This window comes from Solanum verrucosum, unplaced genomic scaffold (assembly GCF_900185275.1).
Source record: "Solanum verrucosum unplaced genomic scaffold, falcon-dt-bn FXZP01000196.1, whole genome shotgun sequence".
Taxonomy (NCBI): Eukaryota; Viridiplantae; Streptophyta; class Magnoliopsida; order Solanales; family Solanaceae; genus Solanum; species Solanum verrucosum.
The window spans coordinates 4,433,948-4,494,895 of record NW_026020420.1 but is presented as its reverse complement, the minus strand read 5'-3'; the positions used below and the strand labels follow the sequence as shown (position 1 = coordinate 4,494,895).

General features: G+C 31.2%; 5 protein-coding genes across 7 annotated transcripts; 4 read left to right on the top strand and 1 right to left on the bottom strand.

The window, feature by feature from the left end:
• Nucleotides 1-7,988: 7,988 nt before the first annotated feature.
• Nucleotides 7,989-11,255, bottom strand: LOC125806979 (pentatricopeptide repeat-containing protein At3g29230). Its single transcript, XM_049486730.1, has 2 exons — nucleotides 11,223-11,255; nucleotides 7,989-10,151 (listed from the first exon to the last, which is right to left on the bottom strand). Exons 1-2 carry the CDS (start codon nucleotides 11,253-11,255, stop codon nucleotides 8,322-8,324), a joined length of 1,863 nt encoding a protein of 620 aa, XP_049342687.1. The 3' UTR covers nucleotides 7,989-8,321.
• A 96-nt stretch (nucleotides 11,256-11,351) lies between these two features.
• On the top strand, nucleotides 11,352-15,453 carry LOC125806867 (caffeoylshikimate esterase-like). The gene is made up of 8 exons (XM_049486623.1): nucleotides 11,352-11,708; nucleotides 11,812-11,841; nucleotides 12,600-12,729; nucleotides 12,857-13,003; nucleotides 13,225-13,355; nucleotides 14,294-14,431; nucleotides 14,869-14,967; nucleotides 15,060-15,453. Exons 1-8 carry the CDS (start codon nucleotides 11,409-11,411, stop codon nucleotides 15,276-15,278), a joined length of 1,194 nt encoding a protein of 397 aa, XP_049342580.1. The 5' UTR covers nucleotides 11,352-11,408; the 3' UTR covers nucleotides 15,279-15,453.
• Nucleotides 15,454-19,153: 3,700 nt separating this feature from the next.
• Nucleotides 19,154-22,482, top strand: LOC125806787 (zinc finger protein JAGGED-like). 2 transcript variants are annotated; one of them, XM_049486537.1, is made up of 5 exons: nucleotides 19,154-19,358; nucleotides 19,434-19,513; nucleotides 20,453-20,581; nucleotides 21,284-21,362; nucleotides 21,806-22,482. In XM_049486537.1, coding segments are annotated over exons 1-5 (771 nt in total). In that variant the 5' UTR covers nucleotides 19,154-19,356; the 3' UTR covers nucleotides 22,287-22,482. The 2 variants fall into 2 exon arrangements, with proteins under 2 accessions (XP_049342494.1, XP_049342492.1); XM_049486535.1 differs by having other exon boundaries at nucleotides 19,434-19,531; nucleotides 21,806-22,402.
• Nucleotides 22,483-35,512: 13,030 nt separating this feature from the next.
• LOC125806863 (50S ribosomal protein L15, chloroplastic) lies at nucleotides 35,513-41,361 on the top strand. The gene is made up of 4 exons (XM_049486618.1): nucleotides 35,513-35,720; nucleotides 35,798-36,164; nucleotides 38,970-39,121; nucleotides 41,032-41,361. Exons 1-4 carry the CDS (start codon nucleotides 35,640-35,642, stop codon nucleotides 41,254-41,256), a joined length of 825 nt encoding a protein of 274 aa, XP_049342575.1. The 5' UTR covers nucleotides 35,513-35,639; the 3' UTR covers nucleotides 41,257-41,361.
• Nucleotides 41,362-52,725: 11,364 nt separating this feature from the next.
• Nucleotides 52,726-55,633, top strand: LOC125806864 (uncharacterized). 2 transcript variants are annotated; one of them, XM_049486619.1, is made up of 4 exons: nucleotides 52,726-52,984; nucleotides 54,053-54,270; nucleotides 54,355-54,418; nucleotides 54,766-55,633. In XM_049486619.1, the coding sequence occupies exons 2-4, from the start codon at nucleotides 54,098-54,100 to the stop codon at nucleotides 55,072-55,074; spliced, it is 546 nt and encodes a 181-aa protein (XP_049342576.1). In that variant the 5' UTR covers nucleotides 52,726-52,984; nucleotides 54,053-54,097; the 3' UTR covers nucleotides 55,075-55,633. The 2 variants fall into 2 exon arrangements, with proteins under 2 accessions (XP_049342576.1, XP_049342577.1); XM_049486620.1 differs by having other exon boundaries at nucleotides 52,822-52,984; nucleotides 54,073-54,270.
• The last annotated feature ends 5,315 nt before the right edge of the window (nucleotides 55,634-60,948 follow it).

Genomic DNA, 60,948 nt, shown 5'->3' with positions numbered 1-60,948 from the left:
CTTTTAGGAAAATATAAACTTCAAATAAGGTAAGAAAATCAGGGTAAAACCCTAACACATTGAGGAAGATGTGACTAGTAGAAAAGCAAGAAAGTAATGAACATTTTATTTTCCTTATAGAAAAGTTTTAATGACGGGTATGGTGAAACGAATGAGACTCATTGTCCCTTAATCAGAGATTTTGATTTTGAGTCTTGAAACCTTTTTTAAGAAAACGCTTCTCTTGAATGGGTTCTATGCATCACGAATTCAAATTAGTTGAACTCCAATATGAACATCGAATATGAAATGATTTTTTTAATGAAACATACCCCATGGAGGACTTTTTAGCTCATTGTTGTGGGCTTGTGGCCCTTTTAAAGCTTATCTTTGAATTATTATACCATTTGCTTGGAAAATACTTATACTTTACATCAAATCAAATAATTTTATTTTAAGCAATTACAAAATTAACCTTAAAATATATATCGCTCAATCATGATTAAATGATAGAGGTGTGTATATACGTAATATGATGAAGCACAACATGAAGAGGAGTAGCGAAGACAATGTTAGGCCTCGGGTAGCTTGTTTCGCGTCATTGGAATGAAGTCTTTTTTGGTAGAGCGCGATAAAACCCCTCATACTAGATTTTTTATGACATCGACTAATCTGCATTGATCGTGCTAGTAATTAACTTTTGTATTAATGAAAACATAAAAAATAAAAGATACATATCTTACATTTACTAGTTTAATGTTAACATCGAGTGCATATAATTTTTTTTTCTAAATAAGTAATCATGTAATTCAATGGAAAGTCATTGTAGATGGGGTCCTTTAGGATTTGTGTTTTGACTATTTAGCCATACAAAAGTGCTTTCTATTTTATCCATAATCATTATTCTTAGCTACCACAAATGCCGCATGCTCATACTTAGAATTAAAAGGCATTTTCATACTGAGGCAGTCAAATTTTTCCCCCTCAATTTTCTTTGCTGAATTATCTTGTAATAATGTTTGCAAAAAATAAAATAAGTTAGTTATGAGATCTAAAGATTTTAAAAACAATTATTGACATTTGAGTATGCAATCACTTACATGCTTTGTTATTTGAATATTTGACCAATTTTTAGGTCAATTCAAATATTGTTTACGGTGTTTGTCAGATTAATTTTGATCGACAAGAAAATAAAAAATTTGTAGAAGCTAAATGTCTTGTCGTATGCTTTTAGACGAATATCATACAAGCACAAAGGAAAGCAAGGTATAAAACTATATTTATACTTTTTGATAAGAAAATTTTTCAATATGTTGGGACAATTAAACGCTAAAGAGTAATTTTTATCAAAAATGATGTATATCATATCAAACACGTAGTAGGCATAAAACTAGGCACTACTTAAAAAACGTGAATTTTCAATTAACCTCTCATTGTTAAAGAATTTCCAACAGAAAATTTGTCAAAAACATTCTTGACAAGCTAATTTTCTATGGTTTCCATAAAAAAATTCACCTTTATGGGACAGCGAGATTGATGTGATAATAGAATTTACAAGTAAAACAATCAAATCTATTAAGCGATAAACTTATAGGGTAAAACTTAAACGTTTATCAACACTTATGTAATTATTAGATTATTGTGGCACCTAATTGACAATATTGCTAATAACTTCTCCAAGCTAAGGATCAATAATATCTTGATCAATTTAATTTATAGCTACTATTTTTTCTATCAATGCATAGTTGATGATTAGAGTGATGGAATAGACTAGACCTATGGACTCAAGCAATAATAGTAATACCACAATCAGGGGCGAATTTAGGGTGTAGAGTAGGGGTGTGCATTCGGTTTTTCGGTTTGGTTTTACACTATTCGGTTTGGATTTTTGGTTTTTGGTTTTGTAAAAATGTAACCCAATTCGATCCAAAATAAATTTGGTTTGGTTTGGTTTTCCTCTATTCGGTTCGGTTTTTTTCAATTTGGTTATTCGGTTATGTCAATAATTAATAACATATATAACCAAAGTAATAATATTTAATCCCTTAAATATACTTTCTAATATAAATCATAAGTAAAACTTAAAACACAATACTTATAAATATACCTATTATAGATGTAATTCAAACATAAAATATAAACGTAATCATCATGAAAGGCAATAACCAAAAAGGGACAAAAGTGGTTAACTCCAACTTAATTCTAAGCCTAAACATTATATATATATATATATATATATATATATATATATAATTCGGTTTTTTTCGGTTTTTATTTTTAAAATCCAAAACCAAACCAAAAAACCAAACAAAGTAATTTATTAATTCAAAACCAATCCAAATAAAAATTCGGTTTGATTTGATTTGGTTATTCGGTTTAATCCGAATAGTGCACACCCCTAGTGTATAGAATGCGATTTTCAGGAATCAATAACTTTCGTGCAGATTTTGTACTAATAATAAAAATTCTATTAGAATATTTCTTGGGAATCAAGTAACAAAGTCTCTTGGACCAACGATAGAAATGGAACTTGCATAAGCTTTATTGTCCTTCACTTCCTCTTGGACACTTATCATAAAGTTTTCTTATTTAATTTAAAATCCCTCAAAACACGTAAGCTTCAAAACTCGAATCTTCTTTTAAATTTACGGTTACATCAAAGTATATATTGATTAATATATAGTACTAAGCATAGTAACAAAATCTTTCACTAAGGCATGGGACATAGCTATTGTGTTTAAACATTGATGGCTATAGATATGTACCTAACCTATCACATACAAAGTACAATAACTTTAACGTCATTCGTTTCCTTTTCTATTTGCAAATTATTTTTTAAAAGAAGCGATTGATGAGACATCTTGTTTTTTTTTCCTAAGGGTAAATAGCGCAACGTTCGATTAATAAATCAAAAAAAATCTTTTTATGACAATTTAAAAATATCATAGAAAGCGAACATCGACACATTTAAAACTTCTTTTTCAAGTGCAAGTTTATCGATCAAAGAAGTTTTTTGGTGACATAAATTGTTGACAATATCAAAAGCGATGAATTTGAATTAATTAAGTTCTTTGTATTAATGATTATGACAACCTTTATAGAATTGTTAGATCATCGATCATGAGCTCCTTCACATTATGTATGTTAGGCTGTTCATACTTAATACGTGTAATTCCTCCTCACTTGCCTAACATTTTAATAGAGACACAATGATATATCAATAAAAATGTGCGTTCAATCAATCTACCAAAAGTGAATTGATCCCTAAGGAACCATCGAAAGGACTATCAAAGTGATTCTTGAAAGTGTTAGTCTATGTATTTCCACTCATAGCTAGCCTTTATGAAAATAAGACTATAGTTTCAAATCTTCCAAATTATTCAAGCTGTGATATGTGAATTGATTGGTACTTCATGTCTTCGCATGTCCTCTCTAATGATTGTTTCTTAACGTAAAGTCCATTTATTTTGCCACCATTGATAAAAATAATGGACGGGCCACGTTACTTAGTGATATGTATAGCTTAAATACAGGGTCATTTTAACTCCTAGGCCACTATAGTCATCGATTGGGGCTCCATATATTTTGAGGGCCCCATTTTAAAAATTTTTACTTATAAGTTATATATGTTATATTCATCTCATATTCAATTTACTTAGTAGAAATAATACAAGTAGAAGATAATGATCAAATGAAAATATTCAATCAAATAAAAAGACTTAGTTCTTTTTCAAATACACATATTGCTTATATAATAATGTTAATAGTTTCTCTAACAGTTGCCTTAGCCGAAAGAAATTTTTTCGAAATTAAAATTGATTAAATATTCTTTAAGATCAACAATGTCTCAAGAGAGACTGAATGAATTAGATATATTATCATTTGAAAGGGAATTATTAAAACAAATTGATTATAAAATAATACCTAATGACTTCGCATCTAAAATAGCTAGAAAAGTAGATTTAAATAAAAGTATATATGATGAAAAAAAACAAAATATTGGGGCCCCTCTCTTAAGTTTCACTTTAGGCCCCCAACGTTGTTGAATCGGCCTTGCTTAAATAACAGCTAAAATTTCTCAAAGAGACAAAACAGACTACTCCAAAGAATTAAGTAACATAATTAATTATATTCACCAAATTGGTATATAGTACAGTATTTGTGTCTTAATTAATACAATGATATATAGGTTGATTTTCCAAGTTGTTTCGTACCAATTTGCAGTACTACGTACATACCCAAACAACTCAATCATTCAAATTAACTTAAACATGCACAAACAAACATAGTAACATCGATACGAACATCTTGATCTGATCTGAACTGATAATTAAATACTTCAACTTTATGAACACGAATCTAACACCTCAAGTATTCATTTTCACTGTGTCTCATGAACACCCGATGCTACATTGACGTGACAAAAATCTTATAGAAATATCTAGATGATCATGTTATAAGTTGGACTGTTCAACTGATACAATGGAAATGAGTTTGACGTCTAAAATATACATCTATGTATTGTGCCTTTTAAATGAAAATAGTGTACACAACATTAATGATTGGTCTGACTACACCCTAGCTAGCTACTTAACACACAACGTTACACATAATAATAATTAGCACAAGTGTTATATGTCTTGAGGAAAAGGAAAAAAAACATTATTGCCAACTAGTTTGAGAAAGTTAATTAATGATCATTAATTGACGATGAACAAGAATATTACAGAAAAGCGTATGTAACGTATATATTAATATTGTCAAATGGTATTATAAAATAATAACATAAGTCCTATTCAAATATACATCAATTATTTATGTATAATAAAGTTTATAATAAGTCAACATGCATCCAATTATCGAAATGTTCATTGGTTGGTATCTTACGTAAGGGATTACTCATTCTGCTTCATAGGATCTAAAACGACAAATTTATTAGAAATAATTATTTTATACAAGTTGAGAGTAATAATAATTGGAATAATATTATTGTAACTTTGCTAATATGAACGGAGAGTTTTTTTTTTTTGTTTTTCACCCGGTGTTCGGTACCCATATTGGAGCCCGACTAAATTCAGATTCGTGCCAGGAAGTCCCAGGGTAAAGCGCTTAACAAAGGTGACTCGAACCCGAAACCTCTTGATTAAGGATGAATGAGTACTTACCACTCCATTACAACCCTTGTTGGTAACAGAGAGTTGTTCATTTTGTATGTATAACGTAAGTAATGAAAAACACCAAAGTCAACGAATTAATCAACAAAAAATATTGAAAATAAAGAGTAAAAGTCAATGCTATAACTAGTGGCAGAATCAGAATGTTGACTAAGAAATTCTGAAGATGTAAATATACAAACTAGTCGAAGAGGATCTGGTAACATAACGAATATTTTAAATGATATATAAATAATATAATTTTCCATTGAAGGAGGTTCGAATGAAACTCTGACCACAAGGTAGCTCTCCCCGGGCTATGACTCGACGAATGAACGACTGACGCGATCTGGAATTCTTAGTATATAGATATAACATTTAAATGAATTTGTGATATAAATATAATGTTTAAATTAAAGTTATTGAATTCTATCAATTTGTTATAAATCAGCTTCAAACTCGATTGATATCACCAAATTATGAACGAGGAAGACCAATCAAGAAGAAGGTTTTAATTAATTGGAGTAGATTATAGAGGATTTAGTTAAAAATTAGTCTTGAAACTCTCAAGATATTCTAAAAAGTTCAACCTTAATTACAATGATGTTCTTAATTATTCAAAATCATAGTCATGACGCATACATTGTACATGCAAATTTGTCGTTTGTTTCTTTGATATATTATTTTATTTTCTATTTTATCTTATTCATGTAGGATAATGTGTTTATAACACTATAATTACATTAGCATCTCCACCTGCTCATGGGCTTAATCTTAATTATGTTCATAAAACTTAGTTTAAGCATCTTATTATATTATAATATAGAAAGGAAGTGTGTATATAAATGGATTCTCATAGGGGACAATGTGTTACTAGACTATTTTTTTTCTTTTTCCTTCTGTCATTTAGTCCAAAATTGTTAATTATATAGATGGTCATACACTATATATGATAATTCAAATATATTATTAGACTTGAAAATAACTCAAATGTATTGAAAAACCCAGTTGACTTTATTAAAATTTAAACGGCAGTTGACTTGTAAATGAGTTATACAAGTATTAAATTCGGGATCAATAGGTGTTTGATATGCAATGTAGAAATTTACATAATTAATACATATTGTATAAGTTATCAAATGATTTATATATTATTATATGCATGATAAAAGATAGAATAACTAAAACAATAAATAAAATAATACATAAATTTTCTCATTTAACTGATACTAATATTACTAATACATTTATAATTCTAACCAACTACAACACGATCTGTTAGAGTCTTGAACAAGCACTTGCCCACAATAATTAAATGTAGTATAATTTTAATTAGCTGTATTTTTAGGTTTATAATATAGTGTTCTAATCCATCCTTTTCATACAAGAAAATGACATGTGAAAGTAGCTTAGATGGACCAACAGAAACGAGCAGCATATAACTATCAAAAAAATATGATAGGAAAATATAAACTTAAATAAACTTAATTAGATGAATAATTACACTTGGATTAACTACAATATTTTTTTTGTGATTATCCAACAACCTATAGCCTTGTTCATATATTGCTCAATCTTACAAATAAAATATTATATTGTCGTGACGCTTGTAATAATTTACAAAATTTTAAACTGTGATCTAATAATTTCTCATAAAGTTATCCGTTTGCTCAAAATAAGTCTTTAGACAATTGTTTAAAAGATTTATCAGTCACAAGAAATTTTAAAAAAAGTTGTTCTCTAAACAGTTCTCTCAAAAAATAAAATAACGCGCAAAAATTTTACCAGATATATTACATATAATCACACATAATAAACGAGAGATTATTTCTTTAGAAATAATTAATAAGAGGTTATGAAAAAAAAAAAGTGCATGGTATGTTAACACGGGGGATGATTTTAATATTAATTGAAGATTAAAATAATTCACAAAGGACAGCCTTGGTTTAGAGCACTAGAACTGTTAGAATGGGTTAGTCGTATAAACAAGTAAAATAATGCACAAAGTGATTAAATAACATATTTTGGATACCGATGACATAACAGGTTGTTGTACCCTAGTGGTTTCAGATGCCTTGAATGAGTTTCAGACGCCTTGAATGAGTCAGTGCACAATTTTTGGACACCCTTCGTAAAATTCTTGGCTCCACCACTTAGTGTATTATAGATGCGTGCAAGCTGGTTCGAAATGAAAGTGGCTTCTTGGGAAAAGATTATCTTTGGACCTGGCCCATAACTGGATCCAGATGTGAGGAAAGCCCAAGACAATAATGAAAGATTTCAAGCTCAAAACAGACCAAAACTATAAAAAAGCCCAATAGAAGTTGCTTTGATTTAGAATGTAATACATATTAGGAACTCAGTTTAGCAAAACATAGGCTTAAGGTTTCACTTTTTATTTCAATGCTACAATAACATCCAAATTTTACTAAACGCTGAGCCGAAGGTCAATCAGAAATAACCTCTCTACTTTACTCAAGGTAGGAGTACAGTTGCGTACACACCACTCTTCCCAAATTCCACTTGTGGGATTACCCCGGGTATGTTGTTGCTATAGATAAAATAAGTCCGGTGCCACATTACAAAACAACAACATGCAATGTAATCTCACAAGTGGGGTCCTCGTGTAAGTAGAAAAGTTGTTTCTAAAAGACTATCGGCTCAAGTGCAGCAAACCAAGATAGTTATGAAAAAGGAAATACGTATGTGGAGAAAACATGTCAATTAATACAGAAAGCAGTATAGGTCATCTAGAAAAAGAACAATAACAACAACAAAATAATGCAGTAACTGAAATACAAAAGACAAAAGATGGCGTAATAGATATCAAAAGCAAGAAACGACATCTACAACGCAAATTATGAGACAGTAATGTGTTACCTTTCATAACTGCACAGTATATCACACTTCACAAACTTAGAAGATACATTCTCCACCATGTATACCATTTCTTCTCCCAAAAATGATGTCTATAAGAACCCGATTTTCCCTAAATTAGTAAACTTCACCAAGTCAGAGCACCCGTCGAACAGAATATTCATAACTTAAACAGCATGACAAGACAGTGTGGCTTCTTAAGGGATATGTCCAATGATAGTGGATGAGCTTTCAACTGCAGTGATACTGATGAAACATTTTAAAGAGATTTAGATCGAAGAAATGGCGATATCTTCAATAAACTAAGAACTTCTAATCCATAAAAAATAATGGACTTTCTTGACCAGATGATTTTGATGCCTTCATCAAGCTTCTCAAGGCTCCATATATCTCTTTTGACTTGGAATGCCTCTCGTCGAAGCAATAGAACTCAGCCACTTCATCAGCAACCTCAATCAAGCTGCATCCCGGAACCTTACGGGATCCAGTGTCCCTCATCGCCACTTTTAGCTCTGCCACGTCTTTCCACCTCCGAGCATCACCACAGATATTTGCTAGCATAACGTAATTTGCAGGGTTTTTCGGGTCAAGCTCAATAAGTTTCTGAAGAACCAGTCTTGCAAAGTCAATGTTTTTGTATACTCTACACGCGCCAAGTAATGCTGTCCAAATGATAGCATCAGCTTGTACAGGCATCTTCTCCACAAATTTCACAGCCTGCTCCAAAAGACCAGCTCTGCCCAATAGGTCAACCATGCAACCATAATGCTCAATTTTAGGCGTAATGGAATAATCATTCGCCATTGTGTTAAAATGGGCGAACCCATCTGCAACTAAACCCATGTGAGAACACGCACATAACACTCCAATAAAAGTAATTCCATCCGGTTCTACTCCAGAATTCTTCATCTCAGCAAACAAACTCAAGGCATCACTACCCCGACCATGCACCGCTAAGCCATTAATGATGGTGTTCCAAGAAATCAAATCTCTTTTATCCATACTCCTAAAAACATCAACAGCATTGCCAACCACCCCACATTTCGCATACATATCGATCAACCCATTGGCAACATACACATTGTGCTTATACCCATTGCTCTTAGCATATATGTGCACCCACTTACCCAAATCAAGAGCACCTAATCTCGTGCAAGCGGACAAAACATTCACAAGGGTGGCATCGTTAGGCTTCACATCAGACTCATTTAACATCCTCTTAAAAGCATTAATAACCTCGGTGAAACGCCCGTTGTGAGCGTACCCTCCAATCAGACCATTCCATGAAAAAATATTTCTCTCTTTCATATCTTCGAAAAGATTCTCACACCCCTCAACATCCCCATTATTGGCATAACCATTCAACAAAGTATTCCATGACATTAAATCTTTGTTTGGCATCACATCAAAAAGCTTTCGAGCCTCTTCCATATCCCCGCATTCAATATACCCTGTAACCATCCTATTCCATAACACAACATCTCGCTCAGGCGCCAAGTCAAAAAGCATTCTTGCAGATACCAAATCACCATTTGCAACATATCCATTGATCATAGAAGTCCACGTAAAAACATTCCGTAAAACCATCTCATTAAACACCCTATAAGCGCATTTCACTCGCCCAACACTCGAATACATATCAATCAAAGTGCTACCCACAAAAGTATTGGTCAAAAACCCAACCTTTACCACCACACCATGCACTTCTTCACCTTCTACTAAAGCCAATAACTTTACACAAGACTTCAAAACCATAGGAAATGAAAAACAATTCAAACTAACATCTTCATTCATCATACGACGAAACGACACAACTACATCCCTGTACATATCATTCTGAATATACCCTTTAAACATTATGTTCCAAGGAGAAGCATCTTGTAAGTCAGGAATTTGATCAAACACTTGGTGTGCATAAGAAATTTTCTTGAATTCCAGACATTTTGACAAAAGGGGAGGGATAATGTACTTAGTATAACCAACACACTGAGTTGTAATCTGGGTTTGAATTTCTTTCAATTGATTTGTAGTTTTACATGATTGTAACAAAGATATGAACTTTTCTTCAAGAATTCTATGATGAGTTTTAATCAAGCCTACGTTTACAGCAATTTTTTCTATCCTGGAGATAAAAAAAAAACTCTAATTGGTGACTCAAAGTTTCAATTTTTATGGCTTTTATGCAAAATTTGTAATTTCAAGAATGGTGAAATTTCAAAGTTCTTATAAGCAGAGAGCTCAAATTAAGGTTATGACTTATGAGCGGGTTGAAATAATTATTTAAAAATTAATGCAGGTTGCGGGTCTATACAAATTTATATTTAAACAAAATAAAAGTTTACAAAAAAAATTTCATGACTCTAATTTTTATGTAATGATACAATCTTCTGGATATTATGTTTATCAAAATAATATTATATAATATAATATAATATAATAATTATATGATATATTATAAAATAATATATAACAATTATTTGAGCATAATGTTACTTGCTCAATTCATGACGAGCTTATTACGTGGCAATGATCTTCCTTTTTTCTTTGGTAAACCGTGAAAAGATCACTATAGACAATCAATGTTTACACGTAAAGAGCACTCCAAAGAATCATAACCTAAGTGTTAGTTATCCCGAACTTCAAAATAGAAAAATAAACAAGCAACTAATTACAGATTTTCTGAATTAAACGACTACACTTCCGAACTTTTTTACTTTGTTCTATTCTTTCACTTATGATCTCCTTTTTTTTTCTTTCGATTGTTGGGAAGATATTGTTTAGTATTTATTTTTTCTTTTGAATTGGACTGGACGGTGGTGTGAGCCGTTATATATGTATGAAGAACTGGACGGTGGTAAAGCCACTGTATAGTAAATTATGCGGGCCGGGATGAAAATAAAAAATTATATTATATAAAGTGGACGGAGAGAAGTCATTGCGAATTAACGTGGGTTTGCCCCTTATAAACTTATTGGCTCCGTTAGACGTAAGGGTATTTTTAAGCCAAAAAGTGGACGATAAGGGTAATTTAAGGCCGAAAGATGGATGGAGGTAATTTTGTATCAATTCAAATAGTTAAGAGGCATTTTAGGCCCTTCTCCGTAATAAATATCACTATTATTATATAAGAGAAACATATTGAAGCTCAACTAAATATGAAAACATGCTGAAAAATCTTATATTAAAAAATAAAACGTTTTCTAATAAAATGACTTCATAGTCAAAAAGACTCAAACTCGAGACCATTAAAATCGATTTTGATAGTTAACTATATGGTCCAATTAAGTCGTTTAAAAGAACGTGAATTGACTATTAACTTGTGGGGCTTAGTGTCACTTTTTTAATTCTTTAAAATCTACATTTCCACTTTCTCTCTTTGATCGATCAATAATTTAAAAAATGGACCTTGCATTAACTACCACTTTCCGACCATCTATACCACCGGAATCTTCACTTTTCCACTGGAAAATTGATCGACCCATTATTCTCCGGCATAAATGGAAGTGGAAACCACAAACTTCTACTTCAGAGACTAAAGGTAGAACGATTACTATGGCCCTAAAAAAGGCAAAAATTGATGGGGTAAGTGAAGCGTTAAATGAAATTGCTTCACAAAATTTGGATCATGCTCCTGCTAGAAGAAGGGTTCGATCAGCTTTTGTTAATGCTCAACAGCAGCTTGATCATATCTTGTTTAAGGTTTGGGGTTTGTTCTAATCTTGTTGAAATAGTACAGAAAAAAAATTAGATTTTTAATGGTGATTTTGCTTCCTAATTTGATTTTTTTTGGTTGTTCATGCAGATGGCTCCAGGTGATATCAGATTAGAAGAGGTATTAAGCTTAATCAATTTCTTTATATTATGCTATTATGATCTAGTTTTGGTATTAGGGATCTATGTATGAGTACTTTTGTTAGAGGAAATGTCAAGGGGTCCTTTTCTTGATAGTCGTGGAGTCCGGGCTAGCTAGTGTGTATCTCGACTAATTCTAGAGGGTAGTGGGTAACTCTGACCACCAAGGCTTCGACAGATGTAAAGAATTAAGAGATCATCTAGTATTTTTTTGCAGATCTTGATTTTAGCTATGTGGTTCTTTTTTGATCTGTTGTGCAATGTAGTTGAAGTTGATTACTTATTTATCAACTTAATCGCATTTTAATTATTTTCGATGGAGTGATGTCGATTTGAATAAGGATGAACTCAAAATTAGGAAAGTGAAAATGGGGTGCAGGTCTGTTAGGATAAACTGAAGGAGAAAGAAGTTAGGAAGTTTTCCTGGAAGTTTAGACTTTGTTGATTATGAAACAGCCGCTACTATCACAATTATGGAACCCGATTACTCTTAAGTTCTGTTTCCATTTTTACTACTTTTATTTGCTAAAACATTTATGTTAAAAGGTTAGGATGATGGATATATGTATGTAGCATTGAGTTGTGAACTGTTAATTGTTTTTGCTAGTTAGATTTGTCTGTTTGATGGAAATTTATCGTCTTTTTTTTTTGCTCTTACTCGTTAATTTTTGTATCATGCTATTTAGGAAAGGGATTTATATATCATCAAATGAGTAATTGCATATGTACATTTTGTAGTGGTATGAAACAAATTCCAAAGGCCAACAGATTTTTTGTAAAAGTTGGCTGCCAAAGCCTGGCATACGAATTAAAGGTGCTTTGTGCTTCAGTCATGGATATGGTGATACTTGCACCTTCTTCTTTGAAGGTTTGTTATTATCTCTTTAACTACAGAGCCAATAGGTGTTTGATTATTCTTACAATCAATTACTGGTTTTTTATTAATATTATTTAGTAGCCGTTTATATTCTTTTGTATGATATATTAATTTTCAGGTATTGCAAAGCATATAGCGGCTGCTGGCTATGCTGTCTATGCTATTGACCATCCCGGTTTTGGTCTCTCTGATGGTTTGCATGGATATATTCCTGAATTTGATGGTATAGTTGACAATGTCAATGAACAGTATGTGAAGATTAAAAGTAAGTTGCAGTGAGTTTTTGCCTGTTTTGCCATTATTTCCTGAGATAATACGACAACAACAACAACATATCCAGTGTAATCATAATCAGACAATGTGAAAAGCAAAATCCATTAAACCCGAATCGAAGTTCATTCACGGGCAACTACTCTTCTAATTTTTGTTAGAGCATGTTTCTCCTCGTGTGACAATTTGATGATAAGTTCTCTTGTGATGGACCAGGTAGGCCAGAAGTTAGAGGGCTTCCCCACTTTATATTTGGGCAGTCCATGGGAGGTGCAATTGCTCTGAAAGCTCTTCTTAAGGAACCACGTGAATGGGATGGAATTGTCCTTGTCGCGCCAATGTGCAAAGTAATATTTCTTTAGCTAGACTAGCTAACTTCTTATATTATTTTAGTTTCCATTTCTAGTTTCTCACTTTCTTGAGCACGTTTATTTTGAGCTGAACTGATGCATTTATCATTTTCTTTGGTATCAAAAAGTTCAGAATTCCTAATTTATCTCCATCAAACTAAAATATGTAGATCATCTCAACGAGTTCAGTATCCATCTTATACCCAATACCTTATATTATGTTTTGCTTTTGGTCTTCCATCTGAATCATAGGCACTTAAATTTTCTCTGACTCAAGAGTTGAAATCTTAAGCTATGAGCTAATAAAAAAGAGTAGAGAGAAAAAAAAAAATTGGTTCATTTTCTGTCACCAGAAAAAGATGTCCATTTTCAATGCAAAAGCTCGGGTGAAAATTAATTGTCATTAAATGATACTAAAACACTTGTTTTCTTAATAAAAGGCTCTCATTTTGATTCATTTCTCTGTGCTGTTAGCAAATTTTAGCTTTCTGAGGAATGATACTTGCTTTTGTTCCCAATATGCAAAAATCTCCATGCAAATATTAACTGTACTTTTTTGTTTTTCTGTTTTCTTCTTTAAAGATTTCTCATAATGTATCATGATGCGGTGTTTCTATCCAGAAAATATTTGCTTATTGCAACAGCTTCTTAGACATATTGTGCTGAGAAATGCTTCTCATTTCAGGAACCATTTATATAAAAATGAAACTAATTGTCTGTTAGAACAAGCAATACTTTTGTCACCAGTAGTCAAGTCATACTAATTAAGAGCGAAGTTGAATTATCAATTTTGGATGATTTCACTGTAGAAAGAAATTATGTTTTCCTCTCAGCATTGCCACCAAATTCTCTGCTTGTTGAAATTTTTATCATGTTTGGGGAATTTGAACTTTCTTAATGCAAGAATTTCGCTGACTCTCTGGTGGTCTGCTAAGATTGCAGAAGACATGACGCCACCAGTTCCACTGCAGAAAGTCTTGATTTTTTTGTCTAACATTATGCCACAAGCAAAGATAGTCCCTACGAAGGATTTGGCGGAATTGGCAATCAGGGAATTCAAGAAAAGGAAAATGGTAATGCCTCTATTTACTCTCTTAATGTTAAGTGAGGAAGAATACTAGCCAAATGATGTCTGCTTTATATTTTTAAAGAAATCTATTTGTCCCATCCGTGGTAAACCCTCCATTGTCCTCTTTCAAGCCCCGTCTCGTCCCCTTATTGAGATATTTGATATAGTATGCATTTATGGACTCCTTTACTCTGTATAAACCTGTTCACTGTTTTTCCATCGAGAGTTTGTATAGCATTTTGTTCTGGAATACCCCTTACGACCCTCAGCATGATGCGCTAAGCTATGCCATGTAACTTCCAGCCCTTCTCTGGACCCCGTGCATAGCTGGAGCTTAGTGCACCGAGCTACACTTATATGCACATTGATGTTCAATGTATGCTTAGTACAGCTCTGTACTGATGTCTTACTGAAGCTAGTTTTTGTCTCATTCTTTTTTAGGCTCCATACAATGTAATCTCTTACTCCGATAAAACACGTGTGAAAACTGCCGTGGAACTCTTAAATGCTACAAAATACATTGAATCGCAGGTGGATAAGGTCAGTACATATCCGCGTTTATCAACAAAACACCATCATGTTTTCCAGCTTTGTCTGAAGGAATTAACGGTCTGTATGTACAACACTTGCAGGTGGCATCCCCGATGCTCATTCTTCATGGAGCAGACGATAAAGTGACAGATCCTCGCGTGAGTCAGTACCTGTATGACAAGTCTTCCAGCAGTGACAAAACTCTTAAGCTCTACGATGGAGGGTATCACTGCATTCTTGAAGGTGAACCTGATGACCGGATTCTTACTGTGCTCAACGACATTATCTCATGGCTTGATACTCGGTGCTCTTCGAATTAGGCTTTGGTTTAAAGAGGTTTTGCAGAGGCATTTCTTGTTGAAATCAACACCATCATCTAGTTTTAGGAAATGTGATTTTAGACTATAAATCCAATTTCAGTATGAGATACAGGCAAATGACATTTTTTTGTAATTTGCCAAAATCTTATGGAAGGCTCATTGTTATTTCTCTTCACTTTTTTCTCTTGTGAGCTTTGTTGTTCTGACACTCCGTAAATACCGTCATCCGTATTAGATCCTCTAAAAATACATCAGGCATACACTTGTCAGCATTTTTAAAGAGTCAGAAATATATTGTGAGGATAAAAGAGACTATTGACATTCTTGCCTTAAAGTAAGAGTAAATCATTTACCTAGAAGTATTATGACATGGGAATCCACCTATTTCACTTTATATAGATAAATATAAATCCAAATCTGTCGAATCACTCGTGTTATGATCGTAGCTTCTACATCCTAGGTCATCCCATTTCGTTATCTGGCTTACGTTCTTCATGTAGCTAGCATTTAGACTGAATGACTTTGAAATTACGTCATGCTTCCACATATTATGAATAACGTAGGAGACATCTTTATCTCCCCCTATGGAATCTTTAGAAGATGCATGACACTCATCAAACAAACACATTTACTAAAAATGAGCACAAAACACCACTCTATCTCCACGAGATAAAGGTTAAGTCTGCCTGCATACACTCTACCTTTTTCAGACCTCACTAATCAGTACGTTGTTGTTTGGATATAACACCACCTAAAAAATTGATTAGGGAAAGATAGTATTCTTTACATAGTATATTGTGGTTGATAGGAACAGTTCAATGAGACAATGGAAAGCTTGAGACTGCATATACAGTAAAGAGAAGGGTCATTTGGATTTTCATAATCTTAAGCATGCTCTCCCTCACATTGACATGATATCACTTATGACAAAACAGGGCTGTGTGTAAGGCTAAGTTTTGTCTATATTGTCTTCAAGGTATAAATGTCTTCTTTTACAATATTGTACACAACCCTCATTTTACTTTCATGACACCTTTTATTTTACTTTCATGCTAGCTACAACATCCACAAAAAGGACAATTTTCTAGGGCGGAGATACAGTTCTGCTTATCGGGTGGGCATGGGAGACTGAGAGTGTTACATATGTGTGTTCGGTCGAACCTAGTGACTTTGTATATATATCAAGATTTCCTACTCCATCCATCTTGTATTAGTTGTCAAAAATGTTCGTTCCAAAATACTTGTCAATTTACTAAGTCGAGATAACATTAATAAAGTTTTTATTCATTTTTCCCTTGAAATTAATTGTTTTTTTTTAAAGTAAACTATTCTGAGTACATTGAAAAGAGTTAAGGATAAAATTAGTAAAACACACGATTTCTTAAAGGGCGTGTGAAATGAAAATGTGAAATATGGGACAGAGGGTGTACTAATTACTAAGCATGTATAAATATTAAATTTTAAATTCATTTATTAACTTAATCTCGAACTCACAAAGTTTAAATTCTGACTCAGTCTTTACTTATGGGTCTAATAGAATTCAAGTAACTTTGGCCGAAAACCTATTTATTTAACTTGAACTGAGTAACTTACATTCTCTAAGGAATTGTATGTGTATCTTTCAATATCCAGTCAATAAAACTCTACACATAATTTATTTTAGAGTTTTGTACGTAATCATTTTATCTGAAAGTTTAAATTATTAGAGATCGATAATGCACTTTTATTTACTTAAGTACTTAACACATTACCTCACGTGTTGATTAGGTTCTTTTCTTAGGCATGCAACCACGTACATAGAATCTTTTATTATTATTATTTTTTCGAATTAAGGGTGAAAGTAAGACTTGAATTTAAGATTTTTATCTATTTCGATATCACGTGAAATAATTTAGACTATATGCAGAATATTATTAGTTCAGGCATTTTCAACTAAAGTTATAACCTTAGCGAGGCTTCAGATATATAATGTCTTGACAAGGCCAACTTCAACATATTTATATGAAGGTGACCTTGATAAGACCAAACTTGAGACATATTTATTTGAAGTTGGAGTTTCATTCATGGTACATAATACCTTCCATGACTTTAGACATTTTTATTTAAATTATAGCCTTGACAAAGCCAAGTTGAAGTTTTATTCATGGTACCTACATTAGCTTGGTGTTTTATAGTACCTTCATTTAATTTAATTCATGTACCTCAATCTAATTTATATCTTTTAAGCCTAAAATTAACTCATAAATAAATTGAAATTTAGGGGAATTTACAATATAATAAACCATGAAATTTCTTTTGATCAATATCGAGCAAAGTTTTTGAAGCAACATAAGAATAAGCAGAGGGAAACTATTTTTTTAAAAAAAATTCACATTAAATCAGACAACACTTATATTTTTTTTTAAAAAAATTCGATACAAGTTAAATGAGGACGATCAAATAGGATGCTAGTCAAATATTTACTGAAAATAGTTAAACAGACCCCTTGCACATATCACTATCAAAGAGTAGGCATGCAAATTTATGATAAGTTTAAATAAATGTGTTTTTAGGTACTTGCAAGCTAATTAACACCAATGGAGTAAAAGTTGATCATGTTGATAAATTTTATGTACCCTTCAAGAAAGTGATTAAAAATAAATAAAAGATAGCAATTCCAATGCAAAATTTTTAAAAAAGAGAAAGTAAGCACTAACAAAATTTTACTACTCTTGGATAACCATATTAGAATTGTGTCTTTTAGTTGTTAAAACAATTATTTGATATAAATGATATTTGGACAAGAGAGACTAGTAGTTCGAGGGCAATAATACTAGCTACTTTATGTTAAGCCAAGAAAACTTTAAGGCAACGTCCCTCTCCTAACCAAATGACAAAATACCATTACCTTTTTTTTCCGTACCGATCTGATTAATTCATGGGTAAGATTTGAATAAAGAGACCTACCAACAAAGACGGATCTAGTATGTAATATATGAGTTCATTGGAATCAAGTGCTATATATTTCAAAAAACTTACTGAATCAATATATAATATAATTTATTTCGAACTCAATAGTTTATTTTTATAATTGTGTTAGAGTCAGTTTGGTCTCACCTCGACTAATCTTATGAGGTACTAGCTAGCCACTGATAATGGGTAGTCTCTGTATATGTCTATCAAGCTTGGATAAATAAGAAGAAATCATCTAGTATTTTTTACTCCACTGAGATTTGCACTTAGATGACCTCATGATGATTCTCACTAATCTCGTAATTAACCACTGTGTCACATCATTGATAAAAAAAATTGAAACCAGTAAATTAAGTGAATAGTGATAAGTCTCAAATTTAAACTCATAATATTTAAATCCTGAATTCTTCTCTATATATACAAAGATTAATTTCTCCATCTCCAAAGCTTGATCTAACGTAGATATCCATCGTCTCACCACACGCTTCCTTAATAGTAGTGCAACCATGTATTATGAAGGATAACCAGTTGAATACACTTCGACGAAAATGTTAATAAGGACAATACTATATAGACATCTTAACTTTACCTCAATTGACAACTAAAGACTCCACTCTTGAAGATACACATCTAGTCACCTCAACTCATTTTATTGTGTCAGTTGAACACTTTAACTTACAGAATGATCATCTAGACACCTCTAAAATTACATGTCACGTCAGCGTCTAGTGTCTACGAGACACAATAAAGACGGGTTGAGATGTCTGTATATTATACTTATATGAAATTCTAAATATACCGTACTTGACGAAATTTCTGACTACGCCACGGGATTGATCCTAATTAAGTGGTCCCTTTTTTCACACATACATACTCCTCTTTAAAAAGTCACGAGAGCCCCTAGATCTGCATATGTATGTTCAATTTTAGAGAGAGATTTGGCAGATATATAGAGAGAAAACCCCACAAAACACCCTCAGCCTTTTTCTTCATCATCACTCAAAGTCTCAAACTCAAACTCAAACTCCAACTCCAACTATAGCCCTCTACACATTTCAGTCTCAAACTGAAAGTCTTTTTAATTATTTGGCCAAAATTTCTTTACTCACTTCTACTACTAGTAGTCATGTAGGGTTCACCCCACTATACTTTTTTTTTAATTAACTTTTTTTGTTTCTTATTTTTTTTAAACTTTTTTTGTAGGAGTCCAGAAAGAAATCCACTTGACCTCAACAATTTACCTCATGAAGAATTTTGTAGAGATGGTAAACAAGTCCTTGAAGGTAGCTCTTCATCTTCCGGTACATATAATTACTACTATATCAACTTTGTCTGTTTTTCTTTTTGACAAAAAAAAAATAGGATTTTTTCTTCATACAAAAACCCTTATGCCATCAAGAAGATGAAAAATTTCAAGATTTATATGTATATATTTCTCCAAACAATTACTAGTACTACTTCATATATAAACATCATTATTTCTTGAACAAATAGTGGCAGAAATAGAATTTTCAGCGAGGGTTAAATATTTGATTATATATATATATAAATCTTGATCTTATATATATATATATATATATATATATATATATATATATAGTATGATTTTTCGGTGAAGGGGTTCATCAGAATCTCCTTCGACCTGGTATATAAAATCCTTTGCAACCTACAATTTAGTTTGAGAGGAAAAAAAGGATCAAGAAAAATTTCAAGATTTATTTTTGTTCAAACAAAAACTACTAATAGTCCATGTCAACTTAAATGCCTTTTTTTCTTGAAAAATGAAATCTTTCTCCACAAAAATCACTACAAGAGGCAAAACATTTTTTTAAAGGAGAAATTAAAACCCCTTTGGTACCTATTATTTAGTTTTACAAAAAAAAAAAAAAAGTTTCAAGTTTTTGATACAGTTTTGAAAACAAACATCATGTAAGATATAGCTTAATTCTAGCTTTGTTTAATCTATTAATACAACTCTTATTTATTTTTCATTTTCATTTTCTCCTCATTTTTTTAGCAAGAAAGTAACTTTGGACATTCATATTTCATAGTCTTTTCCAAAAAAATAAATTTTACTTTTAAATTATTTTATCTTGTTGATTCCTAGCTTCCTCGATATAGCAAAAACCCTAATACTAATTAAAGATTTTTTTTTATTTTTTTTTATGATTTGTCTTATCAAATAAATTTAATTTTGTACAACTTTTTGTTTACATTTGCAGGAGGAGGGTATAGAAAAAAGAAAAACGGCGGTAAAGAAGATTGTGGTAAAGTTTATGAGTGTAGGTTTTGTTCCCTCAAATTTTGCAAATCACAAGCACTTGGGGGACACATGAACCGCCACCGTCAAGGCAAGTCACTTGTCTTTTCACTGTCCGGTTATTTATAACCAGACGGTGAAAATATAATTTTTTTATATTTTTAATTTTGAAAATGAGTTACGAGTCACCTCCTTCTAGATTTGCTAGACGATATTGATAATATATATGGATCGATCGATCGCATTTGACAATATGACCATTCCAACATTTTCTTTCTTTTGTTAAAGATATATGTAGGTCGATCGTATTTGTGATAATTTTGAAGGATTTAATATGACTATGAAAAAATATTTATGTAGGATTTGTTGTCTTGCAAATTAGGGCGTGGCGGAGCTAGAGAGAAGGAAGGATGTTTATTATTTCTTTGCCAAAAAAATATTTAACCTTTAATTTTTTATTTTTTTAAAATTTCAACCAACAAAACAAGAAACAATTAGACAAAAATTTTGAGCAAAATTGAATTAGTAATGTGAGGAGTTAACTTTTTTTAAAATGTTTTTTTTTCTTTTATTTGTTATTTTGGGGTTATAATTTTGAGGTGTTAACAGTATTGGTCAATGATTTTATTTCCAGAAGCGTAGTCATGTCAATCTTGTTTTCATACAAAAATAGTAGAAATAGTTGGTTGGGTGGAAATAAATGGAGTAAATAAATATTCTCTGATTTGATTTGATTTAATTTTTGATTTTGATTTTTTGATTTTGTTCTTTTTTATTTTATTTTTGGAAATAGAGAGGGAGACAGAAACACTAAATCGAGCTCGTCAACTTGTCTTCAACAATGATAACATAATCCCTCCACATCACCTTAGGTATGTTTCGTTTTTTCGCTGATCGAATTTACTGTTTACTTTTTTAAAGTCGATATACAATAATTATATACCGTTATACACTAATTACAACATAAACTATACTCATTACGTATATCTATTGGTTATTTTTAGTTTAATTTGTTGAATTGACTACTATTTAAGTTAATTTCATTTTTCTCTTAAGAGTATTATTTTTTCACTAAATATATCTTTGATCTTCTCTTTTTGACTAGGTAGTATTAATTTTTGAATTTATGTTATATATACGTACATTTATAATCTAATTTTTTTTTTTTAATGCCATCAACATATTTTAACAGGATATATTATATCTTTATTAGTCATATCAAGTTACTAACTAAAACTTATTAGAAAATTTTATGTTTGATTATTTTACTTGGTTAATACATAAAACTTAAACTCGATTTTTTATATATTTGCAGTTGTCCTCCAATTCCTCATGGAGGAGGTTATCACCAATCAACAAACATTGGTGATCCAACACTCTCATATAGGCCACCGCCACCACCATCATCACTTTATCCAACAAGGTTATTTTCAGGCAATTCCACCACTACCCTCTTGCCATCTCCACCACCACAACCACCACATCAACCATCATACATGTACGCTTCTCCACCGCGTATGGTTTCATTCTCTTCTCATCAATATCCGGCCCAAACAAACGACTACTTCCTAGGCCATGTCTTGTCAGGATCCAACACACACTCGACAAGTACTACCAATAACTTCATGGGATCATCCGCTCTGGGGCCTGATCACGGTAACAACAACAATAATAATAATAGTAATAATTACACTTGCATTGGTGCACCAATAGGGCATGGACTTGGACTTGGCAATAATGGAAGTAGCTCTAGTGGGAAACAACAACATTTGGATCGATTTCAAGATGGATTTTAGTAGTTTTTTTGTCATTTTATTTTGCTTTATTTCCTTGTTCTATGTTTAACTTTCTTTTTGTGCTAGTCTTAATTATCTTTTTAATGTAGTTATAATTAAAGTTTTGTACACTGACAACGTAGAGAAATTTTACACAATGATTATCCGTGTAATTTGACAGTTTATATAGCAGACTATCACTCTATCTTTCATTACTTAATATGAAGAGTTACCTTAATTCTCTTTTTTAACCGGAATCCATTCACTTAGAAGTTTTCACCTCCTAAGTGCTAGGGGGTTTGGCAACACCCTAACCACGATATATAAATTTCTTAATATTTCGTAAAATTAATCAATGACAATAGATAACTCTTCATATAACTCCTATCTAAATACATATATGAAGAGTTACCTATAGTCATAATTTAATTTTACATTATAAAGAGAGATATTTGAGACTACATATCTGACAAAATGGGGTCAAGAAATTGGGAGAATATGATCTGTTTATTTATTTTTTAGTGAAATCAGCTTTTGAGCAATTTTGCACTCATAAAAAATGTAGTCCATATAGATGTACTAGTTTGGCTTGAAGCTAGGGATCTGATTGGAGAGTAACTATATGGTACAAAAAAACATGTTCTAAATGAAACTAGATTTTGCTCCTCTACATGGGACAACAAATTAGTTTCATTTCAACTCAAAGTTACATAACTTTGCATGGGGATTATATATATTTCTTGTCATTTTATACATAGTTATTATAAGTCTTTTGCCCCACATCCCCTCCCCCACCACTCATATTTCTCATATTATTAAAGTAAGTGATCATTTGGTTTGAAATCAAACTTAGATTCTTAGTTGTCTTGAAGATAATGTGATGGAAAGAAGTGACATTTGGAAGTGTTATTTGGTTAATAATGTGATGGAAAGAAGTGACATTTGGAAGTGTTATTGAGTTAAATTTAGGTTTTGATATACTTGAGTCGGTGGATAAATAGTTAATTATATTATATTGTTTCAAGATTTTTCTGTTTTCACGTGTGGGCATGATTTTTTTCGTTAGTTAAACACGTATATATATATTCAAGAAGTGTGTGATTAGAGTTAAATAAATAAATTAAACTACGTACACTATCAAGCGTAAACACTTTCCACACTCAGCTCATTTTCACTTGTTATACTAGTAGGTAACATATACACTTAATTATAGTGTGCTATAAAACTTTATATATACATCGTTAGTTAAGAAAATCGTATACCATCAAGTTGTCTTTAGGTTGTGGTGATTAAGTGATAAGTACTTCTCCAACATTAACCAAAAGTTTGGGATTCGACCTCTAGTTATGAAATCATCTTTAGTAGGGAGCATTTTACCGCCCTCTCTATCAAAGTGAAACTTTTGAGCTCCAAAATGAATATTAAACACCGAAAACCAAAAACAATAATATATACATGAGTACTATACCTAGTTTTTTTTTTAAAATTATGGTAAACAAAACTCTACACATAAATAAGTTTTTAAACTGTTTGTTTTAATAAGGGTGGTTTTATGTACCCAAGAATTACCAAATTGAAGTTACTAGGGTGGCTGTGGGAACATTTTTGCAGAAATAGACAAAAGCTGCATATGATTTTGAACAAGTAGATGAGAAGAGTTATCAAGTTCCTCAGCTAGTCTATTACTATACTATGTGTGTGAAAATTAATAGCTAGGTCTGAATGAAAGCAGCCAAAAAATAAAATAAAAAATTGCAACTCTAATGGCAGGTCAAATACCATCAACTTTTTTCATACTTATGGCCACTAAATTAAACCTAAACATAATATAGGCCCTAACATAAATATATAAAAAGATTCATTGAACCAACAACACCTGTGGTTTCCATTATGGCACTTAAAACATAAAAGTACTACTTATAATTATCATAGTGCTTTACTAATATAAAATCGAATCGATCAATAAATTGAATCAAATTTTTTTTTATCAGATTATTGATTTGATTTTGGTTTTTTTTTTTATTAGATTATTAGATAAATCAATAACATATTAAGATAATAGTAATTTATTACTTATCCTTATATAAATATTAAATATTGATATCAATATCTTACTGGTTACTTCATTTGCTCTTTAGCCTTCAATTCACATACATTTCAAAGTAATTTTGAGTTCACAAGAAACAAACTCTTTTATTTGTATTGCACACTTGCACTTGTATAGTTCTTTTCTTTAGAGTTACTACTAGTGTACTTGTCCGCACTTCGCGCGGATATAAAAAGATATTAAATTTATTTTAAAATAATTAATAAATGATATAATAAAAGATATAAGTAGAAATTAAGTTACAATTATGATATTATCTATTTAGAAAAATTGTTAAAAAATCGCATGCTGCATTTTCAATTTAAAATTGCTGATAAAAAAAAATGAAAACATAAAAATTGATATGAAAAGCTTTAGTTAAGTAACAATCTAATTATCATAGTTTCATACTAAATTCAATGATTCTTATAGTAATATTATTGGTTCAACCAACAATACTAAATTTACTTGATCATAAATTACATGACTTTTTTTTTTTGTATAAATGACTCTATAATAAAAAATAAACAAATCAAAATATATTTGTGCTAAATCATGGTGAGAAAAAAAATACATGAATTAAATTCGAACATATATATGCCCGAGATTCAAAAGTTAGAGAAATTTTTTTCGATGATTGATGATCGTATTGCCATTCATTTACTACATATTTGTGGCACATAAGATCCATTAATATTTAAAATATATATTTAAACTTTCATTCTTATAGTATGCATTGCGAGAAGAGAGAATTAAGTTGCTATAGTGAAACACTGTCATTGAGGTTTTACTTTTACAATAAAAATAAAATAAAATTAATCACATAATTTATCGTATAGAGATTATCAGTAGTGAGAAGAAATATTTTTTTTAAAAGAATATGTGTATGCAACGACAAAGATGTAGAAAAAGTACCAAGAGTTGAATAATTTTTTACAACACTAATACAATTGTTCCTATTAGATTTCCCTTTTTCTTTTTTGTCTTCTTCCATATTTTTCATTGAGGTATCAACTATATTCTTTTAATTGTTTATATGATACAATTTTGGAGCTTGTCATTTTTAATTATTACGTAGTAATAATAATAGAAATGTTTATATGTAATTCACACAAAGAAGATTGATTATATATATGACTTTTCTTTAACACTTTAAACACAAATTTGTTATTAAGAGAACTAAATGACGAAATTTAATTTTTTTCTTAATCAATAAGAGAGTTAAAAATAAATTATTTTTAGTCATATATATATATATATATATATATATATATATATAATCTCTAATTTTAGTATACATATAAGTTTTATTATTTTTATATTAAAATTTTATAATGCCTCTAATTATAAGATAACAATATGAAATATTAAATGATATCATGAACATGACTTTTAACGTAATTTAGGATTTGTGATCATTAAAATCATGAAAGTATGGAAAATAAAGATAATTAAATATCAAATAATTTTATGACATGACTATATTAATATAATTTAGAAGTTACATGATCATCAAATGTCATGAAAGTAAGAAAAATAAAAGGCAATTAGAATTTTCTATTAAAGAATATGAATAAATAAAGGAATAGTAATTGACATATTTATTTTTGTACAATAATAAGAATATATAGACAAAAAAAAATTATCAAGAAAATGAGAAAAAAGAAGAAGATAAATATGATTCTTGGCAAAAAAAAAATGTCATATCACTTTTCTTCTAGATAATTTATATGTTGGTAAAGTAAGTAGATTGAGAGAGACAAATAGTTTTACTAAATTATTTTTATCCTAACCAAATACTTTCACATTTTGAGTTCGGACCCAACAAATCATAATAGTGATCTCTAAAAATCTCAAAACTTGAAAACTTCTAACAATAATAATAATAAAATCAAAATATGAAGATTGCAAATTACATATTAATAATCAAATTTTCTATGAATTAAACTGTATCTTGAAAATTACAAATCAACTTTACATTCTCGTGTTCTATCATTATAATTAATAAAAAATTATCCACATAACTACAAAATTATCTACATACTTTCTTGAGTAGCATACATGTATATATTAACTCCCTTTTCTACTCTTTTTTTTCAAAAATATCTTGACTTGAAAACACGATAAGTTAACCTTACAACAACACAACAACAACAACAACAACAAAAAATACATAATAATAAAGTTAACTAATCAAGTAAAAACTTTGAAGAATATTCAATTATGAGTTGAAGAGGAAAGAAGGACCATGCTCTCAACACAACATAATCAATTCTTCAAAACCTACAAAGAGAAGAAGAGAGTAAAAATAATCAGATTCTTTAAAACTACAAAAATAAGTAAAAAAAAAAAAAAGAATCTAAGAACCACAAAGAGAAGCAAAGAGAAAAAAATCACTTCATTTTCTAAAAAAAAGTTCATGTTTTGTATCATCTAGAATATAAAAAAATAATATTAAATATATAATTACAATAGAAAAAAGTGATAATTATAACATTTTACCTCGTAAAATTCAACTATGTAAAATATTCTTCATTATACATATCTCTCGTGCAAATAAGATCAAAGAAGACAAAAAATGACCAACCAAAAAAACACAAGATGAAGAATAAGAAAAATGAACATAAAATAATCACCATACATGTCTCAAGATAAGTTTTTCTAAGTGTCATTTTAAGGAGTTATAAATTTGTATATTAAATAATATGAAGGTTATGAATATGAAAGGTTAGGAGTTATAGATATTATTAAATTAATTAAGATTTAAATTTATATAATTGAAGAGGTATGAATTTAGAAGATGATTTTATAAAACAAAATAATTGAGAATAATTAGAAAAAAATGTCAAAAAATCACAAAAAAAGATAAATAAGATCCTTGACCATTGAGAGGTGTCACATCACTTCTTTTTTATCTAGCTTTATATATATATATATATATATATATATATATATATATATGATTGTTTCTATTTTATGAGCATTTGTAAAGTTTTATTATTGTCCTATCGTGTCAAATTATTGGAGAAATTCTATATATTTGTTTTATGAGCATTTTCTTATTTGTTAAATCGGAAACCGAATCGTTAAGGACTAAAACCCGATAAATCAAATTGATTTGGTTATTCGTTTAGCGTATTTAAAAACTGAAAAATAATAAACCAAACCGATAATAGATAAAACCAAACGGAACCGATCGATGCACACCTCTAGCCACAGTACAATTTGGCAGAGATGGAGCTAGGAGTGCTAGTGATTAGACTGACTCATCCTTAACCAGAAGTCTTAGATTCAAACCATGTGCATATTATTGAAAGCGTCACCCTCCGAATGAGCGTGTGCGGTCCAGATTTAATCGATGCTTCGATACAAGCTCCGGACACCGAATAAAAAAGGCAAAATATAATATGTAGGGGACCACCCCACTCACCCCTACCCTACACCCTCTCTGGTAGTAATTTACTACTACTATTGCACAAGTAGAGAGCTACAGAAACACTCAACGTTTGTTTCTTTGTATGAGCTGAAATCCCGAGACTTGTACTGACGAAAGGTACTACACTGTAGCTTAACAAAGATCCTTTTAGCCAATTACATATACTTTACCTACTACCTAATCACAATTTAAAAACCAAAATATGACTTTGATATTATAATAATCCTTTCGTCGCAATTTATATGATTGTGATGTACTCTAATCAAGACTTGTGAATTTTATGATCTTAAACTAGATATGCATAAAAGTTACTGAGTTCGACTGTGTCGAGCATATCTGGGCTAGTGTTTAGGTATATAAAAAAATATATCACGTAAATTGAGACAGACAGATTAAGAATCTTGTAAACCCACATTAGGTGCTGCTAGAGTAGAGACTACACTAATAAAGTTAGATGAATAAACTGTGTAAAAAGATTTTGGGAAATCTGAATTTAAAGAAAGAAAGAAAGTGCCAATAGCTAAACTCTAAAGTCGATCCCCAATATAATATACATACATAGATACATAGAGTCAGCTTGCAAACCCACATTTCTTAGGGATATGTTTAAAGCTGCTGCATGCTTCCCCCATTCATATTATTTTTCTTTATTTTCGTCATTAATGTATATTTGGTGCTCGATATTCATATTAGAGCTCGACTAAATTTAGATTTACGCACAGAAGAGGTAACCACTCCCTAACACCAACATAGGTTGTGGTTTCACCCTTAACTAGAAGTCTCGGATTCAAGCATTGGATATGTACAAAATCTTGTTGGGAGCGCCTCGACGTGGCGTGCGCAATCTAGATATAGTCGGGACTTCAATGCAGGCTTCAGACACCAGGTGAAAAACCAAAAAAAAAACACTCCCTAACAAAGGCGACTTCGTACATACTTAGGGGAACTCAAACTTGAGACATTTAGTTAAGGATGATGGAGTATTTACCACTCGACCACAATTCTTGTTGGTAAACATATTTATTTCAATACTCTATCTATTTGAATTAAGGTTAATTATTTTTTAATTTATTTAAAAAAGAATATCAAATTTATATTTAGCAGTGAAACACTTTTTATATTTCAATATGTATTAAACACCATAAGATTCAATGGCCATTTTTATTACGCTACACGTATTATTAATTTCAAATCACAATATTTATAAGTTTTTGTTATTTTCTTATATATATTTCATCCCCAAATGCATAAAATGAAATGGAAAGAATATTATTATAGCATATAAAATATAATTAGAAATAACTTATCTTAATAAGTGTGAATAGTTAAATTTATGTTTTAAAATAAGGCTTTAAGTTTGTACAACTATGAATCATTTTATTGAAGATAATAAAAAATTTAAACTTAAGTAATTATTTTTTAAAATAGGTCAAAAAATGAATGTATGTCCCATAAATTAAAATAAAAGACGTAAATTATACTATTACTGAAAAAATAATAATTACATTTTATTGATGTACATAAAGTCAAATCTTTTTCCCCATTGCATATTCAAGTAGAAAAGATTGGATCTAACAGTATACCATAGACTTTTGTACATTAGGTTATGATTTGTATCCTGACTTTAATTTCTGGATCACGACACTTATACCCCGCTGCCAAACAAGTCATTACAGTAATTTCACTGTTTTTCACTTCAATTGGACATGGTTCTTGATAACCAAAACATAAAAATCTTTAACTGGTTTGGTTGTTGTCGAATTGGTTCGGTTTTAAGAAAATATAATGATATTTCTCTTCTTTCATCTTATAATCCGTTAGTAACCTTTATCATGGTGGCTATAATCAGAAGCGGATCGGAGTCAAGTTTTTGGATTCAGAATTTTTGCCCTGTCAAGTTATTGAATTTTAAATTAATAATTTGTGTATATTGAATGAATTTCTAAAGATAAATACATAATTTGAATTAAAATTATTAGATTCGGTTTAATCCGTGTCTCAAAGGCTAGCTCCACCCCTGACTACGATCTTCTTGGATCATGGAGAAAATGTATTAACATAAAGAGTCTTCTTTTACAAAATTTAAAATGATAGGTCTTTTATAAACTTACAGAATCCCATAAACTTATAATGGGTCAATTTTTAACATTAAAAAAATGGAAATCGTGTTTATTTGGAGAATTTGGAATTTTTTGAGTTCAAATTATGATCTCAAATCATAGTTGTAAACGCTGACTTGAAATCATGACTTCATATCGCATGCTCAAACACAAACTTAAAAATAACTTATGAATAACCATTGTAGTACTCTTTTGCGTTGTTGTGCTAAGGATCCGTCAGAATTAATTTCTCTATTTCTAGAAAAAAAAAATTACGTAGATTCTATTTATAAAATTATACTGACTATGTTACATTATTGTTGATATAACCTCAGTAGTACTAAAACAATAGTTAAACTGGAGTTGGATATGAAAAATATCCAGTAAACTAATGTAACCTCTACAATTAATGTACTACTAAGTACTAAGAATATTTTTATTCTAAGAGTTTTAATTCTTTCTCACGTGTAAATATTTTTTAAACTCACTCTCCCACGTACTCTCTAGCAAAGACAAATTTATTATTTTTATAACATGAGTAAACCATTAAAAAATTTGAAATAGTAATTTATCCTGATCTTTATTTTAGGTAAAATATTTAGCATTTAACCACACATACAATTTAGTTTTTCTAAAGCATGAATATCCACAAATAATATTAAATTAATTGTAATAAATACGTACATAAAATATTCAATTCAGCGAAAAAAATCATGTGCTCACTAGCACCATATCCTTTTTAGAACATGAATATCCACAAATAATATTAAATCAATTACAATAATACGTACAAAAAATAACCAGTTTGACGAAAAAACCATGTGTTCACGAGCACCATAAATTGTCCTATAAATCCACCTATGCTCTCTGGTTAGTGACTAGTGAGTAGACATAAGATTCAATGGTAAATCCAGAAACACTTTTCCAAATTCTGAAAATAAAAACTCACACGTACACATATAAATGTTTAAATTGACCATAGAATAATTTCCAATAAGAGACTAAATTCCAAAAATTGAGAGTGCCAATACATTTATACTTCATCAAGAAATAGATACCCTTTATTAGTACAAAAAATTTGTATTATATTGCTTTGGTTTTTTAAGATGCTTTGCCCAATATATATTGCCCTTCTTCAATCATACCCAAATTAGCTAAAAGTTCACCTCTTCTCCCCCAACACTTGCTTACACTTTTTTATACTTACTTTATTGTAAGTACTTTTTAGTTGTATTTATTTATTTTCACATTTCATGTGTTCACAAATTTATAATTAGAGAGAGAAAGGATATTAATAAGGGTGTGTTTGGCATGAAATTAGAAAATGTTTTCATGAAAAATACGAGTAATAAGTAAATTTCTTATTTATAGTATATTTTCATAGTGAGCAAAAATATTGTCTTATATAAAAATATAGTGAAAATCTTGGGTTGGTTTGGGGGTGGGGGTGGGGGGGGATTGGTTTAGAGGTTGGGTGGGGCACTAGGGCTTCCATGGGCGACCTAAAGGAATCCCCTTCGTCAGAAAATTGCATATTGTATACATATAAGGCAGTCAAAATTATCTTTATGTATGCACAATAGATGTTGAATCTCTTTAATTAAGCTCTTTTTGTGTTTACTGGTTGATTATCTTTATATTTCGAATCTAGCTCCTTATAAGGGAAAATCCTAATTAATGTCATCACTTAGGGAGGCGGGTGTAAGGAAACGATCGGCATATAATGTCAGTTGTGAAACTTATTTTCATACTTTGATTGCCAACAATAATGTTATTTTCTAATTTTAAAGAAACTTGTTTTCCGATTTAAGGGTGTGTTTGGTACGATCGAACATATATTTTGATAATTTCTTTTCAAGAAAAAAAAACTCTTTCCTACCAAACAAACCCTTAAGTTGATAGATACATGTCTTAGAGAAACATTTATAGTGGGTTCACTTTAATTTATGCATGTAAAGCTATTGGTAGTCAAAGCTGCAAAACATTTTTGCAAGAAATAGTGCTTCTTCACATCTAATGTTTATCAACTAACGGGCTGACTATTTTTGTGAAAATTTTACGTACGTTTTATACACATGCACCCCAACAAACATGTAAATTTTTGTTACAACAATATTGGTAAAAGATGATTGTGAATAGGGGCGGATCTAGGAGGGGGCGAGAGTGTTCATCTGAATTCCCTCAATAAAAATTTACATACAAATATATTTTTAATGTGTATATATATAGATTTTGAATCTTCCAAACATAAAAATTAGAGGTTGATTTACTAGTTTAACAGTTCAAATAAACATGCATATTTTTTTTGTCTTTTTCAATATATTCACCCAAAGATTATAGTACTACAATTGAGTAATTAAAAGAATGTCAAAACAAAGGGAGAGGAGTGCATCAATTACGGCTAAAAGGTCCAAATTCAAAATATCGAGTGTGTGAACAAAATCTCAAATCAGGAGATAATTAAAAGTAGAAGTTTCAATGTAAGCATAGTAACATTATCGATAGTATACGTTTTCTTTGGAAAACCCTAAGATACCATGTAATAGCCTTAGCATTTCTATAGTTTAAACTCGTAATCTTCTAATCACGCTGGCAATTTTTCTCGTTACTCGATGAAGAAAAGAAGGAATGAGTTATAATTTAATACTATAATGAAGATCTACATTGACCAATGGAAACAAGTTGGGATTCAAACGAAATTCAAGACGAAAACGACTAATCATTTGCCACAAGATATCATTGTGGTTTCAAAATTGATGTCACGCCTTTAATCAATCATTATCATGCATGCATCTTCATTTTTATTTTTTATTTTTAGGGTTTTTGTACCTACTAAAATATAACCCTTGTTACATCCTTATCAAATATAAAAACAAGAATATATATATCGTATACATGTTTTATATGTCTGTATATATTATTATATTGTCTTACACAATTTGTGTTTTATTGCTGAAGTTTCATCTAATAGATTGTCCTTTATGAAACTGACATATATAGTTTTGAGTTTCATTATATATATATATATATTCAGATAGACAAACATATACCTGCATATTATGTTATTAGGGTTTAAGTTATATATATACATCCTTAGTTATGAAAAAAAAAAGTATGGCGGAAACAACGTCTCTATCCAATAAAAATAGGGGTAAGGTATGCATACTTCCTATATATTCAGCCTAGACCCCTCTTGTGGAGGGATCACACTGAGTATGTTATTGTTATCGTTATATAAGTTATTAAAAAAAATTATTGTCTAGTCTCACTCAAAGGATATCTAAGGTATCTTTCATTAAAATGTGGGATTTATAATCTTCAAAATAATACCTTAAATATGACCTGATAATATGATAACTTTTGACACTCTGCCTGTTGTAGATTACTTCAACTCTATTATATATGGTTTTTCCATATGCCTAAGTTATGGTGCCTAGTTTGGCAGGTAATTCGGTAAAATAATTGAGGTACGTGCAATCTCTCCATTTTGATTAATGTAGATCACCACATGAATTCAATCGTTCATTTTATGTGAACCTGTTTGATCAGACACATGAATTCAAGAAAAGAAATTGATATTAAACGTGTTGATCGGTCCATGGCTTTATTGTGTAAACAAAATCATATTATTTAAAAGTAAAATGAGAAGTTTCATGTTAATATAAATTATTTTGAGTAAATTTCAGGTTTAGCAAACATAAAAATCATATGTATGATATAGCTATAGTTTACATAATTGCGCTCCATAACAAATTTTATGTTTGCTATGGAGCATCGGCTCTGTAAAAAAATTACAGGCAGCTTTGATTTGTATAAAATCGTAGACACCTGATTTGTATAAATCGCAGCGATTTGTATAAATCGGGTGTCTGTGTCTATGAAAATTGCATTTGTATATGTATATGTTCTTTATGTTTGTATATCTGCATAAAATTTGAATTTATATACAATTGAATCGAAATAAAACATTTGTATATCAAATATACAACACAAATTATATATTGTAATTTGTATAATTTGTGTTTGTATAAAGCGAGAAAGGCAAAAAGAACTGCTAGGGGAAGATCTGTATTTGTATAATTATAAGTGTATAGGACGGAAATATATATATGTATTTGTATTTGTATATACAGTTTTCTCTCACTTTATACAAACACAAACGCAATTTATACATTTGTGTTTGTATAAAGTGAGAGAGGCGAGGGAGAGTGACGAGTGAGATCAGGGAGAGTGGCGAGCGAGATTTCTGGGGAGAGAGGCGAATGACAAGTGTTTGCTACGGATTATAATTAAATGAAATTGTAGTTATAATATTTAATTTAAATTAATAGTTTGTTAGTTTATACAATTTTCCCAATTATTTGAGTTTTCAATCAAACATATATAGAAAGATAATTTCCTTTATTTCTTTTGAACTTTGAACCAGGTGAAGCCCATGAAAGGTGAATTTGGGCGTTATTAACAGTTCTCATTAGTGAGCCCATTTTACTTGTGCTAAAGGATAGGCCCAAAAGGATTTCACAAGCCCCTTTCTCCAAAAAGGGCCGTGCTTGTGTTGTTGGACTAATTTGTTGTATGTCAATCATCAATACTAACAATGAATCAAGGGAAAATTACGCGGTTAAGCAAACTTATACTACTTAATTACTCATCATAGCTATAGTTTGCTATAATTACCACTCATGACTAACATTATACATTAATTACGCGGGCTAACTTCGAGTTTGTATAATTAGCCACGTTTGTATATGTATAATTAGCCACGTTTGTATATGTATAATTCGGCAGAATATACAAATACATATGTATAATATACAATTATCTAACCTATATACATATACAATTCACCTCTCTCCCACTCTCTGCCCTCTCTTGCTCACCTCTCCTCTCCCTCACCCAATCTCACTCGCCTCTCTTCTCTCTCTCCCAATCTCGCTCATCTCTCTCCTCCCAATCCCAATCTCGCTTGTCATATATACAAATACATATGTATAATATACAATTATCAAACCTATATACATATACAATTCACCTTTCTCCCACTCTTAGCCCCCTCTCTCTCGCCTCTCTCCTCCCTATAACATATAGCTACGAATTGTAATTATCAAACTACAGCTATGAAGAGTAATTAGGCTATTTTTGATTGACCATATGTAAAAGTTCCCCATGAATCAATACACAAATTTGGGCGGAGTCAGATAGGACTAAGGAGATTCTTTTGAATTTTTTTTAAGCAAAAAATTATACGAGTAATCCGCATCCGAGTATAGCATGATGAAAGAGGAAGAAAAGAAAGATTACTACCTAAGAAAGAAGCTGACGGACTACGAATAACCCTCATATAAAATTTATCAATGATTAAGTAATCAAACGTGTTAGTAATTAATATGATTCGTGGTGAGATGATCGAGATCTCTCCCCTTAACCAGAGGTCAAATTCAATCCCGTGAATGAAAAAAAATCATTTGGGAGCATCACCTCCAAAAATGTGTCCAGCCATGCGTGAATCCAAATTTATTTAGGCCCAATACTGATACTAAACATCAAGTGAGAAACAAAAAAGAATACGACCTTCAAAATGGTGTGATATGCATGAATTCGATTAGATATCGAACACTGGATAAGAGCTCGTAAACTAATTTAAAAAGAAGAAAAAAAAAGTCCCTGAAATAACCACCCCTATCCGTTAAAATTTATCGAACACTTTTTGCTTGGACAGTGAACACAATCCTTTGAGTTCTCCCTTATCAACAATGGCGTCTCTACTCTCCATCTCCTCCGCAGCGCCTGCAAGAACAAATTCAATTGTTACCCATTTTTCTTCATCATTCAAGGTACAATTCTCCTCTTTCTTTTTCCAATTTCAGTCAAATTATTACTATTCTCATTTATCCCCATCAAATTTTTTCAGGGTAATGTAAGTAATTTGAAGTCAAGTTCGAAGCTTTTGCCTTTAATAAAGGTCTGCAACCAGAAATCTAAGTCAATAACAAGGACCCCATTTGTTGTTTTCAACCAAACTGCAAGTTTTGGTGCTGCTTCAGCTGATTCTGCAACTGGGAGTGTTCGGTTTCGGCTAAATAACTTGGGTCCTCAACCTGGGGCTACCAAGAATAGGAAGAGGAAGGGTAGAGGGCATTCAGCTGGACAAGGGGGTAGTTGTGGTTTTGGGATGAGAGGTCAAAAATCAAGGTCTGGACCTGGAGTTAGAAAGGGGTTTGAAGGGGGTCAAATGCCCCTCTATAGGAGACTTCCTAAGTTGAGAGGAATTGCTGGAGGTAATTTGTTAACATTGCTTCAACATAATTATGTAATCATAAGGGTTGTTTGGTACAAGGGATAAGAGATAATAATCTCGGGATAAAATGTTAGATTGTGTTTGGTTAGGGGTATTAGTTAGTCCCTGAATTATCTATCTGGTCATTTATACGATAATAATGGGATAAGTTATCTCATATATATGGTGGGATAACTAATTCCGCGAGACATCCTAATCCATGGGATAACTTTGTCTATCTTATCCCCAGTACCAAATGACCCCTTAGTTTGTGTTGGATTTTGTTTTTCCTTGTTTTGTTGTTTGTTTCTGTGTCCATCTGCAGTGTTATAGTTTAGCATTTAAAAGTCTATGGATCAGTGCATTTAGTTTGTTATAGAATTTATAGCTTTAGCTTGACTATGTGTTGTTTTATAATTGTGTTCGGACCACCTTGCATGTAGTAGTGTTGTCAAAGGTGTGCATAAGCGAGGCTCAAAATTTGTTGAGCGCTTTGCCCTTCTTAATGTGCGCTTCAGGGTCGTCATCAAGTTTCTAAGGCATACTTTTCCTTGCCATCACTAAAGAATTGATATTAAACTTAATAGAAGAAAATCAATTTCTTTGTTCATATATTTGTTGTTCATGCTTATAGTTATTAGACTTAGACTAAACATATGTATTTGTATTTTTTCTCCCTTTGCGCCTTTTTCGTTAAAGCTCATGCTTTATTTACGTTTTGCGCTTAGTCCCAATGGTCCTCAAATCTTTTTTGAGTTTTTTGCTTTGATAACACTGTCATGCACTTAATTCTATGGGATACCTGCTACCTCTTGCCAAAACTTGTGTTGGATATTCCTTTGCTACTTCATTTCTCAACTAATGGAATAAAAATCCTTCTTTTTACCCTGCCTAGCGCCATCCATCTCCAAATAGTAAATGCGCTGCTGAGCGGATAGCTCTATACACAAAAGCTTGGACATATGAATATTGAACATGAGACCTCATGGTTCTCAACTCACTTCATTAACAACTATGCCACTCGCTTGGGTGCACTATATGTTTCTTTGTTTGCAAGCATTTTTGTTTTTTCTTTTGGTTATGTGTCATTGCAGAGTCAGATTTTCATAGGATGATAAAAAGTCTTATCTGCATCTGGTGGGCATATGCATATGCATACTCATATATACTGATGATTAATCTAAAGAAATTTATTACAAATGATCAACATATTGCACTAAGAAACAAAGCTATGCACAGTTGGACAACATCAAGCCAAATATCTTGAAATCCGTATTTTTTCATTTGCAATATTCTGAAGTCCTCATCCTTTTTATGTTCCTCAATAATCTGAAGACTGTTACCCCTTATTTAAACTCAAAGGAAAGCCTTGGTCGATATGAGAGAAATGTGCTCAAGCACCCAACCAACTGAAACGTCTGTCAAGAAGTTTCTTACTGCAAAATGAATAACATTCTAGGAACTCTCACTCGAACAAATGCTCCTTATGCCATCATAAACCGAATCAGTGGATATAAAGTCCGTCCTTTCCTAACCTTCCCCTAGCAGGGAAACTTATCTTAAAAGAAGAAGGATTTGGAAAGTTCATACTAAGGTGGTAAGAAGGCCCTCGAATCGAAGGGCTATTCTTTCTTTGATTTGAAAAGAATGTCAGAGCCTTGACTCTCTAGTCTCAGTGTGGCTCTTGAGTAGTCTTCACTTTCCCTTAGCCATAACGTTAGATTAAGTATTTTCGTCAATATGTCAAGTTGTTGGTATTACTAAGAGGATTCATAACTGCCCTTTATTTTTGGCATAACTTGTATCCATTCGCATTATGTAATGCTGAACCTTGATTGTCATGCCTGGAGTTGTGTGACAAAAAATAAGTTCTTACTTTTCTTAGGCCTTTCATACTGATTAGGCCTAGACATGTCTAATTTTTATAACTTTGACTATTTTAGGCTATTCTAACTTATAACTGAAGTAACTGATAGTGCTCTTTGTAAAACCTCCAATCTCATCTTTTATTCTGTATGTATTTTTTTGATCTAGTTAAGGATTTCCCTCAAGTCAGGTTAATCTGTCAAAATCAATTGTCAACTACATGTTTACCACCTTTGCCACCCGTTTCTCGTATACTCAATATTGCTGACTAGCAATTTCATTTGACCGGTTAATGCAAGAAATATAAATGAAGGACCAAATTGATTAGCAGAAGTTTCTGAAGGGACAAACTTGTAAGATGAAGTTCACTTTGACCCTCGTGGTACTTTTGTTAAAAGAGTAAGGTAATCTGATCAACCAACTCTACCTTCACAAAAAACAGTTTCTCATTGATCATTGCTATCACTTTTTTAGCGTAAGAAATGTGAACTGTTACTTGCCATTTTCTGTAATGATGGTTTCTGTATGGGACTTCTGGCACCGACAAGCTATGTAGATTTGTTGAATGAGCTAAGTGCTGCATAGTTTGGGTTGTTTATTTCTTTCTGATGTTTTTCCACTCAGGAATGTTATATCCTTGTTACCCTCTGAAACTATTTTTTGCACCTTCGATGCTAAAGATGATAAAACTATGAACTTAAAAGTTTTTCAAAATATCTAACGAAAAGAAAAATGTTCTTTCTCTACTGCTGCTGGTGCTACAATGGCATAGAGTTCTCCCTGTTTCACACTTCAGTTTATCAAATATAAAGTTCATTAATGTAAGCTCTTTGGTTTACTCCGTGTAGTGTGTCAGATTAATGGAATACAGTGTTTTATTGTTATATATGCATATGTTATGCTGAAATTAAGCTAATCTGAGCAAATCAATAATGTAAAGGCATGCATGCTGGACTTCCCAAATATGTACCTGTGAACTTGAAGGACATAGAAGAGGCGGGATTTCAAGAAGGGGAAGAGGTGTCACTTGAGTCCCTCAAGCAAAAGGGTTTAATAAATCCTTCAGGGAGAGAAAGGAGACTTCCACTAAAGGTACAATTACATTTATCTTTGTTTCATGTTGGTTTCACAAAGAATTGTTGTCATTTAATCAGTGAATACTTAATTTCTTACTCCATCACTTGATCAATTAAGTGAACTAATCTGAAAAGTTAGAATTACATGAGACATAATGACTATTTGCTCTCGATGCTGCTGCATTTTCCCGGAAAAAAAAGGAGGAAGAAGAAAACACAAAGCTGCTATTCTGACATGAGTTTTCTGATAGCATTGTTAGCATAAGGTCCTGGCTAATATCTTAATACGGGATTGATCGATTAAGTTAATTGGGATATGACGCTTTATGCTTGATATGGTGCTTGAGAATGTTATAGTCAGCCTATGAGACTGACTCTGTGCATTCTGCTTTGGTGGTGTCTTCACTCTTCACCTTTGTGCTATTAACTAAAAGTAGGAAAAGGAATACTTTATAAGTCAAAGTATCTTCAATTTACCATTGTTCTTCATCTCACTTAATTTGGCACATCAAGGTTGTTAAAAATGGTATATAGTCTCTTTTCATAGGTACGTATGTAACTAAACAACAAAGATGATGTTCATTTATCTAGGTCATATGTAGCTTGAATTCAAGAACTATCTACCTACTGATGTCACTGCTTACAAATGCCAGGAAAAAATAATTTACTCTTTAAATGTATAAAATATTACACCTTTTCAAATAGAAATCAAAAACAAGAAATTATTCCATTCATTTCGATATGACACTGTTAAAAAGGAAGGAATTATTACAGTATGGAGCAGCATATTCCTAGAGGTATGGGTTAATATAAATAGATAAAGGTGTAGTGCTTTCTTTACGTAAAATAACTATAAAAGAACAAAGAATATATGTTATAAGTCCTGCTCTCTTGGTGTGATTCTGTGCACGAATTATTTTTCTAGTTTTCTCAACTCATAATAAATATCCGTTGAACAATATGGTATAGTTGAGATTCCTCTCATTGGTTCTCCATACCTAGATAGTGTCTTCCCCAGTTGGTTTGCCTTGCTGAAGAGAAAATGGGGTATTGATGCTTTCCATAATAGTCTATTTATTTATTTATTTGACTCGTCATTCCACCAAGAATAAGTTCTTAGACTTAGTCATATGCTTCTTTTTCCTTTTTAATTACAAATAAAGTCATAAAATTCGTCATATAGAAAACAATTACTAAACCACCCCGTTGCCCAGATTTTGGAAGATAGTATCGTATACTTTATTTGACTGCCACAGTAGATTCTTGCTGTTTGCTGATTTGGCTTTTCTTCTCAAGCGGAATCCATCCTTTGTTTTTTTACTGTGGTATCTGCGCCAACTTGGCGCACCTCAACTAATTGCACTGGATACCTGCGAGTGACAGATGGGAAGAAATTGTGTCGTTTTTGGAAAGCGTTGGTGTGAGTAATAAACCATTAAGGTAGAAATGGCTTATGGTTTGATTGAAGCTCATATTCAATTATATAATATTGGTTGAAACTGCTAAGGTGACAAGTATGTACATTCTCTCGGAATAGAACGCGTATGAACATCTAGTTCATAATGAATTGACAAGTTTCCTTTGCCTGCCAACTAATTTAGTTCCAAGTACCAACTCATCGGCATGTACTTCATTCTGTCACCTGATTCTATGATGTGGAATATGGTTGTAGAAATTGTCTGGATATATCATTCAAGGCATTATGAGCGAACATTTTTTAGTTCGTGCAGCTTCTATGTCCTGGAATTTTGATTAATGTCCAAGTGACCAACCATGCATAAATCCGAAAGTCCTCTTAACAAGTTCAACTCCCCGAAAGTAGATTAAATAACAAACTATGATGATTCGTAGGCTGTATAACGTAGTTTCTTCTATCACCTATATGTATTAACTTTTATATTATCTCCGTTTTACATCCATTTCCAGATCTTAGGTGATGGTGAGCTAAGCGTGAAGCTCAACTTCAAGGCTCGCGCCTTTTCATCGTCAGCAAAGGAGAAACTAGAGGCAGTTGGTTGTTCATTGACTGTTCTACCAGGCAGAAAGAAATGGGTAAAACCATCAGTTGCCAAGAACCTTGCTAGAGCTGAGGAATATTTTGCAAAGAAAAGAGCAGCTGCAGCTGAATCAGCTGACTCCTCTTCTGCTTAAGTCAAAAACTTATGTTAGCCACACAATTTTTTTTGTTTGATGTTGTCACTCTAAGAAAAGGATGTAAAGCAACATTCATAAAGTTTTGATTCTTTTCTCTTTTTATTCTTCCTTATTTTTCTTTTATTCTGGTATCAGATTTGTTTTATTCAAGCATCCCATTAGAGTGTGCTCTCGTGGTCAATGAAGTGGTTGTAAACCTTGAATGTATACCAAGATTCAATGCCAGTAGAAACAAAAAAAAAAAAAGAAATTAACATAAATAGTCGTCCACCCAAAAGAAATAGGTAATAAATTTTTTGGGGTTGAGCAGTGAAATATTTAACTTCCCTGACAAACAAAATTAGTTTATTTCTGCTTATGGTTTAACAGGTGGAGTTACACGATACTTATGCTAGTGAGAGGTAGTAAGTATTTGATGAGAAATTCCACTAGTTGGGGTTTCTGGAGGCTGATAATGTGTATGTAGATCTTATCTCTACCTAGTGATGGTAGGGAGGGTTGTTTCCAATAGACTCTCGACTCGGGGAGAGATGAAAAAGAAACAATAACAACAATAAGATAATATGATAAACGAAGCGAAACAAACAATCAGATAGTACTAGAGATCTAAAAATAAGCAAACGTAAAAAGGTTAGCTTCTAATTCCGCATTTCTAAATAGAAATGACCAGGCCTACGCCTGACAAGTCAAACATCTTACTTTTCACGCTGAAAGATTTCTTCGAGAAGGTTATAGTCTAAAATCTCGATATTCAATAAAAAGTGCTGGTTGAATTCTTATGTCTTGACGAGCAGAATTACACGATATGCTAGTGTAAGAAAAATGATATCTAATAAAACAATCGAGATATATTCAAACTGGCCTCGAAATCATCATATATGAATTATAATAATTTGTTATATTCACTGTAGGCATGGTCCAGATGGTAGGTACTGATGAAAATGCAACTTTTCAAACTTTGAGAATATATTAATTCAATTTAATAGTACTCAAAATAGAAGTAGTTTTCTGACTGTTGCTATCACAACTTTAGTTTTCATATAGTTTTAAATATATTATCTTTGCTTAGATGCAATGCACATGCCGTAATTTTTAGAATTTACTTTAAATTACCAATTGACAGAACACCTTGGATTTGGAAACTAATTGTTCTTAATTGAGAAAAGGACAAATAATTTTTCATTTCTTCTTTTATCTTTCTAATTATCAATATGTTTTCTTTTATTTAGACCAAATACCATTTAGAGAAAAGGTTAATTAGTTCATGCATCTGGAGGAAATAACAGAACCCAAAAAAAACACAACTCAAGGTAGGGTCAATTGAAAAACTATTGATGCATAATTTACTACTCTATGTCCTTATTTTTGTAACACTATTTGATTGAACGCGAAATTTAAGAAATAAGAAAAGATTTTGTTCTGTTTATCAAATTGTTCTTATTAAAGTCACTTTTAGTACTTATACATTTAGTTGATTTTTCTTTACAATAAATATTAAGTGAGACGTAATAAGGAGAAAATAAAGACAGTGTCATTAAATAGTTGTCAAATCTGATATTTTTTGGGGACAAATTAAAAAGGCAACAATGTCGCCTAATTAAGACGAAGAGAATACTATTTTTCAACCTCGAAAAAAATTCCTATAACCCAATCAAGATTTCCAAAAAGTCTCTAAATTGAAAGAGTAAGAAACAAAACTACAAGCATTTTTTTTTTTTTTTGGATAGACCGTCTTTTTGAGATTCTTCTAATTCATCTTTTTCGATAAAAATATGGTCCTAGTATTCTTTATGGGAAAAGGTGTTTCGAAAACGCTTAAAATCTTGTTATCTTTCTTACATGAGATTGTCGTCGGCTTCAAATGTCACCAAGTAAATAATAATTTTATATAAGATAAACCTTTGATTTTAACAACGTATCGTAAAATATTAACGATATAAAAATGACTAAGCTTTTAGCCTTTGAATAATGAAGAAAGGCTTTTTTTAGAGAGATTTTACATGACCTTTAAGTAGGAATAAATTGTTTTTAAAGCAACAAAATTATATTACATCATGTCATTTGATTACCCTCAAAGGTAAACAAAGATAATGTCTTTTAGTTACAATTATTGTGTTTTTCTCTTTGCCCTACACCACAAGAAAGTTTGTTAGGACACTATAGGCATGCCCACCCAAGATTTTCAAGGGACATAATTTTGTAGTGGCCAAACTTTGATAGTCATATCTAACTTATTATTAAATTAAATTAAAACATAGGAATTGAAAATTGCACAATATTAAGTAGACTTTTTTAAACCCTACAAGAAGAGAGGAAATGGAGCCAAACTTATTGTTTGCATTGTTAAGGAAATTAAGCATGACTCAAAGGCAATAGCATGTGATCATTACTATGATAAGTCTTTTTCTTCACCTAATGAAAACATCAAAGGGACAAGCAAATATGTCTCCTTTTATTATCAAATTCACTTTATTTAATCATTGGAATCTTCTTTTTGTCATGAGAGCCTTTTAAAACAATTAAAACAAAAATAATTATGGTATACTCGGATGAGTGTGTGCGCACCTCAATTAATCTCCTGGGGTATCTGTTATCACTTATCAACACTTGTTGCACAGGTACCATGTAATTTTGTTCATCAAGACTTAGACAAATAGAAATAAATCACGTAATATTTTGTGTATGCTAAAATTTGAACAGAAAAGATAAGAATTCTCAACGTACTTAATTCATTAAATACTGGGTTATACTCTGAAACTTTTCTTAATTCCTACTCACCTTATAAGATGGTGTTTTAATATATAGGTACACATATTTAATAATGTTATAGTTTTAAGTTAGATGTTATATTTATTAGCTAATAAAGAGATTGATACATCCAAGCTAAGCTCAAAATTGAATAGATAAATAAATTTTAATTATTAAGATGTGTTAAATTGTATATATTAATTAATATTATTAATAGAATGATGTCAATGCATAATATTTTTCTGTTGACAATAGAACTCCTTGTCGTCATTCCTTGTGTGCGCAAGATAGATTCTTCTCTAATATATAATAGTCCGATTCATAATAGTTCACAAACCACACAAAAAAAGTAATTAATTACACTTGGTAAATGTCATGCGGTAGTTGATAAGCTCAATTGTAAAGGCATGTACAAGTTTTCAAATATGAGATCCTCATTTAGAAGATCACATGCTCAATCAACTCGATTATTTTTATATTTTCTCTTATTTTTCAAAGATATTGTCTTATTTAGTCAAGCTAATTAAGACTAAACTTAGATTTTTATTTAATCATATTGTTGGGGTTAAGTGACATAGTAGGACAAAGTTTTCTTGTGTTTCTTTTTTTATTTTTTCTGGTTGGCATTAAGTATAACATGGTTTATCATTGAAAATAACGATGATAATGACTCAACACATTTAAAAATAAATTAAACGTGGAAAGAAATCACTAAATTAAAATTTAAACGTCTTGCCAATTTCTTTCTACTTTAGATTGATAGTTCAAAAACAAACCGTCCACGTTAATCAAAGATTAGATAAGGAAGAAAATTCAAACGTAATATGAATAAGAATTGAATTCTAATTAACTTTATCAATAATAAGTCACGTTTGTTTTTCCGCGAGCTTAATTAATAGGATCGTTATCCCTGAATGGAGCCTTACCCGACACAAATTCAAATTAGTTGAACTCAAATACAGATACTGAATATCGGATGAAAAATAAAAAAAAAGCTATATATATAAATTCTAGAAAATAGTAACATACTAATTTTAAGTTACGAGTTTCTTTAAGTTCCTTTATTCATAACAAAGGTCTCGATTTCAAGCGATCCTCTTTATTAGAGATGAGATAATCATGTCGAAGAAATAAGAATACGTTAAGTGTGTTTAGTGCACTATGAACAAAGAATGGAATAGAAGGGGTCTAATCAGTCCTTCCTTGCTCCCATTGAGGAATAGGATTTAAATTGAATGTGAAATTTTTTGACACGAATAATCGAAATAGTGGCAGATCCTATGGACCACTCACTCCACAAGAACCCAAAAAAATGAGTGCTGGAAAATGCAATTTGCTAAGAATGATGACTATGTATTTTATCTATTCTTATTATTATTTGCTGCCATCTGTAATAAATACATATTTTTTCAATAATAAAAGGCAAGAGAACATGTTCTTTAAGCTTTTTGTAGGGCTCCCCACAAATCTCATTCTGATTTCCTTCAAAAATACTTCATTATAGGGTCCCATTATTTCTCATTAAACTCACTATGTTGCCTCTTCTAAGCTAATTTATATTCTAAGGTATTTATACATAATTAGACCAAGTTGTTTTATCTTTAACTTTATATAAATAGGGGACATTTTTGTTTAATCATCTGATATCGAAATTCATTAAGAGGAAAATACAGCTTATTGGATGTGTGAACGAAATTTTATCTTATAAATAACTGAAAAGCAAATGAAAGTTACATATAAAATGTAGTGATACTTTTAATAATGTGATTTTTTTTTAGATAATCATATTGGCTTGGCTAAAAGCGGATAATATCGATCATAAAATATTAAAGAGTATTTATAGTTTGATTTAGATCAATAATTGATATTAGAGCCAATAAATCGATAAGACGAATACATTTGCATATAACCGACGTGGTTTAGTGTTTTTGCTTGTCTACGAGCCAATTTACTATTTGTATCTATAGCTTTAGATACACGTACGCGAAAAAAAAAATATAGACTTTGATAACCATAAATATGCATATCGAATCGATATGAGTGGCACACAATTAATCTCCTTATTGGTCATGTTGAAAAATCTCAAGAATGAATTAAAGTCGTTATAGTAGATGTTTTCTACTAGTATTTACTTTGTTTATCTTTTTCAATTAGACGAGTACTCCTAATAGAATAAAGAGTGTCAAGTTGGACTTTGCAAATTTAAAATTCATATTTTGGGCAAATTTAAAATTATAATGGAGTTTTAAATTATTTTTGGGGATTCGTGCACTTACTGTTAATTTCAAATTAATATGAATGTTTGACTAATATAATTCTCTATAATATAAAACATGGCTTCACGTACTACAATAAGGGATCCAAATTTGATTTACTTTTTACGTTTAGATCTTGTTGATTTTCCACATCCCGTTGTGACTAGGTGTTTGGCCCTTTTGTGATCTCCATTTTCTTTATTATAATATCAGAGTCATATTCATTTTAATTCATTATTTATTTGATATTGGATTCTCATTTTATATTGTTCGCGCTTTAAATGTTCAGTCTTGAACACGATTTCTATAACAGGTCTCAAACATGTTAGATCTTTGCTACAATTTAATTAGACATAATAACGTAGGTTTATATTATTATATACTATAATTGTACGGTCTAAGAATTGAATAAACATAATGTAGACTTTATATATAATGTAGACACAATAATAAGTTGAATAATTTGCCAACTTGTCTCATAGTTTAGCAACTTTAAATATTCATAATCTTCAAGAGCCAAATTTTATTTGAATATTTGTTGTTCATTTCAAGTACAAAGACAGTTGTAAACAGCATTACACAAAAAGTTAAATGTTCAATAAAATTGAATCGACTTGTAGCATGTAATAATTTTCTTTATTGTCCCATTAAAAACAGGAAACAGTCTCTGTTTTATTTATTTTTTAATTAATAAGCGTGAAAAAAGTTTAAATGACAGTTAAAATAAAAATAAATGAGTATGTTAAATGGTTCAAATTTACGTGTGGATTATACAAAACTATCAAGATTTTCTGTCTCATGCAAATTTGGACCATTTTTTCTCATACTTCAAAAGCAAATATGATCGTTTTTTCTTGTAAAAATGTTTTACGTGCTGAAATTTTTTCATAATAAGTATATAAAGATATATTTAAACCAATGTCATAACGAAAGAGTATATTTGACCTTAATTATTTCCAACAGGAATTTTAAAGGAGAATTTTAACTTTTTATCCCAAAGAAAAAAGATAAACGAAAGACTAAAGTTGCAAGAAAAAAAAAAAAATTAAAAGGAAAAGAATGAGATAAAAGATTCGAATTAAAGGCAGTGGTATGCTATCGTAAATGTAAGAAATAAAATATCGTAATAGGATAATTGAAATTTCTCTGATTTTAACAAAACAACTTGAGTTTAAATTTTTTTAAATGAAGAAAATCAAATTAAAAATATGATTTATAAAAAAAAAAACATACAAAATGCTATTACAATTTAATCAGACTTTACAATAAATATCGCGATAAAAAAAGAGAGAATGAGAAGTCGAAACCTGCCGAATCCAACGGCGTACACAGAAATAGAAAGAGAGAAAAAGGAAAACAGCGTACAGCAACCAAACATGTTCTTTCCACGTGATCCCTTCTTTATTTCTACTTTTGTTTAAAAAAAAATTGAGTCCGACTAAATCTGAATTTGTGTCGAGAAGTCCCACATTAGAGGTAAAACGTTTTTTAAGATCCTAACAAAGGCGACTTCATGCTCAAGGGGACTCAAATCCGAGACATCTTAATTAAGGGTGAAAGACTACTTACCACTCCACCACAACCCTTATTGATTACTTTTGTTCAATGTCACCTAAGCTACATTATTATTCTTCTAATGAAAAAAATCAATATTTAATACTCTAAGAATTAGTTTGATCTTGGAATGAGTTTTTTCAAAATTAATTATTTCACTATTGTTATATTACAATCCTGAAATAGTTAATTTTGGGATAAGTTATTATATATTTTTATCATAATTAAATATGGGATAAATTCATCATAGAATTAATTTCAAATTAATTATCGCTTATTCCTCATACAAATAAGTTCTAAGGAATCGTTTGGTACAAGAGAAAAGGAATAATATTTTATCGATAAAAGTGTATTATTTTATCCAATTTTTTATTAGAGATATTAATAAGTCTCGATATAAAATTCCACTATTTTTAAATGGTTAAAATTATATTTTATGTATATATATAGTAGATATTGAAACACATTCAACTTCTTTGAATATTTACTTTTTCATATTTTGAACTCTCTTATGAAAATTCTAATTTCGCTGCATCCACTATTTACACTATATGCATCCACTATTTACACTATAATAAATTAATGAAAAAATAAATTATCATATATATAATTTGGTGGGATAATTTAGTCACGAGAAATCTCGATTCATAGAATAACTTTGTTTACTCAGTTTCTCATACCAAACAACTCCTTGGAAATAAGACAACCCCCAAAACAGGAAAGAACTTGAAGAGATGCATGGTGAAACAACTGTTAGAAAGCATTTTTCATCTTGAATTGATTTTAGGTGATATTCGAATTAATTGAGATTTCAATAAAAATATTAAATAGCAATTATGGTCAAATTGTGTGTGTCGTTAAATTATGTGTTTCAACTTTCAATCATAATGGCATGATATACAAAATTTTACGCTTGAAATACTTATCGACCTTAAATCTCAAAGTGATATCACCAATTGCAAAATTATATTTTTTTACACACGACCTTAAACTTAAAAGGTAGAGATCCTCTAAAGAATATCTTTATCCACAACTCACCGTTGATTCTATTCTCAACGAAACAACTTTAAATAACTTATATATTTTTTGTCGAGATCCACCAATTTTCAAGTGGACTTTTTAGAAAATCTCATTGTTGTGTCATAGGATTTATAACTCGATTAAATCCACAAGTGAAATTATGTATTCTTCCATTCGTTTTTAATAGGAATAGAAAAAAATCATACCTTATTTAAGAAATACTAGTAAAGAGAAGAATAAGCATTGATTCTATTAAGAAGAGAATTCAAGCCTCTCCTTTTGTCTATTTATTATTTATTCTTTCTAGAAAAGAGTTATCCAAACAATCGTTGCCTATTTAGTTATCTTTTTTCATTTTGAAAATTGAAATTCTTTTTATTGGACAATTATAGTACTCCTCAAAACAATAGGTTAATATAGGATTGTCCGTCATGTACTTTACTTATTTGAAATCTATCATTTTTCAAAAGAAAAATAACAATAAAAATGATTTTTAGCGATAATAAATATACATATTAACAAAGAGTGATAAAGTCTTTACTGACATCAATTTATTTTCATTGGATCCAGTGTCACTATAACCCTAAGGAACATTTACAAAGAGTGTTAAATACCGTTAAAAATATGTTTTTATTAGCGATTAAACTATTATCATTAATTAATTGCTACTAAAATCATTTTTGAGATAGTAATTGTCGACTTCATACATCTCGCCTATTGAAACACCAATCCAATCTTGAAAGCTGAACTCCGTAATAATAATAAGATTCACAAATTAAAAATAATTTTTATAGTCATTCTTAACAATATTTTGTTTATAGTTTCAACAAATTATGCACAAAATTGTATTTTACCAAGATTGTATAAAAAATGAAGATGGGTGGTGATCCTTCAATAGTTTTCAGTGCCGTGAATTTTGTTAATTAACCAAAATATTTCGCAGAAAAAATCTTTTCGATGGACGAAAAGCCAAAGCTATATATAATGCAATTCTAAATAGGAAGGGATCCCGAATCATCCCATCACATAATATGTTGGTGATTTATGACGTTTAATTGTGTATTTAGTGTATGTTTGATATTGAAAAAAATATTTTTTTAATGAAAAATGAGTTAGAAATTACTTTCATGATTCATATTTGTGATCGAGGGAGTACTTATTTTTTAATCTTAAATAAGTAAATAAGAAAGATTATCTCAAAAATATTTGTATATAATTTAAATAGTACACTTTACGGAATTGGAGATAGGAATTTATTTCAGATCAAATTTGGATAAGTGAACTAGTATTTTGGAAGAACAATAAGTTTATATAGATTTTTCTTTCAAATATTGAAAACTTATGACATTAAACGTTGTCATAATATTTGTATAGCTTTAAAAAGCTTTCCATTTAAGATAATCAAAAAGTATACCGTTAATTGTTTTCTTATGTGAAGATATATTATTTTAATTATTATTTTTTAGTCGATTAAAAAGAAAGTGTATCACGTGAAATATCGAAATTGATTGAAGGAAAAAAAAAAATGAAAAGGAGGTTTGTCTTTAATTACTTCTTGTAGTGTTAGCAAAGGAAATATATTTTTGTAATAATTATTTTAATGATTTAATAGGAGTGATTACTTATATCTTAAATGCCAAAAACGTTCAAAAGTAAATGTTAGTATAAACTTTATTACTAAGCTAATTAAAAAAGGAGTGCCCACAAGCCACTCTACATGTCTACAAGAATTTTAGGCACACTACTTTTTTTTTTTACACTTAGAATTATCAAATATGAGTTGATTTTTTCTTTTTTACTCTACTTGAATTAAATAATATTTTAAATTTAATAACTTCAAAGATATGAATAAAGATATTTCTAAACATGTCCAATTTGGGCATCAAATTTTATTTCAGCATTTCAAACACTATTCGAAAATTCTTTTTTGCTTTATAAACTTCCCTGCCTCCGATATGGCTCTCGATTGCTATTTGATTATTTATATTGATTATGTTAAGTTTTTGCACTTTAAGCGTACTAGTCTTTTACTAATACTAATGAATGTATGAGCAAGCTTCATGATATATGGTTTGTTAAATAACAAATTTAGATGGAAACAATAGAAAATTCGAAAGGATCAATTTTGAAAAAATATTTGCCGATCGTGAATGTTATAAGGTCGGAAAGAAATCTGATAATAGTAAAAGAAATTTTATTCTTTAAATTATGTCGTTATCTTTCTTGAGTTGACAATAATCAAGGAAAAAATACTCCTTTCTTTTCGAAACACACTTTGAAATCTATATAAAATAGAGATCATAGTTATAATAACGTTGTCAATATCGCTAGCTCTATTAATTTTTCGTACACACTATTAGCTGATACGATTTTTTGGCGTGTTTACAATAATTGATATATGATTAGTATAATTTTAAATTGGATCAGAAGAAAATAAGATGTATATAAATCTTACTTTTATTTTTATACATTATCCTTAACTCTACCTAACGTTTTTACACTTATAAAAAATGGGTTAAAATAAGTCAAAAATTAAAGTAATTTACTATGTTTAATTGTTAAGTATTAAGAGAGTTATATTTAACAGTATTATATTTTAATTTAATTCTATTGCAAAATCACAGTTTGAATAAATTTGGCCGACGTTCTCATGGCGGTTTACCCAAACGGAACGTCGTTAAAACGCCGTAAGCCCGACATGCCACGTGGTTCCTCTGACAGAGAGTACAAAGCTTACGTACCGGTTAGCGGTTAGAATTGAAGTTAGGAGTTAGACTATGGATTATTTTAATAAAAAACTTACGTAAATTTCACTAGTTTATCAGTTAATATTTAGGTATATTCTAGTTTGTAATATTACGTATTTTAGCAGATTTTGATTTGCCCAGATACGCTCAGATACATATATTTAGAGAATACATGATGTCAAAATTAGATGTAATTTATTTTAGATACACTGCATTCAAATTGATTCACATGTATCTTGGATACATAACCAATCTCCCTCGCCTTCTTTGCCTCTCTAGCATCTCGCTCACATCTCGTTCTCCACTCTCCAGTGTATTTAGAATCCCAGATACATGTATCTAGTGTGATTACATGCATCTGAAATACATCCAAATCTTGCTCGCCTCTCTTCCTATTTTTGTGCATTTTCTAGTAAAAATATATGTATCTAAGTTTATTTTACTCAATATATAATAGCAAACTCTTAATTAGTAGTAAAATACATAATATTTTAAAAATATAGATAATAATAATATATATGATATATTCTGATTATGTAGTATTTTCCTTCTCTTTTTTTTCTCCTAACACAAATCACACATTAACATTAATTGTACTAGCTAAATACGATGCAACGAGATTGAATAAGAAAATATTGATAAGAAAAATGTACTCTCTGTCCCTAATTACTTATCCACTTTTTCTTTTATAGTTGTCCCTAATTACTTGTCTATTTTAACAAATTAAGAAATAATAATTTTTTTTTACCTATTATATCCTCAATTAAATGACTAATTACTTTGAAAAATGCAGAACTTTTCATCCACTACATAATTAATAGGGGTAAAATGATAAATTTACTATATCGTTAATTGATTTCTTAATATATGTGTCAATTCAAAAGTGGACAAGTAATTAGGGACAGAGGGGGAGTATTATACGTAGTAATAAAATTTGTTTTTATTTTCAAAAATCATTTTTTTTTCTTACTATAGTTAGGAGTTGGGTACGAAAAACGATGAGATTTCTTGCTGGGAGGCACCGCCTGCATGACCCATTAAAATATTAATTAAAATTAAAAAAATATTTTCTTTTTTTTTTTTGCTCTCTTTATTTCTTTATTTTAAAACATTTGCAGGTGTTGCAGATCTTGCCTCCCAATACACGAATTTTCTCTTTTATTTTTTTTCCAATTAAAAAAGTTAAATTAAATTAAATTAATATTATAAAGTTTTGATATTTTTCTCTTTCATCTTGTATTATAAAAAGTCATAGAGCTTCTCCTTATTATCCTTCGTTACTCTTGTCTAAAAAGACTGGCCGTTTCTTCTCTATCTCTCTCTTTAATTATAAAATTCTTCTTTGGAAAATTCTCCTTTCAGAGGAACCAGTTTCTTCACTTTTCTGTACAGCTTGCTCAAGTAAGTTTTGATTATTCTCTCTATGAGTTGCTGAATTTTTTGTTTTTTTGTTTTTTCGAACTGATTTGGAAGTGATTTGTTTCTCTAATTCTACAGCGTTTCAATTTTGTTACGATTATATGAATTCTGAGCTGATTTTGTATTTTTCACATTTTTTTGGTTTGATTTGAAGATTTTTGTTAGTAGTTTGCATGATTTTGCTGGAGATATTGATTTCCGTGTGTTGTATGCGTTTTTTGGGAAGAAATTTGGTTGAGCTGATGTTTTGTTCTTCGTCGAGCTGTTTTGAAACTGTTTTGTTTATTGTTCTACTGTTATTGTTCATCTGAGCTGATTTTTTATTTATTTTTGACAATTTTTTGGTTTTATTTGAAGAATTTTTGTTAGTAGTTTGGTTGATTTTGCTGGAGAAATTGCTTTTTGTGTGTTGTATGCGTTTTTGAGGATTTTTTTTTTGCCTGAGATTGTGTTTTGATGCAAAAATAGCTTGAAAATTACTTGTAAATTATGTGGAAAATTGAATAGGTGAGCTGTGTTTTCGAAGTAAATCCAATTAACTTTAGCTGATAAGTCGATTGATTAATTTTCGTTGCAGTAATTTTATTGTGTGGAAGTTTGATTTGTTAACTATAATTTCCGTCTGTTGCGCTTTACCTAATTTGTTTGAAAATCATAGAGGAAGCGTAGATCTATGAAGAAATTAAGAAGATCTCTAGTTTTTCAGTCGAATACATCTTTAATTTATTCTCAGAAGCTGTATGTGCCATGAATTTTAGGCGTTTCTGCGAATTGATCACTTCTCAAAATAATTGATTTTCGCTCTAATTTCTGATTTTGCTGGCTGCTTCTTCGTTTGTCTCAACGAAAAGGTCAAAAAGCACTCACATGCGTATCTCCGCCTCTCGATTCCTTTAATCATTTGTCCAGATCTGTAAAAAAAAATTCATCTCATAGTTCATATGAAATTTATTTATTATTAGTTGAGTAATTACTCCAGATCTGCAAAAAAAAAAAAATCTCTGAGCTCTTGCCTAAAATTCCTCTCTTTTTTGTTTTTGCCTGGAACAGGTGTTTTTTTTGTCAATTAGATCTTATTATCAAACCAGAGAGAAGATGAATCACTGTGCAATTCAACAAGGTGCTTTCGCAGCCTGTGAAGACATGTGGAGCTCCGTTTCTTCAATTTCTGATAAAAAGGACGCCGTTGTTTGCCCCAAGCCACGGCGTCTCGGCCTTTTGAACGCCACCATAACCGAACCTATCAGACCTCTCAGATGGCATGTTAGGTAAAAAATTTGTCCCTGATTGGTTTTTAGTTTACTGAAGCATTCTGTTTGTTTTTCTAATTTTTAAATTTGTTTGTTCAACAGCCATCAGCAAGAGCTATGTGATTCCAGAGCTGGAGCTGAGCTATTGGACATCATCCTCGCGAAGGTAGTTCGTTGCTCTTCAATTACTATGTATATTAAATAATTGTTAATCGTAGTTCGTCTCTACCTTCACAAAGTGTAAAAAACGAGGACATTGTGTGGACGCATTGAAAGTAAAGGGAATTTGTCTAAGTGTGTGAGCACCATGTACTTGTCATTGTAAGGTGTTAGATTGGTGAGTTTCATCTTATTCTTTAATTTGAGTGGCTTAGAATGAATGGACATGTCCGAAAATGGTTTTTAACGAAGTTAATCAGGTGCTTACGATCAGTTTAAAGTCAATCTAAAACTCTTAACAGGATGTAGTTATATGAAACATATGCTGATTATTGATTCTGAAAATTGTTACAGGGTGGTGGTGGTGCGGATCAATCATCTGCTGCACAGGTAGCCTCGTCGCCCCCATTTTTTTGTGGGTCACCGCCGAGCAGAGTATCTAACCCATTAATTCAAGATGCACGTTTTGGTGATGAGAAGGTCACCCCAGTTTCACCACGGGCAATTCCTATACCATCCGGACTGGCTTCGTCCCCATCCACATCCACCAGAAAAGGTGGATGCGTGAGGGCGAATTTTGGCAACAATCCAGCCGTTAGAGTTGAGGGCTTTGATTGCCTCGACAGGGATCGCCGTAACTGCAGCATCCCTGCCCTGGCTTAATCAAACCCTCGAAATCCAAAATCCGAAATCCGTTTCAACAGAAGAGAAGAGTAAATATAGAGGTAATTTGAAGTTCGTTTTCACAAAGAGAGTAATCAACCTTTGGTTTTTAGCATCACCAGGAGGAGGAGAAACAGGAATTTTGAAAATGATAAAAGGATCCTTTTTGCCTAATGTAAATATTGTTTAAAAGGGTCTGTTAAGTGTCTGTAAGTAAAAAAATGAGAGTTGTGTTGTTCTTAACCCAAGTAAATAATTATGAGATAAAAATTAGGAGTTGTTCTAGTAAGGTGGGTAAAAACCCTCTTGGAGAATGGTATTGTAAGTATGAAGAAGTTTGAGGAGAAAATTTTTAGGATTTTCTGTCCATTTTGGGGTGGTTTAGAAATGTCAATATGGGCGGCTTTGATGAAGAGATTAAAAAAATGAAGGAAAAAACCTTTATTAGTTGTTGAGTGGAGTCATGGTTGTAGTCAATTCACTTTTTTGTAAATATATGAAAAAAATATGTACAAATATCCTTTACGGCTTATATGATATGATCATTTTGTTGCGTAAATTGCGTGTAGTGATTTGAATTTTCTTCCACTCTCATTACGACGGCTGCATGTTGAATGATATTCTTTGCTTGTTTGCTACGCGAAAAATGGTAAATTATTGGTTGCAAATGAACTGTGGGGATTTTCTTAGATTTTTACCTTGAAATGTTTTGTTTTCTTGTTACAATTTTAAAAGAAATTGGATAATATTAGGTTTTAGTTAAATTTCTATCATGTCAAAATTTATAGGTGATAGCAATTGCATAATATTAGGTTTTAGCTAAATTTATCAAGCATGTGTCATGTTTGATCATGACTTCGATCCTGATTATCTCAGTTCCTCCCCTCGTGGATTTATTATAGATAGAATATTAGTTTTACTCAATAATGCTCCTCTCCGGTGCAATTTTATTTATTAACTAAGCTCACCACCAAATAATTTTCATGTTCGATCATGACTCTGATATGATCACCCGGCCCCCTTTTAAGATCTTGTCATCGGCGTTACCAATAGAAAAAGGAGAAAACTTTACTGGCAGCAAAGAAAAAGAGTAAATAAAGAGATTAGTGAAAACAGGGGAAGTGTCTTTTTCGTTCTTTTTATGGCCAGGCATTTGGTGTTGTCGATATGTTTGTTGATCAAATGAAATTAACTTTATTCCAGTTTTAGATTTTGATTAAATCCCAAAAGGTTTGAATTTGGACCATACTAATTCATGATTAAATAACCATTAATCATGCTCCTAATAAATTCAAATTTGTGCAAAGGGTACATATTCTCAATTAATCATTGTAAGAATATAAACTAAAGGTGAAAAAAAAGATACAAAAGGTGACATTCGTTAAGAATAAAAGATTAGTTATTGGGTAAAAATCCCACAAAAGTAAATGTGGAATAAAACTTTTTTCTTAAAGCATTGATCCTGGCGACACAGTTGGTGACTGTGCCTCCCAAAATTAATGTTTCTATCTTATTTCAATTTATGTGATATGTTTTATTCAATTAACTTTACAACATTATATAAATGTTATGATATACTTAAAAACATGAGTTCAAAATTCCTATACCCTCATAAATGTTATAATATGTTATAGATTACAACAATAAAACACATTAATATAACCTCACAAATGAATTCTGAAGAGAATAAGATGTAGATATTATTTTTGATAAATCACATAATTTATATTATAATAACATAACATATTCAGTATAGACCAACAAATGAAGTCTGAAAAGGATAGTATGTAGGCAGATATTACTCCTACCTTCAGAGTAGAGAGGGTAAAGAGATTGTTTCCTATATACCGACAACTCAAGAAAAAAAAAATAACATGAGTGAAGAAATAGAGATAAAATATGTTTTCAATTGCAAGTATTTATTTATTTTTTCTTTTTCAAATTTCATATTAATTTTAAGTTATGTCAGAAGAAAATATAAACTTTTAAAAAAGGTAATAATTGTAGGTGTTGAAGTCAAAAGACAAATCTGGTGTGTGTTTCCATAGGAATTTCAAACATAAAGCAATAAAGTCAAATAGGTTGTAGCTTTTTTGTGTTTACAACTAAGACATTATCAAGTTGACCAGTTCCAATAAAGACAGAGAATCTCATACTCCCAACATATTAAGCAACAGCTGCACGTTTGAACAAATTTAAAAAATTAAATTAATGAAAGGATTAGCACTCGTATTAAGGATTAAAAAAACATATTTGGACCCAATCTACAAGTGATTTTATTTCTTTTATATTAGAAATAATAGGTTGAAAATAAGTAATCTATTGAAAACCGAAGAAGATATTTATTAACGCCAATTTTAATCGCAAGTTCACAACTCATAAACTTCAAATCTTGATTCTGTTTATTTATATAGTTTGAGTTACTCTCCAAAATATTTTTGATAGTTTTTTTAATCATGCAAGATTGATAGTGATGCTTTTGGTTTATTTCATGTGATGAATATAATTGGAATTATTTAGCAACCTATGACTTAAATAGTGATATAGTTGCGTGAGGTAGAAATTAGCTAAAACTAGCTTATCAGTTGGTTACATCATGTTTAATAAAATTACAAAGTTGTTATTTTCAAGTGCTTATAACCTAATTAATACTCATTATACCAAATACATATATTTATTAAGAAATTATTTGAGAAGGACAAGCAAAATTAGTCAAAGGCGGCTGACAAGGTGGTCAACTTATTTCTGTTACCCCACCCCTTTATTTTACAACATAGTGTAATTACAAAAATAAAGTCCAGAGAAGATAAGATGTACGCATACCTTATCCTTCTTACTTCTTACCCTTGTGGTGTGGAGGATAGAAGTTGTTTCTGACAAACCCTCGGCTCAAAAGAGAAGTTACTCAAAGCATCATTGCAAGAAAATAAGACAACAAAATATCAGGATACCAAGAAAAGGAAGCAACCGAGAGTAAAACACATTGAAGAATAAGAAACTACGTGATTACAGAACTCTACTACTAATAAGCTGAGAAGAGATGGAGCTAGCCCCCTTTATCTCCCACGTAAAGTGGGACAACGCTCGATTACCTACTACACCTTCTTCCCTAATCCCCACCCTTTTATTATATCATCTTTTGTTGAGAAAGAGAAATGAAATGAGGATGACCCCCACCCTTTGGTGAGTTACCTAATTCTCAATAAGAATCTTAAGTATTTAGTAGACAGAAAATAGATACCCAGAAAGTCAGATCCTAGACAAAACTAATTTTAATTCACACAAAGGATGATAAAACATAGCACAATGTGGAACATACCTTGTAAAAAAGTCAAATCCTCATTTCACTACTATTGTTATTCAGCAAAGAAGGTTAAGAGTACACAATTCCATCGGGCAACAACAACCACCACTTCCTGAGGTAGAAGGGATTGTTTTCGATAGACCCTCGGTTCAAAAAGGAAGTATCTGAAGCAGGAAAATATATATAGTTCATTAACATAAAAAAGAGTGAAAATTTAATGTGTCGAGCCAGGATCATTACGGTAAAAAGAAATTTCTCTATGGCCGTTCTTCATTAGCTTGAGGCACCAGCAGTATGTAATACAGTAAAACAACAACAACAACAACAACAACAACAAGCCCAGTGAAATCCCACTAGGTGGGGTCTGGGGAGGGTAAAGTGTACGCAGACCTTGCCACTACCTCGTGGAGGTAGACAGGCTGTTTCCGGGAGCCCCTCAATGTAATACAGTAAAACATAGTAAAGAAATGAAATAACAGATATCTAGAACAAGTAAATATAAACAGAGAGAGCCTATGATTTTATTTACTTAGCATCCATGATCGTATAACGCTTCCTTAATACAGTGATACGTATCAAGAAAGTTTTAAGTTAAGAGATATGGCAGAATGTATCTAAAGGAGATGAAATCTGTATTTGTGATTTGTGACTGTATGGATCATATGAAGCGTGAGGAGTCTAATGTTCGATCATGAGCTTTGTTTGTATGGGCGAGTTTCCTATTTGTGGAATCCAATCTTAGTTGGGTCTCTATATTATTGGTGTTATATAACCGTTGTCATGCCTGGTTATGCAACCAAAATACAACGGAGGTGGTTGAGGAGTCTATGGGGATTCTACCCCCACAATCCAGTCCTGGGGTTCAGTTGGATGTTATCATGGGCTAGACACTTAGAAGAGGTGGCCCACGTGCTGTTTCGTAGGAAGCACAGAATGATTGTGTGGAACATGGAGTTTAGTCATTTGTTACGTACGTAAAGGATTCTTCATTTTGTGAGACGGTTGTCAGGGGATAGACTGTATGAGGAGTCGGAGACAGGCACTTAACCTTGTAGCAGAAGGGTCTACTTTGGGACTTGTAGTATGATACATGTCGGGGACATGCTATTTTTGTCCACTACAACAACCACAAGGAAAATGTGATTGATAGACACACTGGATTTTAAAGAAAGGTTGATTCAATTGCTTTCAGTATGCAGAACAGCAACAACAACATACCCAGTGTACTCCCACAAAGTGGATCTGGAGAGGGTAGAGTGTAAACAAACCATATACCTACCTCAAAGGTAGAGAGGTTGTTTCCGACAGACCCTCGGCTCAGCATGCAGAATTAGAGTGTATGCAGACCTTACCCCTATTTCAAAGGTAGAGAAGGCTGTTTCCGATAGACCCACGACTCAGTATGCAGAATCATGCCCTGAAAAGGTACCTCAAGAACAATCAAGATGCGCGCTTTACTTATTATACATTCTGGCTCTTTAGTGTGCACAACCCTGTTTGAGTTTTACTCATTGTGTTCAGCATGCACAAAAAGTGTGAATGTGGAGAACTACATACCGAAACTGTCCACTTAGAAGAACCAGTGTAACGCTTATTTGCTTTAATCTGCATGGTGAGGAAAAAACAGTTTTAGGATAATGCAATTGAAACAAAAAAAAGAAATTACACAACCATATGCTTTGAAATTACATCCTCAGGTGTACTTTTGAAATCTCCATCAAAGAGCCATCTGGCAAACTGACAAAGATGTATTTAGACTCTAATACCCGTGATTCATCAAACTACCCACATTGCAGACTTGTTTTCAAAAATGTTTTAAGGCATGCAAAGAAAGGCAAAAGCGTTAAAACATTTGAAGATATACCACAAGGAATTGTAAATTTCAATTACTGGCACTCAGGTTCCAACTAGAATTACGGCACCTGCAGCATCCAGGGACTTAGCAATAGCCCACCGATATCCAGTATCATCAGCTACACCAGCTATAAAAGCCCTTTTACTTGCAAATAGCGCTTACAGTTTTCTCAAAAGACAGGGCTACAGGGAAAGAGATTCCAAATTTGGCCACATTAAAAAAATAGTTACAAGAAATCAATGCATCATTCCCAGTGTAGTCTCACAAAGTGGGGCTGGGAAGGTAAGAGTGTATGCAGACCTTACCCCTATCTTAGAGGGAGAGAGGTTGTTTCCGATAGACCATCGGCTCAAAAGAAAAAACAATTCTGAAGAAGAAATAATGGAAGTACAAGAAACAAATAGTAACAAAACAGTACAACAGAACATACGGCAGTCGAAGTACAAGAAACAACAAATAGTACCAGAAATCGAAGGATAAAAAACTACAAGTGTAATACTACAATTACTAGTATGGACAACAATTAGACAAAACACTCCCACCTACAACGTTCTACCCTAATCCGTGTCCTCCACAACTTTCTACCTAAGGTCATGTCCTCGGTACACATACATATTTTGACTGGCAGGAAAAAGGAAGAAAATAGGCAAAAGTATCACTTCAAATAATTTAAAAGCAATAGGCAATCACTGCCTGAACTCATCATTTATAGAAT

What these genes read in the sequence shown, in the direction of transcription:
- LOC125806863 (XM_049486618.1), top strand. Translation starts at nt 35,640, where the DNA reads ATGGCGTCTCTACTCTCCATCTCCTCCGCAGCGCCTGCAAGAACAAAT. An exon ending in ATTTTTCTTCATCATTCAAG is followed by an intron (nt 35,721 to 35,797) that starts GTACAATTCTCC and finishes AAATTTTTTCAG; the next exon opens with GGTAATGTAAGTAATTTGAA. An exon ending in AAAGGAGACTTCCACTAAAG is followed by an intron (nt 39,122 to 41,031) that starts GTACAATTACAT and finishes ATCCATTTCCAG; the next exon opens with ATCTTAGGTGATGGTGAGCT.
- LOC125806787 (XM_049486535.1), top strand. An exon ending in AGGTAGCTCTTCATCTTCCG is followed by an intron (nt 19,532 to 20,452) that starts GTACATATAATT and finishes TTACATTTGCAG; the next exon opens with GAGGAGGGTATAGAAAAAAG. An exon ending in ATCCCTCCACATCACCTTAG is followed by an intron (nt 21,363 to 21,805) that starts GTATGTTTCGTT and finishes ATATATTTGCAG; the next exon opens with TTGTCCTCCAATTCCTCATG.
- LOC125806867 (XM_049486623.1), top strand. Translation starts at nt 11,409, where the DNA reads ATGGACCTTGCATTAACTACCACTTTCCGACCATCTATACCACCGGAA. An exon ending in GTGATATCAGATTAGAAGAG is followed by an intron (nt 11,842 to 12,599) that starts GTATTAAGCTTA and finishes TACATTTTGTAG; the next exon opens with TGGTATGAAACAAATTCCAA. An exon ending in TTGCACCTTCTTCTTTGAAG is followed by an intron (nt 12,730 to 12,856) that starts GTTTGTTATTAT and finishes ATTAATTTTCAG; the next exon opens with GTATTGCAAAGCATATAGCG.
- LOC125806979 (XM_049486730.1), bottom strand. Translation starts at nt 11,255, where the DNA reads ATGGTCTCGAGTTTGAGTCTTTTTGACTATGAA. An exon ending in TGAGTCTTTTTGACTATGAA is followed by an intron (nt 10,152 to 11,222) that starts GTCATTTTATTA and finishes GTCACCAATTAG; the next exon opens with AGTTTTTTTTTTATCTCCAG.
- LOC125806864 (XM_049486619.1), top strand. Translation starts at nt 54,098, where the DNA reads ATGAATCACTGTGCAATTCAACAAGGTGCTTTCGCAGCCTGTGAAGAC. An exon ending in CCTCTCAGATGGCATGTTAG is followed by an intron (nt 54,271 to 54,354) that starts GTAAAAAATTTG and finishes TTTGTTCAACAG; the next exon opens with CCATCAGCAAGAGCTATGTG. An exon ending in TGGACATCATCCTCGCGAAG is followed by an intron (nt 54,419 to 54,765) that starts GTAGTTCGTTGC and finishes AAATTGTTACAG; the next exon opens with GGTGGTGGTGGTGCGGATCA.